General features: G+C 36.9%; 1 protein-coding gene across 1 annotated transcript; it reads right to left on the bottom strand.

Moving 5' to 3' along the window:
• Nucleotides 1-3590: 3590 nt before the first annotated feature.
• Nucleotides 3591-47637, bottom strand: MARCH6 (membrane-associated ring finger (C3HC4) 6, E3 ubiquitin protein ligase). The gene is made up of 25 exons (XM_008949752.1): nucleotides 47474-47637; nucleotides 46543-46616; nucleotides 40649-40792; nucleotides 36624-36696; nucleotides 34492-34660; nucleotides 32849-33041; nucleotides 32483-32544; nucleotides 30472-30504; nucleotides 28748-28799; nucleotides 25396-25454; nucleotides 24727-24807; nucleotides 23457-23525; nucleotides 23264-23338; nucleotides 22296-22430; nucleotides 21689-21808; nucleotides 19421-19521; nucleotides 18639-18776; nucleotides 16680-16881; nucleotides 13395-13464; nucleotides 12438-12619; nucleotides 11088-11222; nucleotides 8904-8993; nucleotides 7367-7499; nucleotides 6285-6420; nucleotides 3591-4298 (listed from the first exon to the last, which is right to left on the bottom strand). Exons 1-25 carry the CDS (start codon nucleotides 47635-47637, stop codon nucleotides 4208-4210), a joined length of 2781 nt encoding a protein of 926 aa, XP_008948000.1. The 3' UTR covers nucleotides 3591-4207.
• Nucleotides 47638-52768: the final 5131 nt, after the last annotated feature.

Consider the following 52768-nt stretch of genomic DNA (forward strand, 5'->3'; position numbering starts at 1 on the left):
CCAATGCAGATCTTCACTATTTAGGTTCTAACACACAAATTCTCTTACCTAATGGGCTTTGCAATGTTCTCTACTTTTGTAAGCAACATGGAAGTCTGCTCTCTCTAGGTAAAACTACTGTCATTTTCCAGGAACAGAAACACTTCTCAAACGCCAGGTGACTTAGCATGAATCAGGCAAATAGGGCTCAGTATCCTCCCTCCCCATCCCAGCATCAGACAACTCCAGGTTGATTTCTCCTTACGGGCAATAAAAAAAATTGCACCTATGCAGGTTTAACATTGACCACCCCTGCTCAACAAGAGATAACAGCAAGTAAGGAAATAAGCAGCAAAACTGATGTGCAGAGTTGTGAAATGAAGTTGTCCTTGCTTTATCCCTTGGCATTATATTGAATTCAAAACATTATTTATTTTGGAACAGTATTTGAGCTCTAAAAATACCATCTTCTAAAAATTCCTGCTATTGAGTAACTTCCATTTTGCATATTGTTTCTCAATTTATGGTGACTTCTAAACAAAGCACTTAAAACCAGAAACATCAGTTGTCTGGAATAATCACAGACTTATTAAAATTGCTGTTAATTGCAATTCTATAATTCCAGTCAATCCAATTAAGAACTGAAATGCTGGGGTAAGAGAACTCTAACTTACCATTACGCTTTGTAGAAGTTGTTTACTTACTTGTTTCAGAAGACGGGTTCCTTTTATACTACAATGATTTGTTTCCCTGTTTATCTGTAATTCTGTATTTCTGCCAAGCACCCCCCTCCCCTCATTGCTCAGGCTGTCCAGTGCCCACTCACAAGGCAAGCAGAACAAGACACAGACAGACACTGCCACAGAGAATTTCCCATCCAGATACAAATGAATGGACAGACAGCAAAATGACACCGATGAGCTTGCCAGGCAGTGGAATGAACAAACCAGTCATTGATGCTTTGCAAGGCAGCGGGGTTTTTAGAGTTCTCTGAGGAATATTTGGGCTCCGGTGCAGATTTTTATGAAGGCCTTTGCTCAAGCGCAGAGGAAAGCAAGGGAAGAATTAGTGCACTCGGCTGGAAAGTGATGCGAGTCCTGTAATTGGCGTCAGAGCTGGCATCTTGCCGAGGAAGTTGCTGACAGAAAAATAGTTACAGATTCCAGAAGGCCCTCAGAAATGAAACACAGTAACTTAGGCTTTACCCAGTAGAGAAGAGGGAGTCAGAGGAAGGATGCAGAGTTTTTACTTTTTTTAATCAATATAAAATAATCTCTGTTAAACCAGTCAAAGCCATGCTGCAATTCACTTCTTTCAGTATGCAAACATGGCTATAGAGCCTTCTGACCATTCTTGGATGAAGTCCTGTAGAACTACTAACACCATTAGATTCTCAACACCACAAAGGGGTCTTTTTTTTTTCAGTAAGCAGTTCCAACCCCTCCATTCCAGACCCAAGATCAACACAACTTGTGGTGAAAGCGCATGCACAGTTTTTCCCACGTGAAGAATAACAGAAGACCACTCCATACTCTACTACTCCAGCATAGGTGGAAGCCACAGGCACAGAGCTCCTCAGCTCTCTCAGTAACAGCCACTTAACTTACAGGCTTACTAGCAAAGTTTCTATGCCAGAGGAGTGCACACAGCATGGTAAGGCTAATTGTTAAAATTTAAAACAATAAAAAAGCAGTGTTATTTAATTCTTGTTCTGTATAACCTCTGTCTTCTTTCACAAAACACATGTAAAAACAAGGAGATAAGGAGGTGAGGTTTTTTTGAAAGTTCATAGTGGACAGTTTCAGAAAAACTTCACCTGGGATCTGTATAGCAGTACAAACACAAGCACAAAGGTTTGAAATGAAACCAGTTCTCCAAAGCAAAGAGCTATGGAACACAGATAACGCAGGCTACATTCAGTTACAGTTCATATTACATGACTGACCCAATTCAGGTTTTTTTTCTGCTATAACTAGTAAAAGAACAGTAATAAGAAACAGCACAAAGGCTTTTTCTTAATAAAATTTAATGTTAAGACAAGTTTGTCTGGATAAAAACACAAAGTTACAAGAACCACACTACTGCAAATTCCGCATGATGCACAGTAGTGCTCGCAATATTTGAGTGGCAAGACCATTTTGGAGCTGTTTATGAAAGATATGTCAAAGACAGAATTTTGGCATAAGTAAGAATATATGTTACCAGTGAATTTAATATCGTGAAAATATATCTGTCCCACAATGTACACCACTGAAAACAGTCAAATGCAATATTTATGCACATCAAAAATATATGATGGGGCCAATACTCAATTTAACACTTAGTCAGCAACAGTGAATGTGAGAGAAATATTTTGGTTATTTTTTTGTGATGTAATTTCACTGGAAATCTAATAAATCACTCCAAAGGATAATATTTGTGGTTCAAAACTGCCAGGAAAACAGTAATTCTGTAAAATAGTAGTTTCGGACCTTCTGATAGCGACAGCTCAATCCTCCTTCCACGAGATTCAGATGCATTTGGCTTGTGCTCATTGCCTTAGGAGTCCAGACACCAAAAAATGAACTACCACCATCACAGCCTGGACCACACTAGCTCAAAACATGTCGGATCAGAGATGCAACATCAATAAAAGGAGATGACACTCTCAAAGCACCAGCCAGATTCTCAAGTATTAATTATATACACATATGGTTAAGTACAGAATACTGAAGGACAGTGTACCGAGTAGCAAGTTAATGTTCCATCAATTTTCTGATTACTGCAACAGATACTTACATTTCCTCCATTTATTCTAGGAAAGATATTGCAATTAAGCATGTGATTTGATGCTGCTTAAAGCTTTGCGATACTGTTATGTATTTTCTTTAAAATATCTACATACCCCCCCACCCCAAACATTACTGCAAAAGAACTCTATCTATAGAAATAACACAGACTTGATTTGGTGGCTCTTGTTTGACCATGTCCCTGCAAAGAAATCTGCTAAGTTTCCCTTGCCTGTGTTTAATAGCATATGTATTTCCCTGCCCCACAGGCAATAAATGGTATATGCTGAATCACCTCCTTAAGTATTTCCATAAAAATTCATAGTGACCAATCTGAAAGAAAAGAGATTTTCTGTTGTTGTTGGGGGGGGTCTTTTTTTTTTTTTTTTTCCCAGAAGTAATTGTGCAATATAAAATTTGTACTACAGTTTGCAACTTCGGTAACTTGCAAAAAAAAAATTAAAAAAAAATCAAGCTCTTTAATTAAGGACCAGGTGAGAATATTGCTTACACTATGCTCTTTGTTTCTGTGCAAACACATCAGGTAAGGTTCATCCCTCCTCCTGAGGTCCTGAAAAATTCTATTACTGATAATAATTTGGTTACAATTTAAGTTGTGAACCTATCTAATTTTTCTTGGTACCTTTAAATGCTTCCATCACCTAGCCTTAGTAAATTTTTTACTTACTGTTTTAATTCAGCAAATCCTGATTCCCAAAGCCAACCTCCCACTCCCACCCCCCAAGCAGAAAAACCCAGCTGAGCGTCAACAAGTACATCTGAATTCTCAGAAGAGGAAATATTTTCTTGATTTAACAGCAACTGTACAATATTACAAACTCAGACACATGAAAAACGATCAGGCAATAGAAAAATGTACAACAGCTTTGGTGTTATACAAAATAATAAAAAAGACTTGACAGCAAGATACATAGTCCATTATGTTCTCACCATAGCCACTTCTTTGCTGACTGTAAGACAGTTGTTTACTTTTGATATTCTCTGTGTGGCCTTTCCACTCATGAAAAATCATACTGTATTACTACAATAAGAAGTTATGAACACCATAAAGTAAGCTCTGAATTTTATAAAAACATCTTGCCTGTTCACACTATTGCTTTGTGGCACATTTTCAACAGAACAGCAGTCCAAAATAAAGTGACAACTAGATTTAATAAATTAATATACTTTTTGAAGATGTACAATGCACATTCTTTTTAATCCAAGGTTTTAGGGCATCGGGATACTTCTATTTACACATATACAGACCTCAGACAGCGTTGATAACATCAGAGAACACAGATAAGGAACGAAGCCTTAACTGCTATCTGGATGCTATGAAGAGAAGCCAAAACACTGCTGAGAGTATTATTGGGAGAGATATCCAAAGACTGAGACAAGTCTATGAAAAAAATGGCATGTAAAGGCAAAGGGAAGGTCAAGATGTTTAATATGACCATCTATTCTTGTGAAGACTGAGGTGGAGCTGTTGATGTGCCTTGTTTACCAGACTTCCGTTCATAATTCACAAGCCGTTGCCCAACAAGGTACCTGGCATTACAGTAAGAACAATGAGAAATTAACACGTTAATACAATTCTGTAACACAAACCCACTTTATCTCCTTTGCTGCAGAAGTCCTCTTCTCATTTTACTAAAAGTTACTCTACAAGTGATCCCTCCCCATGCCCCTCCCCCATTAATGGTCTTCAACCCTCCTCATCTTTTTTCTCCAAATGCAAGCACTTCAGAAGGGAATACAGGCATTGTGGGTGTTTGTTTAACTTGGGCAGTCATACAGCTCAGACTGATATAACCTGAATGAAGATATGAAATATGAAAGTGTGTTTGTATTATTTACATAGCTAGCCTTTTTGCTGGATGATACTTTTAAGAGGATCTTTGCAGTGTGTGTTTGAGCCACTTCCACTTGCACATCTGGAACAACTCGGATATAGAACTAAATGAGAGTGCTAATGAGGTTCTAAATCCAAAAAAGATTCTGCCACAATACAGAACATGAATTGAGCAAAAGAGTCTCAGCTCATATATTCAGTGTAAACAACCTCAGTTGAAAAAAGTAAGTCTTGTAAAGGAAGAATTTTCTGCAGCTCAGTCTCTCTTAAAGGAAGAGAAGACAGCATAATATTACTCCATGTCAGGCCTAAGGGCTGAGAGATTCCTTTATTTAAATTCTCTATCAACATCTCATCACCTTTGCAGTTTTCCTACCTTTCACATTATCCCTTACTTCCTCTGTATCACAGTAGTTCCAAACTCCTGCTTTTTGCCGCCTACACTCCTTGCCATGCTCTCTATTTACACCGTAGTTCTACGCGTGGAAGAGCCATATACGCCTATGAATTCCTCCCCCAAAACTTGCAATTTCCTTTAGAAAACTTTTCACCAGTGCTCCATTTCTATTGGTACCACACCCAAATGAACATCACCTATTTTTTGTGCATTTAGAACGTCACCAAAACTTGCGCATGCTTTTAAAGTTCTATGAAAGATTTACTCAAGCATATTTCTAAACCATGAAACTGTACTGGCTAGCACAAAGGTTTGCCTGCTTCCTGAAATGGATGGAAATGGAATACATTGATCTGCTGAGAGTTTAATTTAGTTACAACTCTCTTACTATTTCTAGATACTATTAATTTCACATTTACACCAAGCACTTAATGATCAGTCACTTCCTAACATTTAAGATTCAAAGAAGTCTATTTTAGTCTATTTGACTCTTTTTGAAGTCAGTGGAAAGGAAAACTGTTCTAGGACATGAACACAACAAACCCATTTATTCCTTTTCGGTACAAAGGAAGTCTAAGAAGGCTAGTTGCTGGGGTCCAAAACTTATTTTTCGAAGTAATCAACACATAAGGTAATTAGGGTAACAAAAAAAAGCACTAATAAGGATAACAAAAAAGCTCTTAGAAACTAAGCAGAATTACCAGAAAAAAAAAAAAAAAAAAAAACACACACTAGGAAAATTAATATTTTCTCAGGCATCTGAGTGATACAAAGTAATAATTACCCAAATCATCAGAAAACAGTACAAAGCTTGATAAGGACATACTATCAAATCAACTGAATGGTCTTTAACAGGTTAATTGGACTAACAAGTAGAAAGAGTAAGAAAGATATGCAGAAAAGGTTGGAGAAAGTTTTATAAGCAGCAGATTGAGACATGATTTTTACTTTCAGATATGTCACAATTACTACATTCCCTTGCCCTTCAAGACTGCCCAGGGGGACAGAAAGAAGCAATCAGCTTCATTTGTGGTAAAACACATTGGAGTTGGACATAGGGGAGAGTCTTCTATTTATAAAGACAGCCTGTTCCCATGTTTGTTTAGCTGAACCACAGGAAGAACATTTGCCAAAAACAGTTTAGGTCTGCCTCAGAGGGTCATTCATCTCCAAAGCTTCTCAAAATCCCTTTCAGCCCTAAGTATCTACAACACCTGAATTCAATCTCAAGCTGTTATCACAATTTGAAGTGGAAAAAATTAAACCCCCCACACTATATACTCACTTGTCATTTTTAATATGTTCATAAAGGCGCTTGAACTGGCGGACTTGGAAGGAGAGAATTCCCATCAAAACCACCACCATAAGCAGAAAAGGATAAATCCGTCGCTGAACCAGGTTTTGCATTTCAGCAGTAACTCCTACAAGACAAGACAGCCCTCACATGAGCTAAGATTTCTCAAGTAACTCAGGCATTTCTGCTCCTGTACCCACTTCTATAATTTTTGTTATACTGTAACTTCAGGAGAAGGGCTGTGAAATAAACAAACCATCCATTTATCTCAGAGAGCAAACCTGACAGCTGCTGTTCTTTTGCATCTGAAGTCAGAAGTTTTCCATTAACACAGCGAAAACTCCCAGTAAAAGAATTTGGCATATCAGTTCTTCTTGCATATTGACTGCTGTATACCTCATACCAGAAAAAAGTTGACACTTTAAAAATCTGCATTCAAGTGAGAGGCTGAAGAATCAAATGGGACTTCTTGAACATGTTAATGTCAAAACTAACTAGCAAAATACAACTGTTGATGGAAAAGCACATCTACCCTGCTTCTAATAAAATTATTTCCCTCAGCTATAAGGGGATAGGAAAGTCTGAAAAAATAGACTACATTTACAATTTACATTTTAATACTGAATGAAAACCTTAAAACAAAAGCAGTATTTGAGCCTGTTCTAAGCTTCCTTTAGAGGCTGACAAATAGATAAGATGTCCTCAGCTCAGTAATAGCTCCTAAAGAGAGACCAAAATGAAAGGCTGATAGCCCAAAGAAGAAATTAATGATCCCTTTCCCAGACTAGGTAGGTATCTAAACATTTCTGCTGTTCCATATGATGCAGTCCCATACTCTTGATGTATTCTGCACTTAGTTTATTAAAAAGCCAGTCAAAGTATTTTATTTCTCAAAAAAATCCCAAACTTTGAAAATGACACAACAATCCTTAAGCTTTTACATTTGCTGGCAGAAGCAGGGTTTTTTTGGTGCCATTTTTACAAACAATCAAGAGCTTGAAGTTGTATTCCCACAGATCTCTCTCCATTGCTGTGGGCGGCCGGAGGAGGAAGAGGTTCTGGCTGATACGCACCTAGCAAGGGCACCACTCCAGAAGCTATGACGTACGGCACGCAGAGGGAGAGCAGCAGGACAGAGATTACGGGTGCCGCCAGCTTACGGATGATGAAGTGCAAATCAATGTTACGAATTCCATTTGCATATACCTAAGAACAAGTGAGAAGTAGAATGGATTAATCAACAAAGCCATGCTTGGTGCCTACAGCAATAATTACAAGGTTTTACACAACTGTTTTTATGATAGGAAACAGGTGTTCCCAACTTGAGAAGAAAACCGTAATGGCCACAGCTGAAAAAGAAAATAACTGTGCCCGCCCTCATCATTAGGGTTTGGAGGAAATAATTTAAGTAGTGCCAAGGAGAGCACCTTTATCTGGAACAGTGTTGTGATTTGGCTGCATAAGTGCAACCAGCTGAAAGGTTATTAAATTGAGCGGTAGCTGGTGGTTTTGTGGGTGACCTGGGGTTGCTTCAGCTGTCCACTTTCTGAAAGAGGATCCTATGTATGCTAACAGAGTAATGCTATTAAATTTGGTAGCAGAGGCAGAAAATAGGATCTAATTTTGTTGAGCAGACCAGAGCATGTGCACATGCCTGAAGTCTGTGCCTGAAGACAGGGCCTCCACAATTCCTGCGTTTCTGCAGCTACTATCAGGAACTAAGGTCTCAAGATGACTAAAGTAATCACAGGGGAAAAAAAAACAATTTCAAACAGCTACCACAAACAGCTAGACAATGGCCTCTGCCCCACAGCCTGGATGTAACCATTTCTAATAACAGCTCAGAAGAGTGTGTGCATAACGAACAGGCCCAGGGAGAGCGTTCAAAATGGAAGGAAGAGCCATGGTATACATCAAAAACCACTCACAGAACTAAGACTACATTTCTCCAGTGTGACACGTGAAGTGGCCAGTAGCTGGTTTAATAACTAGGAGCTAAACTTAACAAAGAGAGGCACCTTTTGTACTGAGGTCAGGACATGCATCACTGCCATTACGTACAGTCTGGGGCTGAAAAGTTTCTTTCCAACAAACGATTCAGATACTACATTGAGATGACAAGTGTAGAACTTAAAAGGTTATCATCAAGATAAAAAAAAAAACCTGTCTGTCTTGCTTAACAATCAAAGAGGAATGGAAATGGTGTATTTCATAGGCACTCATCTAAGAATGAAGTAATGTCTGCAGCTCTGGAGAAGGCAGAAATTCTCTCAGGTGGTTCACATAAAAAATGTCCAGTATTTGGACACGTGAATTCATCTGAAGAAATAATGATGTTTCTCACCTTAATACAAAACTGATAAAATTGCATATATGTACATGCTGTATTTTCTTGATTTCAGATTTCTGAGGTTTATTTCGTTATTGTGAAGGGTAGATTAATGTATTAGGCTATACAACAGAAAAAGATTCCATAAGACTAGTGGAATTTTACTTAGTTACTCAAATTACTCCACTGCTAAAACAGTAATTCTGTTTTCTGACTCACACATTCAAATAATGTTTACAAGGTATTATACAGATAATTTACATAGACAATTTTTTTCCTACCTGTTCAATAACAGTTTTCAGCCACCACTGGGGACCCATCAGTGTTATGGCAGCAATTATTTTGGCATGCAGAACTCCAAGGGCCCAGTCCTAAATTTGTGAAAATGGACTGTCAGCATGAACATATTTTTAAATAGTTTGACAACCAAAAGCTTTTAAAGTGACTTGTTAATATTACTTGTAAGTGAAAAGAGAATTACTTTTCTATTTACGTGGGACATTGTTTAAAAGAGGTGACGTCTTACACGAGCGGCTAAAAGGATGCGCCTCAAAATTTACTGACATTTAAAAATACTCAGCTGCCTGGAACCAGGAAAATCAGCTACTAGTATTAAACTAAAGGCAAATACAAAATAAAAGCACTACACTTAAAGCAAGAGACTAACATTCTAGTATAAAACTAATTAACACTGGTAACATTTATCTAGAAATAAGTTACTTTGATTCATTTAAAAAAGAAGAGACAAGATACAAAGATGCTCACACAAGTAAAGAAACAAGGGTGGGTTTTTTCTTATTTAAAATTTCAATTGTTCACAAAACCCTATCTGATAATGCTCTTCACTAAAGAATGCCATACTATTAAAAAAAAATATGTATGCTTTAACATATACCACAATTATTACGGCATGTAATTAAAAAAACCACTATATAACTACAGGTCTCTAGGAAACACTGCACATCATGAGTCAATCCTTTCTGCATTGCAGACATTTGTAAGAGTTTCTTCAATAAAATCTACCAAAAATGCAATGTAAAATACAGGCTGACAAGGCAGAGAATAAACAGCTACAGAACTGGCAAGATGTTTAGACATCACAGGTTAATTAACTTCCTTAAACTGCTGGTGAAATGTATTTTCTTTAGCCAATTATTTTGAAAGACAGGTTTTGTGAACATTTATTACCACAGATACATTCAAAAATTTAAAAACTTTTACTCTATTTGTAATATGTTAAAGTTGTTTTGTGGTTGCTCAGGCATATAGTCTTTGTATAACTCTGTTTTCTGTAAAAAATGTAAATTACTCTCAACTTCAATAGCTCCTTGTTTATTTTGAACAAGTCTCAAATCCCTCTAATCTGATATTTTGAGGAAGCTCGGCCACATGAAAATAAAATCCTTCAGTATCTTTAATTCCAAACTTTTAAATAACTAGCATGTAAAAATTAGGAATTTTTAGAATCTATAGCATTATAATTCTTTCTAAACTGTTTGGAAATCATGATCATCTACCACTGCAATCAAATGATGTCTTGACTTACTAGTAATTTACTTAGACACTTCCAAAGTATACTTGTATTATAAAATAATGGAATAAATTAGCAGTAAAATTCTTCTCTGTATTATGGCTTTCAAACATTTGGATACTGAGAGTAAATGAAAGCTTGTTTGTGGGCAGCTTAAAAAAAAAAAAAAAAAAAATCACTATCCCTAAATACTTCCCTGTTATTTAGTAATCAGCATTCTAGATCTTTTGGGTTATGGTTCCCTTTGTTAGGGTGTTTGACTTTGAAGTTCTTTTTCGCAATTCATTTTAAGTGATGTGAGCATTTTTCACTCAATCCACTGTACCTTCATTTCTTCCATAAACTTGCAGGGAAAAAAAAGTTTGCACTCCCTTAACCTGTGAGACTTGACTGAAAAAAACCAAAACACTACTACCTTAAAAACTTGTATTAATGATTTGACATCTCAGCCCCAAACCAGAATGATCCTAAAGCATATAAAATTCTATGCAGAGTGTGTATCATCACTGAATTAAAACCTTGTATGTAAAAAAATTCAGCTGAACCTTTTGCTGTATAACTGGGCAGAAAGCTTTCCAGAAAGGTCAGACAGCAGATGTATGTCTGTGCTTAGCTGCAGACCGCTGTACTAACTGCTGTACATAACTTTACAATTATGCTACTGAAAAAATGTGTCTGTCTGATCACTGAAATGCAAAGATCCTCTGATGTCATCCCACAAAGTTCAGCACTTCATACCCAGAACTTGTAAGCATATCCTTTTGTTTTGAATAATGCTCACATCCAAGCTGGCTGTCTTCTCTGCCACATAGAAATACACTTATGGAAAACGCTCTGAGGCACCAAACCAACATGAAACAAGAACTCCAAGACTCCTTACTTCTAAGTAAAGAAATGTCTCAACAGCAGCAGGACAAAAATCGGAGCAACTGACCTGCCAAGGATAGAAAAGAGGTGTTTGATCCAAAGGAACTCTTAAAGGTGCAACAATGACCAGCTCAAACAGAAGACCAAGCAAAAGTGGAACCACGCCAGCTAGCAGTATAGCCACTATTAATGTCTTCATTATCTTTAAAAAAAAAAAGACATCTAATTAATACATCTATCAGAGGATCCATTTTGTTTAAACTTCAAAATACAACAAACAACTCAAACAGATAACATTGGAGAAAAAAAAAGCTACAGACCTTTAATTCATACATATACACACTTAGAAATAGTTGTTATTAAATATATAGTTTTCTAATGAAAATTTTCAAGATTCAGTCCTATCCCCCTCCAGAAAGAGGCATGACTGTGACTACTAATGGTGTCCATATAGTTTTAAAGCATAAAACCAGCTTTCACTCTTATCAGTAGGGAATACTATCCAATGGCACTTCATTATATTGAGTACTCTTCTGCGTTGGAAAATTAGATGAGAATCTTTCCAAATCTGCTGATTTTTCTCTAGTGAAAACCAAACCTTGAAGATTCACTCATTGTGGAATATTTCAAACTTAAAAATAAAAGACGCAGAATACCATGCTTCAATCTTTCTTTGTTCCAGAATTCTATTAATCTACATACATAACCCAAAAATCAGAAACAAAATTAGTCTTACTTAATATAGCAGGAGGATGGACAGAGGACAAGTAGAGCATTACATTTTAAATGTGAATTTTCTTAAACAAACTTAAAATTTCCTAAATGAAAACAATGGGTAAAGTGGCAATAAATGAAATACACACTTACACTACTTGTCTATCTGTAATGGTCCAATAAGCACACAGGCATGCCTATCACAAGATACCACTTATGCTACGAATGTTTAAAATCACTATACTTAGGCAGGAAATCCACTACAGAAATCCTCAAAACCAAGATAAAAAGGTAGGATATGGATTTTTTGCCATGGTTAGAATCTAAACTCCTGGTAATAAAAAAAAGGATATTTTCTTTAAATATATTGATTTGAATAACACAAAGATTTGACAAATCACAAAGAGCTTTCTGAAAATATGCATCAAAGTACTCTGTAGAGACACATCACTATCAGTTTTACTAGGCTTTTTAATTTGATAGTGTCAGGTTGCTGAATCAGTAATAGTTAAGCTTCTGATGGTATTTGACAACACAAATGTATTTGAGGGCACATCACATATAGGAGAATATAATTTTAAAGGAATATGGAAAAACATACACGTATATGTAAACATATAAATACAAACTTATTTACATTAATTGCTTAAGATTGTGCTAAATGGCTTTCAAAAATGCAGTACATTTTTTTCTCTGGACTCACCATGAGAGACCATTCTTTGACCTTCTGAAAAATGACCCTGCGACCCTGTGGCATCCAGGCGACCAGCACGGTCACTGCTCGGATCGTCAGCCAGCACACGTACAGGCCGCAGGCAGCTGTGTACAGCTCATGGATCTTGGCAGCCCCCGTCCAGAATGACATTAGCCACCGGCCAGCAAATACTGAAAACACAAACACTCTTAAATAGAGTAAACCGTTTTGATGTATTAAGGGAGGATGACTACTAAAAGAATACTCAAATTTATTGTTAACTATCAATGCACAAATAGTATCCAGCATAAACCAATATTTTTGTACTATACTCATAAGGCACAAATGCAGGAAGCACTATGGAAATAGTTACATGGATGTTGCCAAATATGCAGGTAGAATTATTTTTTTTTCCCTAAAATGACATGGTACTACAGTAGTCAGGTTATAAAATTCCAATGAATTTACATGTCTTAAATTATTACAAATTATTTTAAAGCCCATACAAAGTTCTTTGATTTGTAATATGAATGGGAAGTGTCATGTGTATTACTTCAAAGTCTCCTAGTGACCTGTCATGATGACACCTCCAGGATATGTAATTAAAGAAAATACTGCAGAAGATGTGGTAACAACCTATATATTTTCCTTCTCTAAATGGTTAAGCAGGTGCAAGAGTTTAATTCTTTTTCTCTCAATACTACTACAGAGATTGTCTCAGCATCTGGTGCTCTGTTTTTAAAAGAAAATTATTCTACAACAAGACAAAGGAAATGGCAATCTCTGTCATTTAAACACAATTCTTATCACTATCATTTAGGTTTTCCATTATTACAATTTGATGATGTACTATTAAAAATGAGGCAATTTACCATGCATTCTCCTTTTAACTTGAAACAATGGCCATTGTTGAGCATGGCACCATGCTAAGTTTTTTTAATTGCAGTTTTACAGTAATAGACTTACCTGGTAAGGTAAGGCAGATAAGACTAGCAATCAGTAACGTTATGCACATGAAAACAATCAAAAGAAATATCTGAAAGAGGAAAAAAAGAGAAACTGTTTATAAGAAAGTTACTTAAAAAAAAGCATAAAAAAAGATGTGTCATCCTAGAAAGGCAGCTAAACTAGGATGTTCAGATGCCACCTGCGTTTCCCTGTATACATAGATGAGCAATAAGAACCCCCCCAGCACATGCAGCACACTACGGTGGTGTGCACCTCTCCATCAGCTGGCACCAGAGTACAAATTAACACCCCAGGCCAGCACGACTGACGCTCTTTGTTATGCTGCATTAAAAAAAGATCTCTCTATTCCTGTACAGAGCAGCACAACTCTCAATGAACACTGAAAAGTTTCTAGCTCTGCATGATAGATAAGTAAGCGTGGTTTTATAGTAAGGAAAACCTTTCTAAGAAAGTTCTTCCAGATGGCCTCAAGTTTATGGGACCAGCAGCTGACAGCAGCGCTGGTGGCTTCTTACTCACGTTCCTATCTTACCACACCAATCTCATGCACTTGACTTTTTAAAATATTTGAGTATCTCAAGCCCTATGCACTATGAAGTTCTTCACTAATCACCAAAGCCACAGAACAAGCAAGGTTACTGTGGGAAAACTAGCACTTTAGCCTAACAGACTACTGAGAAAAAGTTAAATCTGTAACACATTTTTCTTCATGAGTCTTCTGGGGACAATCTCATCAACAGGTTAGAATCTTCAACACTACCTAAAGGAAGGAAAATCTTGTTTTTTTGTAAACATTAGCCTGTGTGAAGAGGGATGATTCCACAACACTCCAGTACTTGCCAGGTGACAGCCACATACCCTTTTCCACACAGAATACTCTTTGGGGTTAGGGAACCCTCGTGACAGAAAGTAGAAAATCAGAGTAGCTGACAAGTGGTCTGCAGGCGAAAAAACTTCTCCACTGGTGCAGAATACACAGTGTGACCTGCTTAGAACCAATACTGACTTAATAGTTACTTAGGGAATGCTAGGGAATAGTCAGCTCATGTGGGCATAAACACCACGTGAAGAACCAGAGGCTTTCCAATGCCATTCACATCTGCTTCCTGGATCAGTGGGCTAGAGGACGTACAAGAGGAAAAGCAGCTCTTGACTTGGACCTATACAATGCACAGACAGCTATTCACTCCTATCACAGAAGCACAAACAGCGACTGCAGTATATTCAGACTCAAAGATCTTGCAATGACAGCCCTCCTCTCTCCAAAGTCCACCACAATAATATTATCTCAAAAAAATGAACTAGCTAAAAAGAGGACATGTACTAAAACATATTGAAAATAGTCATCAAAAAGGAAAAATGCTCACAGGATACATATTTATATATATACACTGAAGTGAAGGTCTCGCACAGACCCAGAGTACCAATCATAAGACATTTTAAAAAAAGATTTCCCCAAAGTTGTCATACTAAATAGTAAAATAGAAATAGCTTCCAGAAGATATTTCCAGAAAATGTAAATAAATCCAGAAAGGGGAAAAAAAATATCCAAACAGAAAACAGATGAATTCCGGTAAGTGAAATTCAAAACTACATTAGGACAAGTCAAAAGGAATTTTAGAAATAACATATCAAGTCTTTGAAAAATAATGAAAAATTTATTTTTCTTGATTTTTTTTCAAAAGGTCCAACAATAAAGTAATATCACCTAAAAATCCTCAGAAGAAAGCCTGTCAGATTGTTTTGCAGGCTCTGCTGACAACTATGGATTATGAAAAGAAGGCTGAAAGAAGAAAAAGCAGTAGCAGGAAAGTTCAACAAATTCTACACATCAGCATTTCCTTTGGAGAGGCTTAGGGAGTTCCCTGCAAAAGAACCTTTGTTTAAAAAAGGAATGAGTGGGAAGAATTATCTAGATTGCCTGACAAAAATGCTGATAGGCTTTTATATAGAATAATGTAAAAAAGCATGATCTTTTAGTTTTGTTTGATATTAACAGTATGTACTTCTTTTTTTAAAAAAAAAAAACCAAAAGCATAATTTTACATGTTTATTTGTAACCGAAATAACATAAAGGATCAGTTCTTATTGCTTAAAATGTCTAGACAAAGGTAAGTAAGACCAGAAAAACCAGTCTTTGACAGACAAATAGGAAACTGCTTAGTTATTATCAACAGCTTAAGATCAGCACCCCAAATTATCAAAAGCTTACACTACATAATGGTTTGAGAGGGGCAGACTATTTCAGCACATGCCCTTATCCAGAGGTATCCACAAAACAAACACACACCAAACACGCAAAGGTAGTTCTAGAAAGGACTGAACAAGCCCCTGGGTTAACACACCCCTTCCTTGAAAGCAGCATTTCCACATTGCAGGTGTTACATATTGCCAGGTCCCAGTGAGAATCCACATGTAATTACCTCCTTAGCAGCCAAACAGGGAACTCATTTCAATTAACCTGACTGTCATCCCAGCAACTTCACATGAGCTTGACTTAGTCTAAGTGAAGATGTCATAAGTATCATACTTTCTTAAAAAAATAACACTATAAAATCTTATCTGAACTTTCCAATAGGTCTAATGAATGCCTTCTGCATGCTACTCCAGTTTTCAGTTTCCTGTTCCAGCTCACTGCTTGTATGTTCTAGCACAGGCGTCCCTGCTAAGAAGGGAAGATCGGAGCAACTGGCACGGACAGAAGGCCAGCACCCCTCCTGTCAGCAGGTAAGTGCAGATTTGTGCTAGATTAAATTGGTCTCAATCACAGCACTCTTTGACTTGCTGTTGTGACCGAACTGAGGTAGTAGCAGCTGCCACGAGAGGGGCAAGCTCATTCTGGTTCCCTTGCCTGCTCATCCCTGAGCTACCTCCTCCCACTGCTTCCTCTGCAACAGTGTTGTAGCTCATGCATTCCTGATAAAAGGTAAAACCAGCAGTGGAGGGAATTAACTGCCTCCTTGTCCCCTCAAAAGCTCTAACTTCAAAAAGGCAGAAGCTCAACAGTTGTAAAATCCTGAAATACTTAACAGATAATACAGAACATGTATGGGGGACCTATAAATAAAACGGTAATTGAAAGTCTTATGTTACAGGCTAAAAAAAGCTATATGCAAGAGTAACTGCAAGTCTACTTTTTAGAAAGATGCAAACTACAAAACCAAAACATGCTATCAGAAGTTAAGTGGTGGGCCATGCGGACCAAATCTTTCTTACAAAACCAATTTACACACCTTTTTAAACTGCCTTTCCCTTTTCTCTTAGTGATTTAAATATACCTACCCTGAGCGGGAACTTTAAAGGCCTGCGATAAGGCTGGAAACCCACAGGCCCTCCCTGCTGAAGTATGGCTTGATGGGCTGCATGAAGACCTTCTCCCACAACTGGAATGTTGTTGTTATTGCGAGCGTGCTGGTTGTTAGGCTGCTGGTTTGCATTGTTTTCATTCTCTTCCTGGTCACCAAGTAGATAAGAATGGAGATCCCTGTGATAATAAAAAAATTCTTCTTTTCTTTCTGTTTGATATGAATGAGAATCTTACAGATTGGCCTGCTCAGAATGAGTACAAGTTAGACTCCTGTAGAAGTTTTATACAAGTCTATGCTTACAGTTTATGCTGGCAGAATCTTGAAAAAGGAAAATAATCCATTTTCTGATAACATACACAATGTCATCCTAAACAAAGAATTCACAAGAAAAATGCTAATGTGGATGCAGATTAGGGCAGTGGGAACAGAGCCACAAAGAAATATCACTTATCTGTTTGACTGCTTTAAAAATAACATCTGGTATTAAAGTTGCTGTGCATATAAAAGGAAAATTGCATTGGTATTTCAGTTTCTGTAAGCAGGCAGCTTTGCTGACAGCTTTTACTTTACTGCTGCTAACAAGGACAGACCTGTACTGCTATAGACATGTTTTCAAAAGCACAGCCATCCAGAGTCTGTCAAGAAGATTGTAAAAGGTTCAAAGTATGTTCACAACTTTCTGAGACCATCAATCCTAGAAAGAGTCCATCTACTTTAAAAAGTATTCAGTTGATTTTTCCTGCATCATTAGCAAATAGATATTTGAGTCTGATTAAAAATACCCAAACCCAATATGAACATTTAGAAGTTAATTTTCCTCACCTTTAGAAGCATTTTTATCAGCAGTAAGATGCATGCAAATATTCTATTGGGAGACAGTGAAAATATTTTCACAGCAGTTTGCTTTTAAAGAAAAGCAGAGGAAAAGGTTTTGATCTTTGCTCAAGTGAAACTGCTGAAGAGATATTTCACAATTGCTCTTAACAGCTGCAACAGTGGAGAAAGAAAAGCCATTTCTATCATAATCTCTGAAATTCTCTCGTGTCATACCTGAGTACTACCAAAATACGGATAAACGCATTAAAAAAAAATCCAAAATGCAACTACAAGAATAGGGGTGGAGAGAGCCCTTACAAGAAGCTAAAATAAATACTTTGGATTGCAGTGGAAGAAAAAAAAAAAGTCTTTCATTTTCTCAGAGTCTCAGACATAATTTAGAAAAGAATGGATCTTCATCCTAATGGTGCTGCACTGGACAACCCACAATGAACAAGACAAGGTGGGAGAATGCCAATATACTTTGAAGACGAATTTAGAGAAACAAAATCCACCTTAACTTTTTCCTGACTAATTTAGCAAACAATACATGAACCAAAACATAATTTCAAGTGCTAGAACTCAGCCTGCCAGTCTGAGTTACAGAACCTTACTTTAGCTGACAAAAACAGTTTTATCCTTCTTTAGAGACTGAAATTTTAACTTTAAAGCCCCCAATTTACAGATATTCACTTCTTCAGCTTAATGTTCTAAATTTTCGTTTCCTTCTTATAGTAAGAAATGCAAGATGTGCACATGAATTTTACTTAGGAGACTCCTGGAAATGCTTTGCTGACACTTACCTCTAGTATTTCTATACAATAGGAAAATAAGAACCTGTTAGCTATAACTATAGTTTTGTGTTTTATTTTACTAACCAAACGTTCTAACAGTGTACAAGAAGAATTACTTGCCACATACTCGTCCCAAAGTAGGTACAACTAGTGCTTAGAAAATATTTCCATAGGAAATCACTACAGAAGTTTTCATCACGTATTTATCAGTAAAATAGCTATTAAAGCTACTTTTTAGGATAACTCTCTTAAAATGCTGCTTTCTTGTTAAAAAGCTAAGCTGGACACAATGCTTGTAGCTGATTTTGGCTTTCTGTACTTACAGCAAGTATCCAGCAGTAACAGTCCATGCTCGTACAAGACCTTTCAACCACTGTCTTGTATGTCCTTGTTCCAACAAAGCTGGAAGCACCACCTGAAGCAAAAGGAGCTCTAGGGAAAGTTCACTTACTGGAGCATCACTAGAAACAATGGGAAGAGAAGGAAGTCAAACATAAGGAACGTGGTGATAGTAATCTTTTACACTGAATCATATTAATACCAACACAATAAAAAAATATATTGGATGTCAACAAGAACGATTCTTTAGTTTTTGCAGACACCTTTCATACTCTGAACAGAAGTTCATGAGTGTTAATGCACTTCATCACACAAGAAAATTAAGAAAAAAATGTTGAGAAAGATTATGTCAGAGAATATTTGTTCTGCTATTTGCTTCTGTCATTGCCATTTCAACTATTATTTAGAAACAGATACATAATGTTATGACAAAAAAAATAGTTACAGAAAAACAACATGGCAGCGACTTCACTATCAAATAATTGAAGGGGAAAGTGTTTTGAGGGCACATAAAAAATCCAGTTACTATTATGGAAGTAATACAAAATGTCTTTTATTTTTCTTAGTAGCTTTTTATTTGACAAATTGTATGATGTATCCATATCCTTCATCTTTTTACTTTTCTAGAACCATGAAGTTTAGATTAACTGAAAGCAAACAAAACACATCAAAAACCGTCACATTAATGCTCAAAGAGCACAAATACATTTTTTACTAGTTATAGGGAAACTGAAAAAAAAAACCCTTTTTAAAATGAAATGCTTACCTGTAGAGCATAACATTATATGGAAGGAAGTTAGGCAGGAGATACTTAATAATGCGTATAGGAAGCCAGAGCATGAGCAGTACAATCGATCCAAAGACAATCTGCAACAAGGCAGTTAAACAAGTTAGTCAAAATAGCAGAAACAACCAAACCTAGTTTCCCATCCATTTCTCTGACACGTTCCCTGTGTGTGTTGGGCTAGCCCTGACTAACAGCCGGACATCTACCCCGCTGCTCATGCATTCATCTCGCTGGCTGGACGGGGAGAAAACGGAAGGCAGACAAGACGACTTGTAGATTGAGATAAAAACGACAATTTAATAGAGAAAGCAAAAGCTCTGCGTGCAAGAAAAACAGAAGTTCAGTCACTGCTTTCCATCAGCAGGCAGATGATCAGCACCTCCCTGGAAGGCAGGGCCTCAGCACATCTGAACACTCACAGAGGAGGACAAATGCCGTTAACTATGAACATCTCCACCTCCCTCCTCCTTTCCCACAGCTTTTTCTGCTGGGCACAGTGTCACATAGTATGGAGTACTCCTTTGGTCAGTTTGGGTCAGCTCCTCCAGGTGTGCCACCCTCCCAGCTTATTTGCTGGATGGGTTAGGGAGTAGTGCAGAGCTGTGCAAGCACTGTTCAGCCACGGCCAAAACACTTGTTAGGAATGCTGTTGCAGCCACCAATCCAAAGCAGAGAAGGACATGGGCTGTTATGATAAAAGATTATTTCCACCCCAGGCAGAGCAGCTCACTACGATGCCCTTGCCAAAGAGGACTTCATCTGAGTGAGCAGAGACTGGCCAGCTGACAGCTCGCATAATGTCTGACAGTTCTGCTTTCTTCCCCCTCTCCCTGCACTGAGATTACTTATTTTGGCTTCCTCTATTTTCTTAGTGGTTGAGTTTTCAAGCAACTTGTAGAAGCCTTAAAAAATCTTTCAGTTTCTACTTCCTCACATTTTAAATTGGCTGAAAGGTCAAAATTTAGTAGGGGTGGATCAGGTGCATGAAGACCAAGCACTTCTATAAATCCTATTTCCTTAGGGAAACAGATTAAAAATCAAGTACATTTTAAACACATTTTTACACTTCATATAAATGTACCATTAGAGACTAAAAATGCAAAAAACGACGTTGTTTAACTATGTAAGAAAGAAAAATCAAATCTCATTCTCCTTGAAACTTAGTAGTTTGTTCTACACATGTCCTGGTTTGGGGACACAAGACATGTCTTACAAATACTGAGAAAGAAACAACTTGAAGAATGCCATTTGTTTTTTGAAATAGTAAGCTGTAAATGATCACCATTCTGGGTCCCATATTCTAGCATGAGACTGGCAAGAGTTCTAAATTAATTAGCTGAGCAAATCAAAATGTGACGTTCAAGTAACCACCAGTTCCAACACAGTCTGAGAATTTATCTCGAAGTCATTTAGTAACAAGCAAAATCTTTGCTTCTATCTGGGCCGCTTGCTGCAACATAGTTTGAGGCAGCTAAAGCATTATGAATATTTAAGAAAAAATACTCTGAAAGGTGGACACGTCAGCTCCTCTCATGAACTAAAAGTCTAATGAAGTTCCAATAGAACAAAAATCTCACTATGAGCTTTCACTGCTCAAAGCATTTTAGGTGTATTAATGCAGTAAAGTAATAATGTTAGTGGTATATCAGTTTTCACAGTTATCATGATATTTAGGTCAAAGACAACCTGAGACCCTTCCTTTATTGCAAACTTCACACGAACAATCAAAAGGAAATAAACTTTCATTGTTTTCATATCTTACAGTGATAATCTGGAAACAGACACCACTGGCTAGATCAGTATGATCTAATTCAAAACTTACCTAAAAAGTTACTCTACCCCTGCTGCACTATTTTAGCCAAACTGGATGCACAATTTACTGCAGTAACTATTAAAGAGTTGTGTGACTTGCAATGCCCATTAAAAATAAACACTTCTCTGAATACACAAAAACTTCCTGTGATTTCTATTAAGGAGAAGATATTGCTGAAGAATTTGTTTTGGAAGGGACCTCCAAGAAGTAAACTAACTCAGCCTCCTTCTCTGAGCAGACCCAGGTACATCAGGTCATCCAGAACGGTATCCAGTTGAGTTGTATCTCAAGACACAGATTCTGTTGGCAACCTGTTCTAGCGTCTTAGTCACCTTCATGGTGAAAATGTTTTTCCTTAAATACAGGGTAGCATATATAATAACTAAGGTATGAAATTTTCTTTCCAAATAAAGAAATTTGAGAAAAGTCCTTACCACTGATAAGATAAATCTCCTGAGATGTCTGTAAATGGGCAAGTGGATCATTTCCTGCACAGGATTAAAGTCTGGATCATTCAAATTCCTGAGAAACCATAACACACCAGGTCTCAATACCTGAAATACGAAGTAGAAAAGAGTATGAGAAAATTATTTTTTTATTCAGGTTTTCATTTTGTGTAACACTGCTGCAGCAAGTAAGTTTTAAACATAATAGGGGTATTTGTTGAACAAGGTTTAACAAAATGATACAGAAATAGAACACAGGAAGCATTATATAGCAAAGCAGAGAAGCAATAACCAATTACAAGCTTGATTTTTAAATAGTGATCATTCTTAACAACTGAAATGTATTTAGATTCATTTGAAGGCAACACTCATGTTTAAAGACTCTGTAAACTAAAAATCTCTAAGTAAGATATACTCTAGATCATCATTTTCCACTGCAGTAAGTACCAGTGTGGCTCTTTTTTTTGCTTAAGGCTGAAATCCAATATACAAAACAAAACACAGTAGCACCAATATCCACAAAGATTTAACTAAAAGTTCACCATGCAAGCTTCTCTAACCATGCAACGTAACAATCCTGTTCTTATAGACTTACCTCTCTCAGCAAAAGAATGAAGGATGCAAAATAAAAGACGTAAACCATTCCAACTAACCAGTGCAGAAACATTGTGGTACCTGGGGCAGACTGAAAGCTCAATTCTCTATCTTTCAAAGTGGCATCAAACATCTCCTAGAAGGTAAACAGTAAACAGACATAAATAAAGTTTGTCAAACCTCCACAGTTATTCATTTTGTTTACCCTAGTTCTTACATACTATTAGGCATTTAATTTAAATGCCTGTCTTGTGCTAACACAAATAAGCACAGAATTTAATTAGGACAAAAAGGAAATAATTTACAGTATGAACAGCAAATAAAGATCAATTTCTGATCAATTTCTTTCTTTTGACAGAAAGAATAAGTCAACTCAAGCACTAACATACACTATGTTAAGTTAGAAATCAGTTCAAAACAACTTGCACTCTCATCGAAGCAAATATTTATTCCCTTAAGTAAAATTCTATTTCTACTAAGGCTACGAGAAATTAATTTTCTCTATTTGAAATGAAACTTTTTTTTTTCCTTTTAGGACACAAACCTGTGCTTCTCAATTGTATGAAAACACAGCACAGCATGTATCTTGTTCAGAACAAAGAAACTGGACAATCATTAAAATATAAAGTCATTACCATTTCACACAAGATGGCTCCATAAAGAACATAATTCAGCACACAAGTTTGCCTATCAGTAAGTTCATTATCACAGTGGTCTTGTAAATGCAGTAAAAAGGATTAGGTTCTTATTATTTTAATAATAGCATGCTAATTTGTATTTAGCAACATAACAAAAAACAAAATGGGCATTAAGCAGTACCTAAAACACCCCTTCCCTCTGGATACACCAACTTTCTAAATGCAGAAAACTGCTGTCAAACTCATGTCAGCATCTCTCTTATTAGAACTTTTTTGCTTTAAGTATAAACACTGGTAAAAAATATTTTACCCCATTTATTTCCATTCTTACCAAAGAGCATATATCCAGCCACCAGCCACAGATGAGAGGAAACACACCAATTTCAACCACCACTAACAAGGAAACCTTTAGGAAAAAAAAAGAGAAAATAACATCTCACCACTTCAACAGAAATTGTTAAGAAAATTATAATGTAAGCTTAAATTAAGAAGGTTGTTTGCTACACACACATAAATAGGATTACCTTGACAACAATGTAGCAAACTCCTAATAAACGACGTGACCGCTGGAACTTAACGAGAGCTGCCAAACCCTGAATAGTTTTGTCAAGAAAATAATACTGAAAAATGCTTTAAAACATACTTTGATTAATATGAAGCACTATATTATATGTCTTTTAGCAACAGGAAATTTTCTAAAAGATATAAATGAAATAGGAACTGTCTGCTGAGGGTTCTGTTTTCAAAATTGGCTATGACTCTGGAAGTCACAATCTGTACCCACCTAAACATGCATCAAAAATAAATGAATAAAAGAATAACTACTACCATGCTTCTTAAATTAAATGTCCAAAAAGTTCTGCTCAGCCTTTGAAGTCATCTGCTGCAAGTAAGGAATTTTCAAAACTAAAGGCCTACATTTTTTTCACATGGTCTGAAACAAATTCTCACCTTTTCCAAGGAAAGCTGGAAGTATATTACAGTTTGGGGGTTTGTTCCATTTTTTTAATGAGGCCAAATGGAGACATGTCAATCAACTGTTTTACTACACAGGCACTGCTCGCTGGTATAGTGCAATCTAAAGTTGATGTTAGTGTTGTGTACTCTTGGACAGGAAACTGCTAACAAATGTTTATTCTTCCAAACTGAAGTTGATGTAGTCCCTTTAAAAACATGCAACTGGAGTGCAGACCTTTTACTTAATTCTACTTTTCAGGACTCTGTCATTAGTAAATTTTCTCAGTAATAAGGAGGGTTATCCCTGAAAGAAATCCTTGTTGCAACCTCTCAGTGGTTCAGAGACATAAAAGAGAAACTAAAACAAGCCACATTGTAAAGATTTGGCAGAATGAAAAAGATGTGAAGTTTTCCCATCACACCCTACGTATTGTGATAGTCCCATTTCTTTCTGCTGCAACTACATAGCCCACAGCAATACTGTAAGGACAGTGAGGACAAAACAGTTCTACACTCATCTTCTCAGATAAACCTTCAAAATTTAGTCGCAGGCCTTCAAGCAAGCATAAAAGCCTACCAATTTGTGTTGTTCAACATGTACGAGTGCTCTAAAGAATGCAGTCACACTGACAACTCTTAATTGTCCAAGGAACAAGAGAGCTTTTCTTCTAATTTCCCCAAAACAGCAGAGCAAAATGGTAAATTAATTCCATCTGCATCATATCTATGCCTCCTCAAAATATAAAACAATTAATATGTAAAATCATCAATTTAAATCAATAATATTAACAATTTATGTGTAAGATCTGAAGCAGGTAACTACTGACAGAAGGATACATGACAAACGATTAGAGTCACTGCTAGCAGAACATATCCAACTATAGTTGTAATCAGGCCTTCAAAGTGAGATGCTTGAACCTAGAGAAGAAGGAAAGAAGGCAAAGTTTATCAGCCTCTTCAAAGATTACATCTCCTTTTTATGTAATTAATATAAATTCAAAATCTCAACTTTTCAAGAAGAATGACAAGTTAGTCTTTACATATTTTAATAATCTTCACCAACAGTAGAAAAAGTTTACATTTACTGGAAAAGTCTAACAGGTTTCTTCAAAATGAAAAAACCTCTACATATGAAGTGTCATCTTATACTACTTCACTACCTCCTAGCTTTCACACCTACTATGAAGAATGACAGTCACTCAGTACACAAATTAAAAATGTATGCAGAACAAGAAGCTGTTAAAAAAAAAAGAAAACCAAAACAATTTAGGTTATTTTTTTTTTCTTGTAAAAGAAGGAAACATCATTTGAAAAGCAAATAATGGAGGAAAGTAGGAAAAAATGAGAGGACATTTTAAATCAGATGAAAAAAGGCTTGGGGGGGAAAAAAAAAGACATTCCAGGTTATTTTTGCTATCACAAAGGAATGTGGAAGGATGCTACAAAAATACTATAGTTAAAAAAACTGGCAGTTTTTTAATTTTGACATTATAAACCAGTACTTACATATTCCTCAAAGCCCAGGCCAACAATGGAGAAGTGACCAATGTGGTACGGACAAAATGCTGCATAACGTAAGCAGAAAGAAAGGGAAAAAAAGGCCATGAAAACTGCTAAATGGAGGATTATTTGCAGGATATATGTTACAACATGGTCATTATTCTACTTCTCATCAATTTTGTGAAAATAGCTAAAAAAATTACTTTCTGTGCAAATATTTGCAAATGTATTTCTAGAAAATTACAAACATTGAAAATCAGATGAGAATTCACACTGAAAGACTACAAACAATATAAAACTACGCAGAATAAGAGGACAGTCCTTTCCTTAGCTCATCTTGCTGTGAGTAAAATAATTCAGTTTCTCAGTCTTACACAAGAGGGTGGTATTAGTCTGATGGACTGCTCTAGGAACCCCTTCTTTATATTCACTGTTTCCCATGCACTAAAAGAATTAGGTAACCATCTGATGTCTTAGTCAGATGGGACTTGCTTTAGCAAGGCTTCAGTTTTCATGCTTTTATTCTTAAGAATACTGTGAAAAATGTGAGCCCTGTAGAAATTTGCAAAGGGAAGATGAGGGTAAGCTGATGCTCCAGCGAAGAAGTGAGGTGCAACTGAGAAGTCTTTTACTTTGAATTAATATACTAAGAACTGTCATCATTCCTGAGAACGAACTGTTGCCAATTCTGTCTCAGAAAGACTGAACTGAAAAACCACATCACTCTTCCCACTTTTGGATACCTGTGTATTTGCAACAGGATCAAGTTTCAGTTCACTCTGTGGTCTTCTAACCGAGCCACAAAGGGCTACAGGATTCAACATCACTTTCCCACAGGAGTAGAAGGAGTCAATAGAAAGTAAAGGGGGTGCAGTAACTGAAAGCTTATTTTTGTGTATATCGTCTTCACTATACCATGACAATCCACTCTGGGGACTACTGTAGATTAAACATACCCTCAAATGTAAAACCTGACAATTTTCTCTCTTCCTCATTTCCATATAATATGTAAAAAAAAAGCCTAGGAAAATATTTAGCAGGACTTGCATTACTGTAATCAATGATCGGAAAGTTCTAATTTGTGTCCCTTTAGGAGAAATCAGAAGTTACTGGGAATAGCAAAAAAGTAAAAGGTAAAGGAAGGACTTGCGCTCTTCCTGCCCAGAAAGAACAAGAGAAAGAAAAGTGAGATGGAAAATAAATTTTAAAAAATCACAGTCAACTCCTATAGACATCAGACCCATGACTTAAAAGTCATATCTTTATGACAGTTTTGTGAGATTATGGTGCACAGTTTATCACTTTTTAAAATAAGTGTCTTTAAAACAGATTTTCTAATAGATCCCTTTTAATAAAAAGCATGAAGGAGTACAAGCTCTTCTGTGAGTACTAGAATGAGCTATAGAAAATATTAATTAGGTCAAACTTAATTAACTTGTCCAAGAGAACATCATAGAAAAATTTCTGGACTGGTAGTTAAGGTTCCAAACGCTTTCTATCTATCTTCTAGAAAGTACCTCTTGTGACATTTGAACCACCAGGACTGTAATTATGAACCACCAGAGATTCAGCAGTTGTAAATTAAGCAGTATTACTTAGTGGGACAGGTACTAAAAATAGGCTTGAGAGGGACAAATTGAATTCTCAGACCTCCTGCTCACTTGCTGGGAAAAGTGATTCCCCTTCTGTTCTCTACTTATTAGTTTCCCACTTGTGAAAGCACGCTTTGAATTACTGAAGACACATCTATATAGCAACTTTATTAATTATTCTTATTACTCACTTATTAATGAATTTAAATCAAGGAGTTAGAAATTTCTTAGTTATCTACTTATTAAAAAGGCCTAAATTTTACAGCAGCTAAAAAATGTAATTAGCTTCTGAGAATTACACAGTAAAACAGACTAATTATTAGAAGAAATAATTCAAGTGTATTTTCCAACTCTTATTAGAACAGTTACAGTTTTTTGTAAATTAAGTATATAAGACAGTTCTTTTTATTTCTTTTTATCTGCTGATTCATTTCAGTAACTAGATGCTCAAATCACTGGTTCAGCACCATGAGCTTTACTTTGCCAGCAAAAATTTCTTATAACTTCATTTTTTAAAGCTCAAACTCTTCTGCCAAGAAAGTACACTCAAAAAAAACAAAGCAACGTAACCAATCTCTTTCTAAATGGATAATTGAAAGCAAGGGAAATCTTTTGTCTGGTATCTCTTCAGGTGTATAAAATGCTCTATACTGTTACTAAAATGCTGTTGCTTCTGCACACACTTGTGTCAAATGAACACTAACAAATTCAAGCACTGTCATCCAGAAGCTTCTGTTAGCAGTGAAACAGGTACACAGAACAGTTGTTATTCTCCCGTGTTACTCAACAGATGTAAGGTACAAAACCCAAAATAATATTAATCACTAATGCCTCTCAGGAGGGTCTTAAAAAAAAAAAAATTCTAAATTTGTTACCCTCTTTTTCTGCAGTAAAACCAGAGTGGAAATGCAGATTTACCCTACCTATTTAAGCCGTAAATACAAAATAGGAATTCCACAAACTCTGAAGGGGGAGCTTACTGCTATGTCCAATCAGGCAGGCATTTTACTCTTTTCTTTTAGAGTTCAAAGGATTGAGAAATATACACCTACATTTTGGGGATTTTTTTTTTCCCTAGCACTAACTATACATGGAATCATCACGGAAATACTCCTATCTAATACTAGAAAGTCTTGCAAACATTGAAAGTTGCAGTTCAGCTTCAGCATCTACAAGAGGGAGAAAGGAAAATTAAGTAAAATGTACCACTAGTGAGAATTTACTATTTTTTAAAATTTAAATCTAAGTTATGTGAGCTAAGGAGAGTTGTTCTGTAGTAATTCTGGACACAAAATGAAAAGTGTATTTGATAACTCTACCAAGTCAGCTTCATTCTTGCATGCCCCTCTCCGTCCCAGTGTCGAGCTCCAAAACTGGGATTTTTGATGGAAAAAGTGATTTAACTATGTCTAGTGAAAACAATAAGCACAAAAAAAATATCCTAGACATTCCTAATGGTACTGCATTTGCTCATAAATTCAATTCCAGGAGGTTCCTCCTATAACAGTATCCCAAACAAACATTTTCTGTGCTTTGGTTGACATTATCAAGCTATTGGTAGATTTCCTTTCTTAAATCTATTCACTTAAAGGAACTAAAGTTACAAAACTAGAAGCAATGAATATTAGCATATTCCCAGTGCATTTGTGGTTCCATTTTTAGATGTCACAACTTCATTGATTCTGAGAGAACAGCCTTAAGATTAACCTGTATTATCACTTCAAAAATAAGAATCTTTTTAAAACCCAAAAGCAAATGATACTTACCAAACACAAGTATGAACAGTGTATTTAAAGATACCACCCAGAAGACATGTTCCTGTAAGGAATATGGGGGAAGGAGGGAGGAAGACAAGGAAACAGTCATTTAAATAAGTGATGTTATTTCTGTAGCTAAACTACTTCAGCCTGTTATTACCAGAACATGCACATCTCATGTTAGAGCCAAAAAATTTGCTTTACCACAGAGACCAAAACATGCAGGACAAATTATGAGACCATCTGTTTAAATTCATGGACATTTATCTAGATAAGAGCAGATATTTGCCTTAACACTCTTATTCTATAAAAAGATGGTTTTATTTTAAAATAAGTATGAATAGCTGCACCCTTAAAAACAATTCCATTAAATGTATATGGATATTTGTTTTATCACTGAGCAAATGTTCATGTGAAATTTTAACTATTAGGCTTTGTCACAAGAAATCTGTTATGACAACTGACAGCTCTCACTCCAGAAGAGAGAGCATATTACTTTTATCTAAGATGTGAACTCAGCCATAAGTACACTAGAATTTTAGTTCTTTTGATATTAATATTTAACGTCAATCACTAATAATATAATAAGCTACATTATTTTAAAGAGGAGACTACATTAAAGTATGAGACATTTCAGATGAGACATTTATCCACTACAGTATCTAAAACCCACACATTTATTTAAGAATTATATTTCTTGTATACATTAAAGTAAAATTTATACTGCTGGAAGACAGCACAGAGCTTTTTTCCTTTTAAAATATGTAACTGACTTCTCTTTAAAAGAAGTGGTCTGGCAGATGCTACTCAATGAATGTAGCTGTGATGGGTTAAAGTTCTGTTGCCATTGACTATTTGTGCTCCCCCTGCCCTGAGTCTGAAGTCAGAGCTAGACACTTCCGAGTCAGGCAGGATGGACAGCAGAGAGCCCTTCAAACAGCACTAACAAAGCCCACTAGAAGTTGTGCATTATACATGTAAGTTTGTCAGGCAGATATCAACATGGGTTCACCCACAGACAAGTATTTAAAAGCCAATTGCCTTTCTAGCAGTGCTTTGCTAAATTACTGTAATCATAAAGACTTTTTGGAACCGATTTAAAAGATATATGCTCCACAAGACAGACCAATGATTGTGAAGATTTTAAAAAAATAATTCATAATTATATTAATTAAAATAATACTCAAGAGGGGAAAAAGATCTAGGGAGGAACACACAAACCCAAACAAAAAAAACCCAACCAAACAAAATAATCCCCAAACAACACAAAACTCAAAGTCAAGAAACATAACTGAAGATCTTAAATTTTAAATTGCAGTCTAAACTAAAAATTTGTAGTGGTCTTCTGGTGGTACTACAGCAAGTCAGAGAAATCTGAATGAGGACTCAATTTTATTCACAATATAAAGAGCAAAACTTAAGGCTGGAATACATATTGATTTTCAGTGTATGCTTTTTTGAAGGGTTGAATTTTTATGTACAGTGTAGTACATGATCTGAAGTTACCGATGTCTTTTAAGAAATTCCACTTCTATGCTACATACATACAATTCTGCTCTGTGAAACTCCTGAACAAGACAGTTTGCTTGAACATGACATCATATGAAAGTCTCTTTAAAAAAAAAAAATGAAAATAAGGACTCCAAATAGAATTATATAATTTTAAAAAATGCTGTTTAGTTTGAAATAAAAAGCCTCCTATAGAAATTCTTGAAATGTAGGATTTCACTTACTAAAAAAACCAGAGATCCATCAAGTCCAAGCATCTGTAAAGATAAGAACGTTAATTTTATGTACTCGTCAGAAAAACTAAGCCACACATATCTATAATAGGCCTCAGAGGAGCCTCTTTCACACCAACTTTTAATGTCCAATACAGTTAAAGCATTTTTATATTGCTCAACCAACAGAACCTACAGAACCTGGATGGAACAAATTCTCATCTAAAGGTAAGGATAGAAAGATAAAATAGAGGTTCTCGTTTGACACTGCAAAATCAGTTGATCAAAGGGAATGATACACACGTGGAGTATCTTCATACACATATATTTATAAACAGCAAACCAGACATATAATCAATTCATTTATAAGCTATTTATCTTACAAAAGGTTTTTGTGACAGGATTATTATTTAAAAATGTTTAAACAACTTGGTATTAAAATACAAAAGCAAACTTTTTTTTTCTTCCTAAATGCAAAGTATCAGTTCGTGTTGCACTGAAAAAAGTCAAAGGTTAGTGTTTTACCTTCAGCATATAAAAACCAACAGGAGAGTGTTTCTAGACTGTATGTTATTTAAATTTAGAACAGAATTGGTTTACAGCTAGGGAAGACAGGACACAAATCCTCCACCATCTGCACAGCTGCTATGGTAAGCATCCACAGAACAGCCCAAAATAGAGAATCTATTAAAAATAAGAAAAAGCAGCTCTCCTTCCCCCCCACTCCAAGGACTTCTTACTATTTCAATCCAGACACTCCTAACTCCACAATTACTGCTTTAAAGTACCAGGTTCAAGGCTATTTGGTACCAGGATTTTGCCTTAAGTTCCAAGATACTAAGCTGCGTGTATTTTGCATAGTAAACAAAGATGCAAATATTTCTGAAAATTCAGAAAGCTTGCATGCTATTTTCACAATATGAAACAGCAGAGAAGCCTACCCCAACTCTGATGCTAAATGCCAACTAGATTTCTATTGCCTGTGCCACCACATAGGCTTGGAAATGGTTACGAGCATTTGCTGAAACTGATTTCTATATTCATGGAGAGGCATCAAAGTATTTAGTTTTGATATCAAATTGTCGGCATCTCCCAGCACATAAGTTGGGTTCAGAAATACAACAATTTTGTCTTGATATATACAGCAAAATGGTTCAGAAACCTGAATTTATGTATGTTCTTTTCCACTAAATATCTTTCAAAAGAAACTAAGAAGTTTTCACTAGATACAAAACAAAAATCAAGACTTGTCCCTCCTGATGAAAACTACTTCTGCAATGCTGCAATCAAGGCAGTAACTACACCACAGCCTAGGAATACAGTCACTGCTACCTTCACAGCTGCCTGCCACAGCACTAGGGGTGCTGGTAAATCACACGGAGCTGCTCTAGCTACCCCCAGGTAGATTTTGCTGCATGATCTCACAAGTTGGCCCTTTCTAAACTACCTACAAAAAAACAGTTCTCGAGTCGCTGCACTGCTCTGATTACAGGGTACATGCATCTCATGCTTTAATTATGAAATTCATGATCCATAAACAAAACAAAAGCAACGCTCCATCAAAATGCTCTGCCATATTTTTCTTTAAGGAATCCATTTTGCCTTTTGCAAATAAGCAAATAAAGTAAATTAACCAAAATTTCCAGTTCTCCCTTAATGCTTTCATGAGTACAGAAATGAAGCATGAAGCTATATACAAGGCAATACCTACGTGCTCCTGTCTGGCCTATCATCCTTCATTGCAAGCTGCAATTCATTTCTAAACCAAGTGGATGACTTCAGAGAAGGCTTTGCTAAAACATGTTTCAAGATGCTACTACATTTCAACGCAAAGAAATGACTTTTTGATAGTTAACAAGTAGCATAATATTTTGCTTTTAATACAATGACTTTTTTAGGTCAATAAAGGCTCTTATTGAGAATTTTCACACATTCAAATCTATCCCAACTGGATTTTAACACGACAATACTACAAATCATTTCAAGTGAGTCTGAGTTTTTCAAGAAAATGATTCTTACTCACTCGCTCCCAAGTAAGCTCTTCTGCTGCTCGATCCCACTCCAAAGCATTCCAGTTCATGTCATCTGAGGAGACAATGGCCATTTTTACAGCTGTTAAGACTCACCCAAAACAAATAACCACTCCATGCTATGCTTTAAATGAACAAAAATACTTTGGTGCATTAGCATTCAATAAGTAACTGCTGATAGTTTTTCAGCAAGAAAATGCTTTGACATTCAAAAGAAATATATGAAATTTGCAAAAACAAGATAAGTAAGCTGAAGTGGGAATCTACACAATTTCCTTAAATTATGAGAGTTCCATTTTCAATGGTTTCATTTATATTTAAAAAGAACTAGAATATTACTGTTTTGAGTCACCTGTTACCTTGTGCTCCATTGTTTGCATCTGCCGCATCTTCCACTACAGCATCTTCTTCATCCTCATTATCCTCCTCCTCTTCATCTACTTGTTCTTCTTGAATTTCAGGGTTCTCACCTACGACTACGTTCTCAGCGCCCGGGTTTGCAGGCTGATCGAGTGCCGCGTTTTCCATGCCCCCATTTACAACAGCCTGGGCCTGCAGAAACAGGAGTTAGTGTTCAGTTAAACTGATCAAGCTCCCTCTGTACTTTATCTCCTATACAGAAAAAATGGATACTACTAAAAATATGTTAATAAATTGTTTTAGATAAGCATTTCATTTAGGACCACTCAGCCTTTTAAAAAGCTAAGGGAAACATTCAGACTTCTTCAGAGGGTAGCTGAGGTTGGCAATGGCCTCCAGAGATTGTCTAGTCAACCTACCTAGTCAAAGCAGGATCAGCTACAGCAGGTTGCTCACTGCTGCTAGTTGGCTTTTGAGTACCTCCATAGATGGAGACTTCATAACCTCTCTGAGCAACCTGTTCCAATAGTTAATCACACAGAAAAAAAAACGACACACCACATCAGGTTTTTTTTGTTTGTTTGGATTTTTTGTTGTAGTGGTGGTTTTGTTCTGGTTTTTGTCTAAACGGAATTTCCTGTGTTTTAATCTGAGCCTGCTGCCTGTTGTCCTGTCACTCAATACTACCAAGACAACTCTGGTTCTGTCTTCTTTACAACCTCCTGTCAGACCTTTATATACACTGATAAGGTCCATACTGAGCCTTCTTTTCTCCAGACTGAACAGTTCCAACCCTTTAAGTCTCTCCTCATAAGTCAGATGCTCCAGTCCTTTAACAATTTTTGTTGGCTCTTCACTGCACTCACTCCAGTCCATCCATCCATGTCTCTTTTGTACTTGTGGAAACCTAGAACTGGATATAGTCTGGATATGTGGCGGAAGGGAACTCTCCTTATCTTAAAAAAAAATGTCATTACTTATCTTAGAAAGACAATAGTTCAAGGACAACCCAAGTCAGTCATCAAGCTGAGGATCTCTAGATCTGTCTTTAAAAAATTGACATTACAAAAGAAAATAAACTTTTAATTTCCCTCCATGCACATATTGCTTGTATCATCTCTTCTCCTACCCAAAAGGCTCCTGTAGGCACAAAAGGGGTGCATGTGTGGGTGTTAGTGGGTGAGGGGATGGCAGAGAAGCTCCAGCTTCAAAGGTTTCAACAAAACTTCCAGTGCTTTGAGAACAGTGAATCATCACCTCATGAACTACTGAATACTTACGAAAAAGGCAAAATAAAAGCACGCTGCATCATCTTTGACTACAGTGGACAATTCAGCTTTATATGCACAAAATGATCTTTTTAAAAAGTGTAAATTTACAGACATGAGAATCTAAATAATGTTCAAGTTACTTCACAAAAATTATACTGTAAGAGATTCATTATCATTCTTTTTTACAGAACTTCAAATATGTAACAGTGGTGTCATTCCACTTATATTGGAACATGCTCAACCTCTGCTAACATACAAATAGAGACACCGTGCAGTAAAGTAACATTACTGTTGGGTTCTCTTACTGTATCTATTCATTAAAAAAAACATTTTCTAAATTTATCACAAACTACTGAGCAGTTAAATTTTACCTCATTTTGTTGACCAATGCCATTGAGTGGCTGTTGCTGATTTTGTTCCAACCACTGTGGTGCTCCACCATGGACGATCTGTTCACGTAGCCAAACAAGGCTGATAAATGCACACAGAGTGCATGTTACCACAAAACAGCCCTGCAAACAGTCAGCCAATAAGTTCTCCCTGTAAAGAAAGAAAAAAAGCCCCAAACATTAATGACAAAGATATTTTGCTAATAAGACTAAACTTAGTCATTATTACCTGCCACAAACAGATCCTCCTAGTCCAAATCAACAAATAAACTGGTATTTGTGCAAAAAGTTGACTTTATATACATGTCTAGGTGAAGAAAGCATCTAGATGTAATTTTTATTTAAATTTAAAAAGATCTGTTCAAACAAGGTTTCTTTTAGGAAGACTGTAGGTACCTGTGCACAGATGGGTTTAAGTGCCAAGATAAACACTGATTTGGGAAAGGTTTTATTTCCCTCTGGTTTGGTTTGTGAAATTAATACTGTTTAAAGTATGTTTAAACATAAATGTTGCAGCAAAACAGGATGTGGCTCACTATGAAGAAAAGCTTCAGGAGTATTTCAGGAAAAACAATCTTCAAGAAGAGCAAAGAAAACACAATAGTTGTTAAATAAATTATTTGCTACAGTAAAAGACCTGTTTAAATGGCCAGATGTGTAACACCCAGTCTGAAGCATTTTATCTGCTGAGCTACCCTAACCAAAATAATGGAACTGTAGAGTTTGTCTTTCCTCAACATTTTGGGTAGCCTTTTACTCCAGATACTATCTCTGTACTTCAAAAATCATAATCTATCAAGTCATACATAACTGTAAAGCAGCAGTAAAACAAAGTTCTGGCAGCCAACTGAAACTAGGCTTTCACACAATGTCAGTTACTTAAAATTGTCTTAATTCCTAATTCCAGGTACCCTCTCCCACCTGTTTTCCACCCATGCACTACTCCTTGACCACAGTGAATTTGCGCAGGAAACTAACTAACTACAATATGTTCTTTAAAAAGTAAGAAATATGCCACCACAGTACTCTGCTATCCCCAAAGTAGTATCTGGGTCAGACCCAAAGACAATAAAAAGACGACACAAGATGCTATTGAAGATGACTCTGTCAAAGAAATACATGTCAAGGTACAGCTTCACATGCCATTAAAATCTGACACATACTTGAGTCGTTTATTTTCTCCCTAGACTGTAAAAGACATGAGAAGAGATCCTCTAGGTTCAGTTGTTTCAGAGTCTCCTCAAAAAAATGAAAATAAAATGTACACTTACTGGGAGACAGCAGGAAAAACACTGTTATTAATCTCAAGAGAGCATCTCCCTTCATTAAAAAAAAATAAATAATAAATGTAGCATGACCTGATCTTTCAAGACAAATAAATAACCCAAGTGAGATGACTTAGCTGAACCACATATGGCATTCATTCAAAACCTGCCTGATGTGCAACTGATTCTACTCATACAGAGTTTCAGTCCTGAAGTTCAAGATAATGAAAAAAGTAAGAACCAGCCTGAAACTGTTATGTTGATATCTACTGATTCTTTAACTAAAATTAATTTTAGAAAGACAGACAATATTCCATAGCATATGGTGACTGAAGCAATAAAATCAAAGTGTCGGCTAGAAAGCAACCTGATGTAAAAAAAAAAATCCCCTATCATGTAAGAGACTCAGCTTGGATAAAACTAAAATCAAAATATAAAAACGTAACAAAGCAAACAAAACATGACATTAATATTACTAGTAGCATACATTAGTATTCTACTATGTGACATCTGATTTACAGTGTGGGAAATTAATTTTTGTTATGAGTAGGTTTGCATCCTCAGTTTTATTGACATCATATATAAATCTTCTTTATCCAGGGCCCATTTTGTAAGGTCAGTTTTTCATCTTCAGAGAATCTGACTAGCAGAACTTCACAGTGAAACAATTTCTACTCTAATCCTGTTGGCCACACATCATTATGAAAAAGGTAACGGGGCAGCTACTCAGGTGAGAAGCTAGAAGGTAACAACCAGAACTAGAAGAAAGGGACACTAAGTTCCAAAGCAACCATTTTCATGGTAATCTGACTAGAAAAGTTATTTGCATCAAACTCTTCCAGTACTTACGTTGACAGAATATCTAATGGCAGTGTCAGTAGCGAGCTCACAGAGCCAGTAAACAAGCACTTGTAGATGCGACCTGCATGAAGAAACACAAGAGTGGTATACATTCAATTTTGGTTATAGACTCACTTAGAAAGGACCATAAGTACCCTCTTTTCACCTGGTGTCCTAACTAAATTTATGACAAAGAAAAAAATTTCAAGTTTCAGTGAACTAACAGATCTCAAGACCACATACAACCACATGGTACAAAACTATTTATTTTAGCTGAACATTCTTGATCAAGTATACGAAGCGTAAGAATTGCCATACAAGTTTATGGATTAATACTTGATGCTAGTTAACGTTAGCTTTTTACCTCAACTCTTCAGTCACATAATCTTAACAGCAGATTATCAGTGTATATAGTCTACTTCAGAAAATTAAGTTCAGATCCACAGGAGGATGACAAAGAAGCTCAGAAGAGGATGAGGGAATAATTATTCCAGAAATACAACTCTTAAGATTCTCATCCCACCCTTTAGGCAGGCAAGTATATACTCAAATATATATTGACACACTATGGTTTCTGTGACCCAGAATAAATAACTCTGTTATCTCTTGGTTTAACCTATTTGGAATTTAAAGAAAGTTTGTGTTACTATGTCCCTCACAAATCAATCCCTCCAAAATGCCCAAAGGGTCTGTTTATGCTCAGCTTTTATAGAAGATATAATATGGCACTGGAAAGAAATTAACACCCCCCCAGAAATTAACAGACCCCCAGTGCAATCCATCCTCCTGCTGACGATCTAAGTTGGACAAAAGATAATACAAAATAATAACACAAAATTCAAAGGTGTAGAGTAAGTTGGAACACAAAAGACAATGGCTGCAGCTGATCTAATGAAAATGTTAACTGTAGTCAGTACTAGTTACACATTTTATATTGAACGGTTGAAGCAAATTTAGCAAGATGATGCTGATCCTTTGCTGCCAACAAGTGTGAATAGTTTGCCTCTGCCTCCCATCTAGCTACACAGTGGGGGAACTTCAAAATGGGCAAGACACTGCTGTGAACTCTGCCAGGCAGAAAAGATCACAAAACACAAACCTTGTAACTTCCGATTACACTGCACTGCTAGAAAACCAGTGTAACAAGGCTCATTGTGAGATTTTATGGAATAGGAAGGGGAATAAATTACACAAAAATCTCTAAGTAAGCAATTCTTTGACACCAATTTCACTTGTTCTCTCTTATACAAGACATCTATTCTCAAGTGGTCTGGACAGGATTACTTGTGGACAACACTGAGGACAACGGACATCAGCTAGTAAATCCTCATATCTCTAGGATTCTTCTTGATTGGCATTTATGAACTGATTTTAGATTTCTCTGCCATGCTCCTCATGAGTGGATGCCATTTAGGATCTTTGCCTCATTGTTTTCTTTCATCCCTCTTGATTCTGAGGCAAAATTCACAGTAGTTCTTTTTCCTTCTGTATCTTATAACTCTGGTCTTGTCCATCTTCTTGACATCTTATCTTTAGTCTGCTTGTTTTCCTTCCTGATTTGCGTGAAATCACATACACCATGCTCTCAGGCAAACAGCAAATGCTCATTCTAGCCCTCCTTCTTCTGGTGCTCACACATGTAATTCCATTCACACTTTACTCATGTCAATTTAAGCAGTTCTATTACACACTTCTACAATCTTAGCTGCTGCACAATTCCATGAAACATGTATACAAGCATTTTCTTCAGCTATATATTTTTTAAAAAATTTTTTTTTGAAAAAAATCAAAACAGAAGCTGAATCACTCCAGAAAAATATATTCATGTGCCATACGAAGTGTGTGAACAGTGATTTCTAAAATTCGAAATAAAGAAGGCACTTCAGACAACCCTAGTCTCACTCACATTTCCTATTGCTTTCGTGTGCACACTCCCTTTACCCTATGTGTACAGCTCTTCCTTACCCTATGTACTATATAGGTACCTAAGGTATTTCACTCTAGTAACCATACAGCTAAATACAATTATCATAAGAGAATAAACCCACTTTGGATTTGGGCCCAATTAATCTTACTTCTCTGAACAGATCATCACCAAATTGTCTGACTCTTTTCATCCACTAATATCAACAAGCTTTGTGCCAACAGAATAGCAACAGCATACTGGAGCCTGCTGGAATTAGGCCGAGGGTATGCACGGACAGAAAAATTCCTTTCACTCAACCATATAAGATGGGTATGCAATAAAGACGTGAAATTACCAAAAAAGAATGTAGAATCAGTCCCACAATGGGATAACTGCAAGACTAGAACATTGACCTGGAAGACAAATTTGTTCAACCACGCATCTCTTTTAGTGTGTTTGACAAGTGTTTTACGTCGTACATTTTTCTTTCGGATATAAAATGATGAGAAGAATACTTCCTTGTGAAGCCAGCCATGCATAATTATGTGAGTCATATGACAGATATAGAGGAAGCAAAAGATTACATTAAAAAGTACTTAAATATTACAGAAAACTAGAGATTAAAGGCATTTCATGTAAGGAGACAATACGTATACAAAAATCACATTCATGAGTAAGATCCTGACAAATTTCAAAAGTAAATGGATTTTTCAAGGGCTGTTAGACTGAATGGCTCTATCATGTTGGATATCTTCCTAAGCAAATCTGTTACCCCTCACAGTACATTACTTGATAAAGGAATCCATGAACAGGGATACATGTGCAGTATTAGAGACAGAAATTAAAACAAAGGAAAAAGAAAAGGTCACTCAATCAAAATCATAAGTCAGTAATATTTGCTTCATAAATAAGTATTAAAAACCAAAAATGACATCTGTGAAAATGAAAAAATTCTTATATAACTAAGTTGGAGGTGATGACTTCTTGTAACATTTCAGTATTAGTGAAGAGTCAGCATCACGTTCTCAAGCAGTTATGAAACATAACCACCTTAATTAATCTACTGAACATGATTTGGCTGCTGTTCGGAAATTTTAGTAAGAGAAGTGTACAACATTTGCACTTTCAAAGACAACGGTAGTAAACCAAGATTTGTCTAAGAACACAATGAAGAAATTTGAAGTATTTTTTATTTCTAAGGCAGAGCAGTTTGTAAATCTTGTTATTCCATGCCCAGAAAAACTCTCTTTCTTGCACGGGAAGGAGATGCTGCAGACACAGGACCTCGCTTTTATAACTGATGCCAGTACTGTGCTATTCTCAAACTAGGCCAGTGGCAGCTACAAATAAAAGCACAGAACATACTGAGAAACTGTCTAGGGAGATGCACTTACTGGCTCCCTGCTCTTTTGTTCAAGGGGTATATTGCTGTTTGTAAAGATGCACTTCCAACCATTTTCTTGACTGAACACTATATCCCTTTTGCCTTTTTTCATCTTCTCTGTATTTTTAGCTTGTTGAAAGATCAATAGTTCTCTTTGTATTTGAAAAGCAAATTTCAAATTTTATGCTACAGTAATTTAAATGTGCACTCTTCTGTTAAATCCCTTTACTACTTATAAGCCTTAGTTTAACATTTTTTAAGAGGAGTTTTACTAATCAATTTATATAGGACTGTAAAGTGCTAAAAAAATATTGCACTTCCATTTATAGATGGTTAGAAAAAACAGGGCAATTCTTCTATCCTAACGTAACAAACGGTATCAAACAAAAAGTTCCATGTAGATTTTAAAGAAGACAACTGAAAAGAGGCATTTTATTGGATAATTGCAATTAATTATTGGAATAATTTTTAATGCATTTTCTCCTACCTGTTAACACCTTTCTGCACTGCACTACTGGCTTAAGAGTTAAACATCTAGAACGTCTAAGAAAGAAACTGGCATAGTTACTTCTAGAAAGTAACTGACATAATGTCTTCAAACATATGGGGTTTTTAAATTTTTTTTTCTTTGTTTGTTTTGTTTTTTTTAAATAGACCAAGGGTAGTCTCACAAAACTTTACTTCAGGAAGCGGCATATTCTCATGTATATAAGAGTATCAGAGCACAAAAAAATGAATACTTACATGCAGTAAGAGGTACTACTCCCAACCATGCAAAGGCCACAAGTGTATAATGAAACCAGTATCGTATTGCTGTGCCAATACTTGTAACCAGTCCAGCAAAGATGTCTTGGATTGGAAGCCGTGAAGGCATATCTGGGGAATAAACTGTGTAGAAAAGGCACTTATGAAACAGTTCTTCCTTTAAAGAAGCATTTATGTAAAAGTCCTGCCAACTACAAAATGTTTTTTGTTTTGACAAAATCTGACCAAGTATATTTTATAGATTACCAAGAGATGAACCCAAATAAAAAAAAACGTTCACAAGACACATTTGTTACATTGTGTACTGAGTGGAACGATATAATAAACTCCAGGCTAGCTTTTGATTTAGAGAAGTGTTCTTAATAGCTTTATCAACTGTAAATTCTGATTATCTCAAAATAAGCTCAAGCCTGCAAGAAAAAGCAAATTCTAAATTCAGTATCCCTCCCACTCAGCACTACCTCAAAGATATCCTTGTTATCTATAAACCTAATTCAAGGAATGAGCACAAGGAACAAGAGCAATTAGCCATTTTGCACACTGTCAACTTGCTTGTGGGAGAGTTTTGATTCCCACTTGCTATCCAACTACATACACACAAATATTGGCAAAATAAAAGCACCACACAGACAGGAGAACTGAAGGGAAATTATTAATATCTGAAGACACTGAGATTTACACAGAATGACTTTTACTTTGATCAGGTATCTATTTCATACCATGCAAGATCTTTTCTAAGGTCACTCCTGTTACAGAACATCAGGCAAATCTCTCAGACTGCATAGACACTTTTCTAATAGTAAATTTTATTTGCATTGTAAATTCAACACCTATATATTACACAAGGCTATCTCTACTCAAAAGCCAAAAAAAAAGCAGCACCAGGGCCTTTTCTTTTGCAAATAATTAGGAAACATCTACCTCTAGCAATTTAATTACATTTAGTCAGCTTCTCTACACTTCTGTGGATGCCAAGAAGTGGTAATGCACAGTATCAGTAACAGATCTGCATAAAGAAGATAAACTACAGATAGGAGATGCACAAAGGCATTGCTGCCTGCATGCTGAACACTTACGTCAGAAATAACCGAGCTTGAAAATGTAACAGGTTTAACTAATGGCCTGGTTTTTAAACATCAAATACTTTCAACTAAATAAGGAAACTTAATTTTTACAAGAACTACTAAGGAAAAGTTTTCCTTCCCTCTCATGGACAATCCTTTGACTTAGAAGTCCAAGAAATACTGCTCCACAGTTTAACTGCATCCCCCCTTTTCTCTAATGAACATTCCTGCCACCTAATCTCAGAGAGGAAGCCTCTACAGGACAAAAAAAAACCCTCTTCTGTCCTCTCCAGGGATACTTCCCTAAGTTTCTGCATTGTGAAGAGAACTGAATAACACAGAAAAGCAGTACCAATACGCAGGAGTAGCTGAAGAATGTTGAGTCTGGTGTACTTCAATGACATTTGCATTATACTTAACACAAAGTAACAATAAAACAGTAACTATAAGACAAATAGTAACCAGTTTTAAATTCCACATGTTGTCAGGTGTCTGGCCAGGAACTGGAACTTGGGAAAAAACAAGACTAAAAATGTAACACCATGAAAGTGAAGCTGTGAGAACATAAAGCAGTAAATTTTAAAGCAGGACAAACATATTTTGACACTGTCTACCAACTTACAATGTTCTTATTACAGAAACAGATTTGTATATGATTTGGTAGCAGCAAAGAAAATAACAACTGAAGATTTACTAACAATCTCTCAGCTCACATGGAACAAACATTCTGGGAAATCAGAGCAGACAAGCAGACCTTTGTTAATGGTGCTGGAAGAATACCTACCTAGAGTATATTTGTGACACATTTATGGTATCACTTGGGCAAAACTGAACTCAGCAGATATTGTGAGGCTTATTTTTTTCATTTTCAGAAACCTATATTTTCATCAACATTTTGGAACTGCAACAGAGGCTACAAGGAAAACATTAACTTTGCATTAATGATTTATTTCTTAGGGGGAAGTTGGGAGGGTTTAAACTTGTTTTAAAATGCATCTTTCAGGAATTACTGAACACTCAAAGGGGGTTGTAAAAAAAGGATGCCCATCCTAACTTAGTGAAGTTGAAGTGCTTATAAATGTTAGCACCTCTACACAGTTTTTTTTCTGAAAGCTTTAGGATTATAATGGAGCATTCAAATAAATGCACAATGCAGCTACTACTCAGAGACAACAAGCTACATCCTCCAAATTTTAACAGCTTGGTGATTTTTGATGATTTCAGGAACTGGGGGAGGGGGATAAAGACTGCTGGTTTTCCTCTGGTTTGCCCCACCTCAAAACATATAAAGCTTCTACCCCCAGAAGCTTTATACCATGATGATAAAGCCCTTCTATGTCCTACAGCACCTGGGTGGGTGAAATGCAAAAATTCCTATCACGACAGGAACCTCTGGTGTGTGAGCACACTTGTCCTTCTCATGCTACCTCCATCCTTTAATTCCCACCCTAGTCATCTTTCTGTACTCAGTCTGAGAAACCAGTTTCCTGCATTATTTACCACAGTTCCTTCAAGTAAAAAATAGCTCTCCTACAGGCCAATAAAGCAATAGGGTTTTTTTTCTATTACAGCATGAAACTCAAACAGACTTGGGGTGAGTGTAAGTGAGCTTTCACAATTTCAGTTCAACTTCTTTTGAGCTCTTTGGGCCATGGGGAAACTACTAAAAAGCTTTTTGGATACTCAGGTCACACCAGTACAGCGCAGCTGCTATTTTACTTGTGATTTTGAGGGGGAAGATGTTTTGCTGGTTGTTTCCTGGGGGTAAATTTTTGTTGCACACAACAGCCTTCTGGCATGTGCTGTATCAAAACCCCCGCTACCACTGTTTATTATGAAGGCTCAAATTTTTAAATACTATTGTTGTTCTCCACAGCTATCACCACTGTAGGTGTCTGCCTAATGGGGAAGAAAGCAAAACACCTTTCTTTGATTAGCTAAAACTGTCGTTTAGCCTGCTTCACAGACTCTCCACACTTACAGACCTCTTACCCATACCCCTGCTGTTTACTATTACACTTGCAAGATACATACCTGCCACCTCAATCATCCCTGTGCACGTACCATGAAATAAGACTATGTAACTCGTAAGTAAAAAACACGTTTTATAGCTCATGGGTTAAAGCACTGGTTTGGTGAAACAAGGCTTGTGAGTTATTCTTCAGGTTGGACTAAATCTTCAAAAGACTTTTCCATTCTAAACCCATGTTTCTATATTTTACACTCCTGAGACACATACAGACTTTGCTCCAGATGGCTAAGAGAAAAGGAGAAAAACACCACCCCTTCTCATCCAGGCCACAGGTCTAACCAAACTTATGAAATCACACTCCTGTATCTCAACTGCATTTTTACTCCATGCCCTGGAGCTGTCAGCAGGCATGCTGCCAAGCACTGGCACGGGCTGCCCAGGGAAGGGGTCAAATCCCCACCCGCGTGTGTTTAGAAGCCCTGTAGATAAGGTGCTTAGGGGCAAGGTTTAGCACGATTTAGGTTAATGGCTGGAGTTTGTGATCTTAAAGGTCTTTTCCAACCTAAATGATTCTATGACTCTATGTTGAATTCTGTGCTAGCACGTAGTATTTTGTTTCAGAAGTATGTTTTTCCAAGCTAGACATTCTAAAAAATACTGAAGCTCTGGACTACTGTGTTAAAGTTTTTCAAATGGAAGAGGTAAAAAAATTAGCCCATTATATTCTTCAATAAAACCTTAATTATTCTGAATGAGAAGCCCAGAAAAATGGGTCAGTCATTTTAGTATAATTACTTAGCTTCTTACAGACATTTTTGTATAAGATTAAAGATCCAAAAATTTGGAATTTAATAAATTGTGTTACTACGAACACCATGAATGACTAAGGAATAGTTTTTGCGTAAGTTACTTTAAAATATGAATATATAATTTAATATTTTACCATTATGTCAGAGTGGTATATACATCAGAGTGGCACATACATCAATCCCATCTCTGTCTCACCATTCTCTCTGCAACACCTGTGAGCCTTTCCCAGGTCCCACAAGCAGATACAGCTTCCAGACTGGACATCCATATTATCTTCCAAATAAAGAGGGATAAGAGAAACCACGGAAACCATAAACGCAGGAGCGTGGAGAGTCAGGAAAACAACGAAACAAGATGTGCTGGGTAGAGGGGGCTGGAGGAACCTGTGCTAGGGACCTGACACACGCTACCTTCCTGTGCAGCCTGAGAGAAAAAAAGCACACTGTAGTGCAGAAAGTCAAGAAGAAAATGTTTTATCAGCTGAAGGTGCTCAGTTTGGGGAGTGTCCAGTGTGTGACAGGATGACAAGTGGACCTTCGCTAGAGGACCCCCCTACAAAACTATGAAGTCTTTCTTCTTAACAACTAGTCATCATTAAAATGTAGTTTTCTGGTCTTGCACACTAAATTCTGTAGAGGACCTAGTAGCAGAATGCAGTTTTCAAAGTGGCTTGTAGATTAGCTTGTAGGGAGCTCCAGAACTTGGGATCGCTCTTAGCTTGCAAAGCTTCCAAACAGAAGCAATAAAATAATAAATCAAACTTGCAAGCAGATGACATCTCTCTCACATTTCCTATACAGGTCTCTGTAACATTTAAAAAGAACAACCTGAAAGTACTGCTGTGATCAACATGAAGTATGCTCTTCTCCTCACAGTAATAGGATCAGGTTAATACTATACCTCTCACTGCTGATTAGACCAAAAAAAATGGTACAATGTGTTTAATTCATTCTTGGCAGAAATGGAAAATTGTGAGGGTCAGTACATAGAAGGAAGGTGGATTACAGGATATTTTTTGAACAGAAAATACACAAATTAAATCATCTGGTTTCTTAGCCTGTTTTCTGTACCCAATGAGTTTAAAAAAAAAAGTGAGAAGGGAGCAGAAGATGGGACCAGCACTCTATCCTAACATAGACAAGCTATCCTGAAAAGGAGCTTTGATTTTTATTGTACTACACACCTAAAATAGTCAAATCTCATTACCTTTCCCAACTTAGGACAGCTGCTACTGTGCAGATATCCATCAGTTAAAAAATAAACTACATATCTGCACCACAGAAAGCTGTAAAGAATGAATAAGCATAAATAAATTTGAAAAAAAATACATAGCACAAAAATCACTTTACCTGTTCAACAGGCAATAAGTTGGCAATACTAAATAATCAGCCTAACCTGCCGTCAAGACAAAGGACCTTACTTATTTCTACTACTATTGGTTAAATGTAATTAAGAATCTTCTGGGAACTATATTAAGATCCAGTCATTCCTCATCATGAGTTGACTAACTTGGTTAAATCTAACATAAAAGGTGATGTAATACTGGCTAGTTACTGTGTCTTAACTGAAATGCAAGTGGAGTAATTCTCATTTGAGTTGAACCTGGCAGAAGTCAGGTGGTAGCGCTACAGATGGGTAGCTCAAAGGCAACTGAAAACTGGTTTTCCAACTCAAATTTTCCCGTGGTTTCACCTTAACATTCAGACTTCCAAACAACAGAATTTCATTGGTGAAGCTGAAAACATGCCATATACTGCAATGTTGGCAACAAAAGAATAGACTGAGGGAGTAAGAAAAGGTACAGGGTAATACTTCTTTTATGGCTCATATAAGATTATGAAAGAATCAGATTATCCATTTTTTTAAGCAATTCACACAGTATGCAATAATATGCAGACGACCTGCAATTAAACAAGAATATAGAAGTTGAAACACAAGTTTTGCCCTATCATACTAAATGAGAAAGTAATCACTTCATACATACTGAAAGAAAAGATTCTGAAAAAATACCAGTAAAATCTACTTACTTGGTGTGAAAGCAAATCTGTGCTTACATAATTCACAGTATTCTTTCCTGCTGTGTTTAAGCCACTGAACTAAGCTGCAATAAAAAGTGATTGTATTAATACATGCTATTGTCTCTCTCCACCTTATCCCTCCATTAAGGAACACACACTCTGTTTTCAAACAAGTCAGGATATTTGCACTACTAAGCAGGACATGAATTAGCATTGATGAGTCCATGTAGTCCACAAAGTCAGTTTCAGAGAGTAAAAAATGTAAGCTGACTATGAGTAATAGCAACTCTTCAATTATATCACTTACGTTACCGACGAAGTACGTTGAGTAGTTATTGAAAAAGCTAATAACTCAGTGTGGATCCTGACACAACCACTCGTGACATGAAGCCTCATATAGATTTTTCACAGTATGACACATACAGGCACACAGGTAAGATACAGAAGTGTTGTAGTTGTGAAAGAATGGCTGTTAAAATACCATCAAAAGGAGCGTGTGCTATAGACCACAATTTCAGCTTTCGCTTTAGCATTTCCCTGATCAAACATACCATAGTACTTTTTGGTCATTTTGAGGTTTATTTTTATTTCCTGCTATGAGGTTAGATAGTCTTTTTATTCACAGCCATAAGGAGGCGGAAAAATCCCCAGCATACTGATTTTTCTGCTTGTTTTTCATAAAGCTGAGAGATGAGCAGAACAGTAGTCCTAAAAACAATTACCTGTACTTTTTTTTTTCCCCCATAGCTAACTACTAAATTCTTTGTGAACTGTAATGAATCATCGTGTAAAAATATCAAAAACCCTAACACATTTCTACTGAAAATTGCATTTTCTTACTAGTTAACCTGAAGACTTAGGAAGCACTGCTTTTAGAAACATGTTAATGTGTTTTATTAAAAAAAAAATTTATGAAAACCCCCACAAACACAGAACTCACCATTCTTGATGAATAAATTTAATACTGCCAGTGCACACACATGGATGATAAAGGGGTTTCTCAGGAGTTCCTTCAGACCGGCAGACTCTGCAGATATCTGCTGACAAGGATATAAAGCTTATTATACTACTGCATAAAGAATTGAAACTTACAAGACCAATCATACAATTAAATTCTAGAAGCTTTGCCACATAGTAAAATGAAGCCAGAATAAACTAAAAGAGGATGAAAGACAGATTTCATCTCATGCAAGACACAAACAGTGAGAGATCATCAGAAAAAGCAAGAATGTTCTCTGCCTAAGCATGTTACAAAAGCCACAAAACATCTTATTATATTTTTGAGATTTCTAGGAAATAGACACAGTAAAACTACACACAGAAGTGCTCTTTGCCTTAAAAAGTTATCACTAAATCAATATACATATAGTTAATATTCCTGAAAGTGGAGACTCTAAAATAGAGAAGTTAGCATCTGAGTTTTGAGTAATTTAAAGAGAGGCTGAGCAGAAGACATTTACTAATGTTTAACAGTGACTTCAACAGGCCATTTGCCAGTCTAACACAGACGTTCCCTGGTGCTCTTGATGAGAAGGAAAAAAAAAAATCATCATAATAAACAGGAATAGGTATTTTGTGAATTTGCTGCCTGAGTTGAATAAAGCCATCCATCTAGCAGTCTTCAGACCAGACACATGAGGAAAGACATTTTCGATTTATTCTTTCATAATTTCCACCTCAGGTCCAACAAATTCTTTATTCTCCACTGTCAAAATTTTCTTACAACTAAAGATTGTAATATGTTTTGTGGACAAATAAGTAAGTGTAATCCTCTCCCTCTGAAGAACAGATGTCTATTTTAATGCCATTCAGTTATCCAGAGCATTTAAACACACAACGTAAATAAAAATCAAGTATTTTTATTTGCTTATTGACAGATGCACAGTATCTTCTCTTTACTCCTCCTTTAACTTAAACTAAGGAAATTAACATAAAAGTCCACTTTTATAGAATATTGATGTTTAGGATTTTCTCTTTTGTTAATTATTTCTCTAACAACCACTACTTAGCAAACAGGAATACTCTTTGCTGGGTGAAAAACTGGCTGGATGGCCAGGCTCAAAAAGCAGTGGTGAATGGAATTAAATCCAGCTGGGGCCAGTCACAAGCAATGCTCCCCTGGGCTCAGTTTTGGGGCCAGTTCTGTTTTACATCTTTGTCAATGATCTGGACAAGGGAATCGAGGGCACCCTCAGTAAGTTTCCAGATGACACCAAGGTAGGTGGGAGTGTTGATGTGCCTGAGGGCAGGAATGCTCTTCAGACCTGAACTGGCTGTATCAACGGGCCAAGGCCAAAGGTACGAGCTTCAAAAAGGCCAAGTGGCAAGGTCAAAGTCCTACCCAACGCAACACTACAGGCCTGAGGAAGAGTGGCAGGAAAGCTGCCCAGCAAAAAAGGACCCGCTGGTGCTGACTGACAGGCACCTGAAGAGGAGCCAGCAGTGTGCCCAGGTGGTCAAGAAGGCAAATCGCACTCTGGCTTGTACAAGAAATGGAGTGTTCAGCGGGATCTAGGGAAGCAACAATTGCCCTGTACTTGGCACTGGTGAGGCCACACCTCAAATACTATGTTCAGTTTTGGGCCCCTCGCTACAAGAATGGCATTGAGTTGCTGGATCATGTCCAAAGAAGAGCAGCAAAGCTGGTGAAGGGTCTAGAGAACAAGTCCTGTGAGGAGAGACTGAGGGTGTTTAGCCAAGACAAAAGGAGGCTGACATCTTCTCGCTCTATACAACCGCCTGAAAGGAGGCTGTAGTGAGGCAAAAGGAAATTACCTCAAGTTCCACCAGAGGAGGCTTCGGTTAGCTATTAGGAAAAACTTTACAGAAAGGGTTATTAAGCACTGGAACAGGCTGTGCAAGGAAGTGGTTGAATCATCATCACTGGATGTGTTTAAAAGACATGTAGATGAGGTGCTGAGGGACACGGTTTAGTGGTGGGCTTGGCAGTGCTGGCTTAATGGTTGGACTTGATGATCTTAAAGGTCTTTCCAACCAAAATGATTCTATGATTCTAAATTTTCAAGAGTTTAACAGATACACATCAGAAATCACTGTTAGAAAAATACTAACTTAAAATACTGATGTAAGAATACTGAAAATATGCACTTTCAAGTCTGAATCATAACTCTCTTCTTGGTTGAACTCTTGAAAAGTTAATGTTTACCTACAAAAAGTTGCAAGAGGTGCCAAACATTAAAATATGAATGCTCTTCTATAAAGAAGTCAAAATACAACCATGTCCACTGTTCACACGGTGTAACAGTTTCTACACAAAGCATAAGAATGGAAGTGATTCCAAAGGGGAAAAAAAAAAATTATACCTATGAAAGAGAGATTTGAATTCACTCAGATTGAAAATCTGGAATAGAAATATGTGTTCAGTACATCAATAACACTAGGAAGAGACAACCATACTGAACAGGGATGAACCACTGCAAACACTACGAGCTGCTGGTTTCTCCGCCAACAAGAACAACTGGAACTGCTCCTTCACCCAAAAAATGATTCTTTTGTTGTTGAGTATTGCCAGATGGCCACATAGGGCAGATCTCTCCAACTGAGAGGCAAGACCTACCCACTAGCTGTGGTGTGCCCACCGTCCTTCAGAATCCTTTTGAACAGAACTATTTCACTACATCAAGCTGACAACTTTGTACGCTGAGCAGCCTCATACAGGGCCAGAGAAGCACCAGAGACAGGGTGTGAAACCACTGCTTTAAGAACATTCTCTGGCACCAAAGCAAGCAAGTTAAAAGCACACTGTTCTCTGAAAGAACCCCAGAGCTCTGCGAACCCACTCATTAATGGTCCACTGGCTTTCACAGCAGACTGTTCACTTATTCTCAAGACTGTGGGGAAAACATGCAATTTGCTTTACTGAAAGCAACTTCATTATTTATTTGGAAAAGGTTTCCTCTGCTGGCTTACTAAAGTAAAGTTAAACCTAAATATTTTTCAAAGGCTATGAGAATTTCTAGATATTTTCACTTGGTTTATAAATCCAAATAAATACATTAGGAGTGTAACAATCTGGACTATTAAGCAGCCAATAGCTTCAAACCAATAAACCCTGCTGAGGGTCAACCTGCAAAGCTATGAACCTTCTGATCTACTGTCATGTTCAGAGGAATTCCACTGTGCAGCAGACGCTGTTTTGCTACTTGCAGACACAGTTTGCATCCTGTTCCTCGTGCATGAGTTTTGGAAAGAATGACCTTGGGTAATACCGTTCTTGGTTCCCTTAGAGAATGACTCTCTGCCTATAGCCTCTCTAACTGAATATTCATCACTGTAATGTGCAGAAGTGAAGATAATGTTATCCAGCAGCACACTGATTTAACTAGAAAGAAACCAAAGTGCCTTTCATGAGCAAAACCTGGTACCTGGTGCTTTCAGGTGCTACAGGGAAGCCACTCCTGCATTCATTCTAAGCTGCTGCTTAGTTCTGACCGTAACCCTAAACTGCCTCTTTTATCTGAGCTGTCAGGAACCACCTGAGTTTTCTAGCTCCACAACACACACCAGTCAAGCACAGGAGCCATCAGAAACGCAGCAGCCATAACACCACCAATGGACTGCCAATAGTTGGGCAAATCCGTTTGAGGCTCTGCAGCAGGAGTTGAGGCGTGCAGTAACAGTAGAGCATGGGCTGCTGCTTCCTTCAGGCACCAACACAGCCTCTTCTGCCCGGAGGTTTAAAGCTTTCTAACCTTGGGAAGTCTCTGCACTGTTCTGGCAAGTGTCATGGAATTTTAATAGTGGGAACTGAAGTTTGAAACTGTAGAAGTTGCAACATTCTGGTGGTATTTATGGAAAGTGAGTATATAGACTGGTTAATTCTATCCCACTGCTCAGAGCTTTTGAGAGTAATGTGGCTAAGAGTCCAGTGTACTGTCTAAGGCTACATGTATGTGCGTGTGTTTATATATATAAAACCAGACAAGTCTAAAGGTACAGTTTAAAATAAAGGTTTAGTTAAAGGCGACCACGCCTTAAAATGTAACTAGCCACCTATTTTTTCTCTTCCATGTCTTTCTTCTCACTTAAGTCCTGTAAAAGCAGCTATGACCAAAGTCTACTGCTGTTAACAGCCTGTAATAAATTATCAACTACCCTGTTTGAATTAAATCCACGGAGAAGGATTTACCAGCTACTGGGAACTCAGCTGGTCCTTTCCAAGTACCCACTTCAATTTGCAACAGTCCAGGTCTTCTGGGCAACCAGAGGCCAAAGCCATCAAAGTTTCACTCTGTTAATTTCATCACTGTAACTAACTCTGGGTCTACAGGGGTGTAACATTTAGAGTTTGTTAAGACTTAAACCCAGTAATATTTATTGACAAACCATCTGTTTTCACAAATGCTAAAGATGTTTACAGCACAACCCATGGGACATTTCTAGAAAGGTGCTTTCTTATTTCATCTGGACTTTCATGTTTTTCCAGCTTTTCTTCTTTTTGGTTGTCTCAGGCTGGAAAAATCAAGTGTCACTAGATAAAAGTCTACATTCAAAATGATGCCAAAGTAATAAAAGCCAAGGCACAAAACACTTTCTTTCCCTTGCTACTGCAATATATATCTGCAATTATTGCTTAAGATCCCAAACAAAGCCCAAATACTGCATGAAACAGCACAACATACATCCGTTATTTATTTTGGTTTATGCCACAATATGAAGTCCTAGTTTATGAAAGTCATCATCAGCTTAAACTACATTGTTTCTCAACATTATCAGAGCAGAGCAAAAGTGCTGACAAACCATACTTCTGTTTGCTCTCAAGAAAAGCAATACCCTTAAAATGGAAACCACACATTTAAAAAAAAAAAAATCTTTGATCTCTTTAAAAACTTCTTTTTTAAAATGACACAAATTACTATGGACTAATCTCCCGTAGAAGACACAACCGTGTTACCTCTTGCATCATTCTACTAGATTTTCCAACACACATGACAAAGTTAACCTTGCAAAAGCAGCAGCTCCTATTACTGTTCAGCTCAAAGTGGAAATTTAAAACCGGCTAAGTCACAGCACCGGGTACGAGAGCGTCTGCCGGCCACGGGCAAACAGCTCCGGGGCAGTGCCCCCCTCACGGCCTCTAGCGCCGCGGCTTCCTCTCACAAAACCCCCAAAACTCGCCCCCGAACCTCTCGCGCCCCCATCAGCAAAGCCCCAGCCGGAGGCACTCTGGGTTGGGCCCCACCGGGGAGGCGGCCGGGCCGAGCCCGGTGAGGCC

Source organism: Merops nubicus, unplaced genomic scaffold, assembly GCF_000691845.1.
Source record: "Merops nubicus isolate BGI_N331 unplaced genomic scaffold, ASM69184v1 scaffold571, whole genome shotgun sequence".
NCBI lineage: Eukaryota > Metazoa > Chordata > Aves > Coraciiformes > Meropidae > Merops > Merops nubicus.

What these genes read in the sequence shown, in the direction of transcription:
- MARCH6 (XM_008949752.1), bottom strand. Translation starts at nt 47,637, where the DNA reads ATGATTGGTCTTGTAAGTTTCAATTCTTTATGCAGTAGTATAATAAGC. An exon ending in GGAGATTTATCTTATCAGTG is followed by an intron (nt 19,522 to 21,688) that starts GTAAGGACTTTT and finishes GCCTTGTTGCAG; the next exon opens with ATTGTCTTTGGATCGATTGT. An exon ending in GAACATATTAAAAATGACAA is followed by an intron (nt 4,299 to 6,284) that starts GTGAGTATATAG and finishes CTGTAATGCCAG; the next exon opens with GTACCTTGTTGGGCAACGGC.